The 71,788-nt window shown below is 43.0% G+C and overlaps 2 protein-coding genes across 6 annotated transcripts; both read right to left on the reverse strand.

Moving 5' to 3' along the window:
• Window positions 1-2,034: 2,034 nt before the first annotated feature.
• On the reverse strand, window positions 2,035-21,346 carry Lsmem1 (leucine rich single-pass membrane protein 1). 4 transcript variants are annotated; one of them, XM_052738376.1, is made up of 5 exons: window positions 21,234-21,346; window positions 13,022-13,152; window positions 11,210-11,338; window positions 5,829-6,012; window positions 2,035-3,033 (listed from the first exon to the last, which is right to left on the reverse strand). In XM_052738376.1, exons 2-4 carry the CDS (start codon window positions 13,146-13,148, stop codon window positions 5,882-5,884), a joined length of 387 nt encoding a protein of 128 aa, XP_052594336.1. In that variant the 5' UTR covers window positions 13,149-13,152; window positions 21,234-21,346; the 3' UTR covers window positions 2,035-3,033; window positions 5,829-5,881. The 4 variants fall into 4 exon arrangements, with proteins under 4 accessions (XP_052594336.1, XP_052594337.1, XP_052594338.1 ...); XM_052738377.1 differs by lacking the exon at window positions 21,234-21,346 and adding an exon at window positions 20,842-21,195; XM_052738378.1 differs by lacking the exon at window positions 21,234-21,346 and adding an exon at window positions 15,509-18,934.
• Window positions 21,347-24,933: 3,587 nt separating this feature from the next.
• Window positions 24,934-45,840, reverse strand: Ifrd1 (interferon related developmental regulator 1). 2 transcript variants are annotated; one of them, XM_052738381.1, is made up of 12 exons: window positions 45,639-45,840; window positions 39,927-40,031; window positions 39,704-39,788; window positions 38,798-38,922; window positions 36,900-37,057; window positions 36,166-36,216; window positions 35,900-36,078; window positions 35,254-35,362; window positions 29,794-29,928; window positions 27,221-27,349; window positions 26,788-26,883; window positions 24,934-25,264 (listed from the first exon to the last, which is right to left on the reverse strand). In XM_052738381.1, exons 1-12 carry the CDS (start codon window positions 45,724-45,726, stop codon window positions 25,175-25,177), a joined length of 1,350 nt encoding a protein of 449 aa, XP_052594341.1. In that variant the 5' UTR covers window positions 45,727-45,840; the 3' UTR covers window positions 24,934-25,174. The 2 variants fall into 2 exon arrangements, with proteins under 2 accessions (XP_052594341.1, XP_052594340.1); XM_052738380.1 differs by having other exon boundaries at window positions 39,704-39,815.
• Window positions 45,841-71,788: the final 25,948 nt, after the last annotated feature.

Genomic DNA, 71,788 nt, shown 5'->3' on the forward strand with positions numbered 1-71,788 from the left:
CACAATGGGAGAACCCCCAGAGGGCAGAAGTTTGCTATGATGTTTTACAATCTTGCATCTAAGCTGTTAACGCCCATTGTGCAGGATACACAGACAAGGAACTTCCCTTAAGCATTCAGGAGGGTGGAACCTGGGAGGGAATTAGCATAGGGAGGATATCAAGGTCAAGGTCAGCAAGAAAGGCAATATTTAAAATATTGTTTCTAGCAATATTTTAAAAATCATTTTAGGGCATGAAAAATTTGACATTTTCAACAGTTGAGGAGTCATAATTAATCATTTTTTTCTATTTTTGGTCACCTCTATCTGCTCATCAGACAATAATTGCCCTGTAGAAGTGATGCATCGCATTCAGAAAGAATGGTCCTGTTGGGATAAACTTACACAATTCATTTCCTTGAGGATTCATGCATGAATAGTAATGAAGCATGTTTCACAATCTCAAAGGGAGCTTGCAGAGCCAGAGAGCTCAAGACATAAAGAAGAATTAGGACCACAACTTCCATTCTCTAAATTCAATCCTGTGCTCCCGGCAGCCTGTGTGATTTGAATGAGAAATGGGCCCATAGGCTCGTATATTTGAATCTTTATCTGCCATGGAGTGGAAGTATTCGAGAAAGGTTAGAAAGATTAAAAGGTGTGGCCTTGTTGGAGTGGGTGTGGCCTTTGAGGAAGAGTGTCACTGGGGTGGGCTTTCAGAAGCCCATGCCAGATCCACATTTGTCTCTCTCTTCCTGCTGCCTGTGGACCAGGATGTAAATGCTCAGCGACTGCTCCAGCACCATGCTGGACTGCTCAGCACCATGATGATCATGGTCATCTAAAACTGTAAGTAAATCACCCATTAAATGCTTTCTTTTATATGTTGCTATGGCCATGGTATCTCCTCACAGTAATAGAACAGTAACTAAGACACAGCCCCATTCATTCTTCATACCGTGAAATAGTTCTGTCTTCCTCCACCTAGAAAGATACCAAATACTTACAGATTGGCTCTCTATTCTGTGACACAGCTGCTTTCTCTACCCTGATTCGCCTTCATCCTCCTCTTCAAACAGTTGACCAAAAGCAAGTGTCTACAGAAAGGTCCCTAGGCATTTTTAAAAATTATTTTAGAAAACTGAATAAAGGACTGAGGAGCTAGCTCAGTCCGAAAAGCACTTGTCATGCAAACATGCGGCCCTGAGCTCAAAATCAAGAACCTGTGCCAACAACCTGGGCACGTGGCATACCTGTAATCCTAGCGTTGTGGGTGGAGATACAGGAAGATCCCTGGAACTCAATGGCCCATCAGCCAAGCCTACGTGGTGAGCTCCAGACCATTGAGAGACCCTAGGTAGGCAGGGTCTACAGGTAGCCCCACACCCCAGTAGCCTCTGGGTGTGGTGAGCTGGGCGGGGCACGGTAGGCAGGAGTGAACACCTGAGGTTCACTTCCATTCTACAGACACACATACAGAAATGCATACATATGAATACTCGTACATACATACTAAAAAGAAAGGAAAAAAATCTGAACTGAATGCAAGGCAGTCTCTACTCAGAAAGTCACCCTTTCTAACTACTCAGCCCATCTTCGCTATCTTCAACATGTTGGGTTTTATTTTTCAACTTGAATGCTTCCTTCCCTCAAGTCACAATGTATGGCTATCACCGGCTTCAGTTAACCAATTACCACTTTTATATTGTGATCACATTTCTTTTAAAATGGTTTATTTTTATTTTATGTATGTGGGTATTTTGCCTGCATGTAGATCTATGTACCTTGTGTGTGCTGTGCCTGCAGAAGCCAGAAGAGGGCATCAGATCTCCTGGGCTGGAGTTACAGATGGTTGTGAGCCTCCACATGGGTGCTGGGAATCAAACGTTGGTCCTCTAGAAGAACAGGCAGTGCTCTGAACTGCTGAGCCATTGCTCCAGCCCAAGATTTGTGCTCCTTTTAAACCTGCTTATCTTTGTTATTGTTGTTTTTTGTTTGTCCTTTTGTTTGTGTTAGGGTCCTGGAAAAGTCCCATAAAAGACCATCATCCATGTGTGCAATTAGCAAGAGTGTTTATTAGTCCAATATACTGGGGCTGTCCATCCCATATGAAGGCAAGATGGCGAGGACTGCAGAGGGATGTGTGAGCACAGCCAAGGGGAGGACCTAGGGCAGTTAGGTCACTTTAGGTATGATTGGCTCAAGCGAGTGGTGGTCATATTAGTGTGTTCTGTTGTATTTTAAAAACGGTGGGAAGGAGTCACTCCATACAAGAGGGCCCAGATGAGAGGTTTATCGAGGGGAGGGGAGAGAAGGGACAGAGACCAGTCCCTGGGGATGAGAGTGAAGGAAGAAAAAGACAAAGAGACGGGAGGTGAGCAAGGCCCGCCTTTTATAAGGAAATGTAGGGAAAGTGCACAGGGGTGCTCTTAGTGGCTGCAGCTGAGGATATGTCCTGTCAGGACCCTAAGGGCAGGCCAGTACAGGTGCCTAAATGCTAACATGTTCTAATTGGCCAGGGGTAGTCAGGAGCTGGTCAGGATTATAGTTTTCCATTTGGGGGCAGGCCTGGACAAGTCCCAGGCTTTGTCCTTATTTGGTTATCACCTTAGGCTGTTTACAGCTTAGGCCACCAGGCCTCCTCGTCCTTGCTGTCAGGGGTGTTGGAGATTGATTATCCTTTGTTGGTGGCTCTTCCTCAGAAACTGCTTGCTTGGTTCCAAAAAGCAGGGACCAAGGCCTAGTTCTTAACTGAGTCATTAGGGCAGGCTGTCATGGTATTTTCCTGGCCCTCTCATTTGTTTTAATAAAGATGCTTTGGAGATTGGCAACCACCACCAACAGTTCTGGCTACATAGCCCTCCTAGTTAGAGGTAGCCCCACACCCCAGTGGTCTCAGGTGTCACACAGATCGTGGTGAGACTGGGCCGGTCCAGGCTTACTGTTGCCATGGCAAGGTCTGAAAGAGGGCCCTGCCAGGCTCCTCACGGCTAAAGATAAAGTGCATATCCCAGGAGTTGGTGTCAGAAGACATGTGCCATCCTCCAATCCCAGCTGGAAAAGGACATCAGAAGGATATATGTTGGCATGAAAGAATATTAAAATTTCCCTTCTTTTCCCATCAAGACCTGCCACCAGTCCCTTCTATTTCTCGTCTGCTCTTCTGCCTTTAATACTCTGGCTCCCTCCTCCCACCACACCTGTGGTCAAGTCATTTATGAGTCCAGTGGGAAGAGGTCTTGAGTCCATCTCAGGCAGACCACCACAGACCCCAATGGTCTCCAGACTAAATAGCTAGAGAAACAAGAAACCCTCCTGCACCAGTCACCTCCTGAAATAGTCCCTTGCATCCTACATCTGATGCTATGGTCTTACATAGCATTCAAAAATAATTAGGTCTTTACCAATAGAGGTTTAAACACATTAGTTTATTTCCATAATGCTATGCCCATTATTTTAACAATAATATAACTGCAACACAAACTAGCATTCATTGAGTGCTTACTCTGTTTCAGACACTTTTAATTCCTCCATATCTGTCACCTCTCCTCAGCCTCACGATAATACTGTGAAATAAGCTGTATAGGCGTCCAATTTTGCTAATTGCTTTCCCAAAGTCACAGTAGTGACGCCAGGATTGAATCAGTGAGTTGGATTGCCAGCCCTATGTCCTTATCTGATGGGGTCTGCTGCAGTCAGACTCCATGTGACCAGCTGATACATTTTTTTTTAAGTTACAGTGTGTGTATGAACATGCATGTCTGTCTCTCTGTCTGTCTGTCTGTCCGTCTACCTATGCACACATGAGCCCATGGAAGTCAGAGGACAACTGGTAGAAGTACATCACTTGAGTTCTGGGGATTGAATTCATGTCATCCGGTTTGGCCGGTGCCTTTACCTGCTGAGCTACCTCCCCGGCCCCACCAAAACTTTTAATAGGTCAATACAAGTTCTTGATTTGTGCGCACAGTGCTACAAGCTGGGATAGTTTTCAGACTGTGAATGCTGGAGGGGGTCCTTCCATCCAAACAATACAAGCAGGACTAAAAAGAGGAATAAACTGATTTTCGGGGGCCGGGGATATGGCTCGGTCAGCAAAGTGCTTCCTTGTGAGCATGAGTTTGATCCCCAGAACCTAGGTGGGGTTTTTTTTTTTAATGATTTTTAAATGCTTTACATTGTAAAGTGCACAATGTTTTGGAATAAAGATTGTTTATTACTGAGCATAAAAGTGTTCACTTCGTGAGTAGAAAGGAAGACGCAAGGGTAAGCAGGGGAAGGGAGCATTCTCAGGCTGCTGCATCAGGTCCTCTGGTTTCTGAACGACTTTACAATAAATCCTTATGACAAAGGACTTTGCTATAATAGGTCAATAAAATTGTTCCAGTAAAGCCAGGCGGCGGTGGTGCACGCCTTTAATCCCAGCACTCGGGAGGCAGAGACAGGTGGATCTCTGTGAGTTCGAGGCCAGCCTGAGCTACAGAGTGAGATCCAGGACAGGCGCAAAGCTACACAGAGAAACCCTGTCTCGAAAAAACAAAAAGACAAAAAAAAATTCCAGTAAACATAAATTTTATATATGTGTGTGTATGTGTGTGTGTGTGTGTGTGTGTGTGTGTGTGTGTGTGTGTGTGTGTATGGGTTTTTTTGAGACAAGGTTTCTCTGTGTATCCCTGGCTGTCCTGGAACTCGCTCTGTAGACCAGGCTAGCCTAGAATTCACAAAGATCCACCTGCCTCTGCCTTCCAAGTGCTGGGATTAAAGGCATGTGCCACCACCACCCACGTCAAAATTTTATATTTTTAATGTTCTGCATGATCTTGATCAATTTTAAGAAAAAGTATGCAATATAAATATTTTAGTGCAAAAGTAATAAATAAGTAAAAAAAGTAATTTTTCATGTTTATCCCATCATCTACTTTTATTCAAAATGTGTTTTTGCATCTGCCTCATTTTCGAGTAAACTCAAATGTTTTGAATAAACCAAAATGACAAAAACAAATTGCAATACCTTCTTCAACTGACTCACAACAGTGTATTTTAATTAAATAAAAACTCATACTTTCAAACTCACTTATTTTGCCTCATTTTGTCATGTACAGCATACCTTATTCTTATGTGCTAAAACAAGAAAGCTTCCAAGTATACAATTTTCTACTCTAATTTAGCAAAGACTACAAACCTAGCCAGTTTCTCCCAAAGTCATGAGCAAGGTGCCAAGGAGGGTTTTTTTTTCCATGACAAAGCTAGCAGGCTTATAAATTATACATAAATAGACATGATTGCCTTTCCCTATGTTGCATGGGAGTGTCTCTAGAGTCCGATGATTTTTCACAAAGCAGGAGCTCAGACAACAGTCTAGGCTTTCTCTTTTGTCCCTCAACGTTACCACACACACATCACTACCCATGTTTTCTCCAGCAATCAGCAGACAACAGCGCTCGAAAGCTGTCATCAGAGTGTGTCACCCGAATGGAAGAAGGTGTGCTTCCGAAAAGAGGGACCGCCTGGTTCACCGCAGGCCGATGTAGGAATCCGTACAGGCGCCTGAGGCATCACAGACTACACTAGAACACTGGAAGTCTTCTCACCAAGCTCATTTTCTATAAGTAGTTGCATTAAAGAGCTCTTACTATCGATTCTTCTCCATGCAAGCCACCCACCACCCTAACCCCACCAAAGCTGAAGCAACTGGTTAGCAGAAATGAGCCTGAATCAAGTCCACCCCTTCCCGGCTGCCATCTCTAAACGCCTTGCCTAGGAGCGATTCCCATCCTTGAACCAGCCGGTGTAACAGATTAGATCTGCTGCCTGAAGAAGTCCACTTTCTCAGTCCTTGACCTACGTACATCGAGGCAAGTGTATCCAGGTATCCGTGGCCACTCTCAGGGAAAAAATTCTTTCAGTTCTGTTCCGAGTCCAGTTGGTTGAGCCGCTTTACGATCATGCTGTTGATTTTCTTAAGATCATCTATGTCCTTCCCCTCAGCTGTCAGTCTTCTCGACACGTCGTCCATCTGGTTTCCGGTTTGAACTTCAAAATGGAAAACAGGCTGTTACAGCCGAGCCAGCAGAGGGAACCCTGTGAAGGGCTCAGCTGAGTGCTGAGAGGCATCGTCTGCAAACCGCCATCATCCTGGAAACCCAGAGTACCGAAGAATTGCCTGGCTCGTAAACCCTACTTATGACCTCCCGGTGCCAGGCTAGACCACCCCTGGCAACTCTGTAAGATTCTGGCTGAGACGAATGTGCCAGGGGCTGCCAGTGTGTCTGGTTAGTTCCTCAGGAGTGATTGTTACATTGTCTCATTTCCAGACCCTTTCTCAGAAGTGGCTTTCTCTCTTTCTGGAAAACGACATTCTCTGGGTGCTAACATCTACCTGTGTCTCCATACACACGAACAGACATGCACACACATATACATATGCACATAAAAGATAATGAGATTAATATCTCTGGCCCAAGATGCTTACTTGTACAATAAAAATATACATTTTTTTTCTCATACAGGGGCTCAGGTTGGCCTTGAACTCATGTTCGGCCATCTCTGTCTACCAAGCTTTGGGACTACAAGTGTGTGCCATCCCAGCCAGTGTAAAGATCCTCTTATTTCCCCACCTCACTTTTCCTTTTCTTACTCAGTGTGATCCTGGCCTCCATATAAAACACTTGAGCAGAGCATCGTGGCCCACAGTGAGACTTGTCTTAAAACCAAAACCAAAAGCAAAGTAAAAACAAACATTTGAGGCAAATACCAAATAACTCCTTTTTGTTTTATCTATTTATTTTTAAAGGTTTTTTTAGATTTGTTTTATTTCATGTGTGTGTGAGCATTTAGTCTGAATGTCTGTGCACCATGTGTATACCTGTGAAGACTAGACATCAGATCCTCTGGAACTGGGGTTACCAACAGTTAAGACCTACTGCATAGATGCTGGGAATTGAACCTGCATCCTGTGCAAGAGCAACAAGTGCTCTTAACTGCTGAGCCATCTCTCCAGCACCTATTTATTTTTTTGAGACAAAGTCTTATGTAGCCCAGACTGGCCTTGAACTCACTGTATAGCCAAGAATAATCTTGAGCTCCTGATCTTTCTACCACTAACTCCCACATGCTGAAGCCTGTTCCACCATGTCTCCCTCAAATAAGTCCTCTTTTAAGGAGGGCTGGAGAGATGGTTTAGCAGTTCAGAGCCCTTACTGTTCTTGCAGACGACCCAGTTTCACTTCCTACTGTGGCTCACAACCATCTATAATTCCAGTTCAGAAGACCCGATGCCCTCTTCTGACCTCTGCGGACACCAGGCATGTATGCACATGGTATACATACATACACACATGCAAGACATTCATCCACATGAAATATTAAATAAGTCTTCTAAAAAATAGACACAGTGACATTCACATCCTGCCTTATATTTTACGTCAGTGCCTCTGAGTCCTGAATAGTTCCATCAACTTGAGCATATGAGGCTTCAGTTTCATCAACAGTAAACTAGAGATAATGATAGGACCTAGCCAGGCATGGTAATGTCATCCTGTAAATCCAACTACTCAGAAGGTTGAGGCAGGAGGATTGCAAGTTCATCAACCTAACTGGGCTACTCAGTGAGTTTAAGGCAATCTAGTGAGTCTCAAAATGAAAAGCAAAGAGGATGCTAGCAATCCAGTTTTGTGGTAGAAAAGTTACCTAAAATGCACAAAACTCTAGGTTCACTCCGCAGTATTATTTAAAAAAATGTTTTTTAGATTCTGGACTACACAGTTGTTGGAAGGTATTTGACAGACAGCCCTCAAGTACTCAGCGCATGGTCCCTAGCACTGCATACCTCATCTATAACACTTGTTACTTCTCTTGTTCTTCCTCGTATCCTGTAGATGAGAGTTTTTCCTTTGGGTTGCTTGATTGTCTATAGACATATCTAAAATACCTGGCTAGTTTAACTGGTCATTACCTGCAGTTAGGTACGGCAGGACAACAGGCAGATGTCTCATTTATGTTGGGCTAACATTTCAGAATAAGAATATACTGTCTTTTGGCCCTGTGGGTTCAACTGCTGACCCTCCCCGAGTCAATAGCTAGCTACAAGTTTACATTATCGCAAGGATACCTCGCCTGAGTGCTTCTAAGCAGAAAAGGACATAAGCTGGGGGGCGGGGTGTGTGGAATTAAACACCATCCTTGTTGTATGGCTTCTCCTGGAAAGATGTGAACGAAATGCCCTTTCACCCCCTCCAAGGCACATAGAACATCTCAGAAGAGGGGGTATAAAGAAGAAAGAGCTTGGCGACTGGAAGGGCACTGGAGAGATGGCTCAGTGGTTGCTGCTCAAGCAGGAGATCACAGTTCCATTCCTAGTGCTCACGTTGTCCCACCTGTAACTACCATTTCAGGGAATTCAACTGGTCACTTCTACCCTCCAAGGTCATCTGCACACACATATACATAAAGAAAATAAACCTTTGTTTTTTTAAAGGAGGAGCAGTGACAGCCACAGTCAGGAGAGGAGGAAGAGGAGGGCCAGAGGAAGAGGTGGAGTGTCCTCTACCTATTTCCTCCAAATTGAAACATTCCTGTCTGGATGGAAGAGGAAGGCTCAGAACATTCAAGGCTCGGGAAACTCAGCAGGCTACAGGATTCACAAGACTCCTCTTGAAGGAAGAACCAGTGAACAACTCCAGGGAAAAGGAGAGTGTCTGGCGGAGCTTCCTACAAGTCATACAGGGAATTCCAAGGATGCAGCTTTTTCAAGAAGATGCTGGAGGGGGCTTCCTGGTGATGCAAACTGCCTCAGAGGTACTCATGTTTGGTTCATGTGTTTGAACACTAGGTCCATTGGTGAACCGTTTGGAGATGTTTAGATGGTGGAGCCTTACTAGAGGTGATACATCACTGGAGGTGTATAACGAGTCTTTCTCTGTCCCACCAGCTCCCAAATAGCAACATGGAGACTTCTTATTAATTATTAAACCTCAGTCTATATCTTAGCCTTGTTCCTAACTAGCTCAGATATGTAAATTAGCCCATTTATTTTAATCTGCATTCTGTCACGTGGTTCATTATCTCATCTCTCTGTACTGCTCATGCTGCCTCCTCTGAGTCCAGCTAAAGACCCCACCTTACTTCCTCTCTGAGTCCTCCACCATCTAAACATCTCCAAACGGTTCACCAATGGACCTAGTGTTCAAACACATGAACCAAACATGAGTACCTCTGAGGCAGTTTACATCACCAGGAAGCCCCCTCCAGCATCTTCTTGAAAAAGCTGCATCCTTGGAAGTCCCCAGAAGTCCCGCCTAAACTCTTCCTGCCTAGCTATTAGCCACTCAGCTCTTTATTAAACCAGCCACAGTGACATATCTTCACACAGTGTAAAGGAATATTCTGCAAAGGGGTGGGCACTGAGGGTTTAGATCCTCATCACAGCACCGGTTCCCTCTCTCATGTTCGTGATGAAAGATGTGATCTCTCAGATTCCTGCTCCTGCCACCATGCCCGTGGCTTGCTACCATGCCTCCCCAGCATGATGGACTGTTATCCCTCTGAAACCCAGTGTCTTAAGGGCACGTTATTGCTCCTGGACAGGGTCCTTGGGTACAAGTCCATGGTATGCTCCCACAATCCTAGGTCTCATCTGCATATTACCCCAGAGGGGTGATCAAAACTGATGGAGGCTCTACTGTGCATCTCCCAAGAGATCTTTTAGAAACCCCAAGTTCCCTTTAAGTTGTCTTTTATTGTGTGTTTTATCACAGCAACAGAAAAGTAACTAATACACCTTTAATGCACGGGAGTATAAATAATCCCAATAAACTCATCGGTTCACCAAGCTAGGCTGAAGTGCATTCATTTCTTTTGGGGAGAATAGACATTTTTTTCATGTCTCCACAGGAAAAGTCACACAATACGCCTTCTTACACACCCAGCCTCAGAGACCCAAAGGAGTGTTCTCATGATAACACCTCCACCTCCTCTGCTCCTAGAGGAACTTAAATAAAGACAATACATGGAGTTACAGTTCTCATTTAAAGTTGCTGAAGGCAAGGCAGGCATGGTGACACGTGCCTGCAATCCCAGATCTCAGGAGGCTGGGACAGGAAGATCTCAAATGCAAGGCCAACCTTGGCTATGTAGTGAGATCCTGTCTTAAAAAGAAAAAAAAAAAATGCCGGATACCATAAGCAGGAAAGGGCAGAAGAATGACAGGCTGGAAGACCCAAGCTTCCGGTCAAGATGGCGTTAAACATACTACCCTCTCTGGGGCTGGAGAAAGCACTGGCTGCTCTTCCAGAGGACCAGGTTCAACTCCCAGCACCCACAGGGCAGCTCACAACTGTCTGTAACTCCAGTTCCAGGCGATCTGATGTCTTCACACAGACATACACGCAGGCAGAACACCAATGCACATGAAATAAAAAATTTTTTAAAAGACCCTCCTTGTAGCTTTCGGTGGTGTGGAAGAGAATAGTATAAAAAGGTCGTCTGAGAGGGAACTGTGTTGGCTCTGATGGAGGAGCACACACACACACACACACACACACACACACACACACACACACACACACACACTGCAGGTAGGCAGCTCCTCTCCTGCTACTCAAAGCAGACAGGAGACAGGAGGCTGACATGAAACCGCTGAGGGGTCTCTGTGCTGAGGAGCAGATGTGGGCAAGCCTCTGTGTCACCAATCAAGGGTATGACATGTGTCTCCCAGGCCAAGAGCAGACAGGACGGAAGAGAGTACCAAACAGGGAGGAAGTGACCCGCCCTCACATCCCCAGTACTGACTCGGGCCATTAGCCTGAACCCTTGCCTGAACTGATCCCTGGGGTGATATGCAGATGAGAAAGCATGAGGGGAGTGCAAAACCTCATGGAAATGTATGCTATGTCTAAATGTAATGAAAAAAATCTATGTATGGAGTAAAAAGAATAAAATTAAGTAGGATAAATTGCATACAATTTGGCAGCAGGGCCTCCAAGTGACAAATTAAAAGCTTATATAAATATTTAACATAAATGTGACCTGGCATTGGGGAAGCATGCTGTGGACTTGTGCCCAAGGATCCTACCCAGGAGCAACAAGGTGCCCTTAAGACACTGGGTCTCCCCCAAGCTTTCACTGGAAATTGATGGCCAAAAAGTGCTAGCTAGCCCCAGAAGCAACAGCTGTGAAGCCAGCGATGAAGGACGCACACACAAATACAGACAAGCCTGCCTGAAGTACTTACTTATTAGGAAGATGGCGAAGAACACCAGAGCGAGGCTGACCGTCAGCACCAGGAGCAGCCCCACAAAATACAGACCGCGGTTTCCATTTCCTGCGTTTGTCCCAGTGTTCGGTATTTTCTCCGCTAACGCTAATAGGAGACAAAGCAACAGAGTCTCGGAACCACCCAGAGAGATGTGATGGATGTACTTTTCCCCTGGACAGCCTGGAAAATGACTTCTGCATTAGGGATGCTTTTGGAAGAGCAATTTTGGATCTGTTTGCCTTTCCATTAGAATTCAAAGAACGAGTGGGCTTGAGCTATGTCCTTGGACCTGTTTGAAAGGTTCTTTGAAAACTGTTAACTGTGGAGTCGAGTGGCATGAATTATTCTTTGGAGAAGAAACGGAAAATTGATGGAGGCTCTATGCCCATCTCCTAAGTGGTCTAAGTGGAGCTAGGTAAGTGATGCTGTCCCTGTGTGGAAGACCTAACACCGTGTGGCGTCTCTCAGGAAACTGCTTTTATTATCAGAATAATCACTTAGGTCTTTATTAGACAACAGAGCCACTGTGGTATTTTGGTTCCTTAAAGCTATTTCCAGGATAGATTTGCTCTAAGAGTGAGGCTCTTCCCAGCGCTTGGTGCTGGGAATTGCCTCTTGTTAGCTACTTTGTAACTCTCAGGTGCCAACTAATGCTCAGATAAAGTTGACTAAGAGAGGTGTGAGCCCCTGGGGTAGGGAGAGGCTGGATTACATTCTATTTTCTCCTCCTCTCTGAATTGGTCCCACACATTGTACTGCTTGATTATCTAATCAAGCACCTCCCGTGTCCCATCCTCTCAACAGCTTCAGCCTTCTCATCAAAGCCACACCACAGGCTGACACCAATGCCTACTGCTGTAAGTGGACGAGGATCTGAACCCGTTAAAACGACAAAAGGAAGAACTCAAAAAAAGACGAGAACCGGAATGGGGGTGTAAAGTGGACAATAAGTTCAGAGTGTGCACGAAGCGAATAGCAAGGGGACATCAACCCTTGAGCTTGAATTCTCATCATTTAAGTTAGACAGCCTGGGGCCTGGGGGGCCTGAGAGGCTGGGTTTCTCACACTTGGGGTACAAGATACACTCTGTGTTCATGAGATTTCATTTTGTTCTCATGTCCCTTCTAACACCTTAAATGGACAATTTGTAGTTTGTAAGTAGAAAATGAAGTTGACTTTTTGCACAACAGAATTTTAATGATTTTTTTTATAAACTAGTAAATGTGATGAACATTTTTCTCAGCAATCTCTGATTAAAACAAGACCCCTGGGAAGCAGAGAAGGTAACGAACCTAACCCTGGTCACCAAGAGGCGCGACAGCCAAAAGGGACTGAGCAAGCTGGGAGGCCAGCACTAGCCTCCGCCCTGCCCAGTGACCAACAGTGTATGGTTCTTCCCCAGGAGTTAAAAGGGAAAAAATGGGACATGAAGCAAGCTCTTACTCTGCAGTCCGGCTACCAGGAACTACCTATTATAGCCCAGGCTGACCTGAAGTTTGTGATTCTCCTGCCTCACCCTTCCAAGTGTTGGAATTACAAGCATGAGCCAGTATGCCTGGCTTCTGTTAGGAATTTTGAAGTGCTCAGATCTTGCCAAGAAAGTCAATAATCCTTTGAAGATTGGGAGCATAAAACGAAAACTGCTTAATGATGAATAACGTTTCTAGTACTCAGTGATTGCGGATGCCCACCCTGCCCCCACCACAGGAAACACATCCACCGTGCCCTTGATGTTTTCCGGAAGTCCCAAAGCCATGGAAGCCTGAAACACTTCAGGACCATACATACGGAATAGATGTTGCGATTCTGTCGGACAGAGATTGAGTTTGTTTAAGTCATTTATGGAATCCACAACATAGAGTTTCCCTTCTTCATGGATGCCATGAGGTCCAGCATCCTGGGAGGAATGAGTCATTGTCCTGAAAGAAAACGTCACCGTTAGGAAGAAGCAGCAGAGGAACTGCACAAGCCAGAGCAGCAGGAAGATGGACAGGCATATAGGCTGCCGTCCACAAACGCGCTGCTAGGGTCTAGAAAGGCTGTGTCTAGAAGGAAGTATGTCCTTGGTTGGCCACTGTAGTGGCTATTCTTTGGCCTCTGCTTGCCAGACTCAAATGTGTGGTTAGCATCCAGCAGCTCTTACATGTTTACCCTCAATGCTCTTTCCTCCTCCTCGGCTTCCCACTTCCATCTTATTTTCCCCGGGTCTGATTTTTATTTCATAATTGCCTCTCTTATTAGATGAGTCCTAGTCCGACATGCTTCAAGTCCTTTGTGCAAAACTGCTACTTATATATACAAAATAAGCTAGCCAACAAACAATCATAAAGACAGGCAGACGGACCAAAAGATAACCATGAGCCCTCCTACCTTCCTATTTTAACACAAAATTGCAGTCTTGGACCTGGCAAGGTAGCTCAGTACTTTCCACCAAGCCTGATCACCTGACTTCGATCCCTATGGTGGAATGAAAGAACAGAAGAGCACAAGTGGTCCTCTGACCCCCACACGCACGCCATGGCACTCAAGCAGGACTCCCACATACACTCGGTAAATAATGTAAAAATACTAATTGTGTTTTTGTATTTTCTTCAGTTTGGCATGAGTCCTGGCCCTCAGATATTAGGTACTGGCTGTAGTCATTAGGTACTGGCTGTGGCTTCCTAGGACAAAAACCTCAGCAAATAGAGGCACTAAAGAAAGGTTCTATTGCCAGGCCAGTTGTGGTAGCACATGCCTTTAATCCCAGCACTCAGTCAGAGCTACACAGATATGATTATTATTTTTATTTTCTTTTTTTTATTTGCTTGCATGTATGTACGTGCACCACATGCATGCCTGTTGCCCAAGGAAGCCTGAAAAGACAGATTTCCTGGAACTGGAGTTAGGGATAGTTTCAAACTACCATGTGGTAGCTGGTTGGATCTGAACCCAGGTCCTCTGCAAGAGTAGCAAGTGCTCTAACTGCTGAGCCATCTCTCCAGCCCCCAAAGTGAGGAATCTTTGTTTTTTCTTTTTGGTTTTTCAAAATAGGGTTTCTCTATGTAGCCCTGGCTATTCTGGAGCTCTCTCTGTAGATCAGGCTGGCCTTGAATTCAGAGAGATCCTCCTTCCTCTGCCTCTGGAGCACTGGGATTAAAGGCATGTACGCCTGGCAAGAGAGATATCTTGATAATACCAGGACCAGATCTCTTCCATCTGGCTTCCAAGAAACTGAGATCGCTTATGTAACCAACACTTTTTAAGCTGAGGTTTATACATAAGGTAACATTCTCTCACAACAGCACGATTTCCTCACTGACAAGCCTGAGTGGATTAGGCAAGTCTGCACTAGTGCGTCTTTAATGCAAAGCTGGAAAGATGTCTCGGTGTGCAAAGTGCTTGCCGCACAAGCATGAGGTCCCGCCTTCACATCTCCAGCACATGAAAACTGGGTGCAGCTCGTCTGTAGCCCCAGTGATGGGTGATGGTAGAGACAAACAGATCGCAGGGGTTCGTTGGCCAGCGAGTCTAGTCAAAACAGTGAGCTCCAGGTTCAGTGAGAGACTGTCTCAAATATACTGTGGAGAGTGATAGAGGAAGACATCTGACCTTGACCTCTGCCTACATGAGCGTGTGCGTACACATGTACACACACACACACACACACCACACATATACACACACACAAACACATACACCATACACACCACACACACACACACACACACACACACACACACAAACCACACACACATATACCACACACACACACACACACACACATAAACCACACACACATATACCACTCATACACACACACACACATACACCATACACACACACATACACCACACACATACACCACACACACACACACACACCCCACACACACATCACACACACAATAATAAAAATAAGTCTTTAAAATAATAAAAATCCAGTTATTTCCCAGTGGCACCTACAATTTAGTGGTACACATTTGTAGATCCCTGGCTAAGAAACACTCTGCACTCAGAAAGTCATGCACTAGTTTTTTGTTGCTGTTGTTGTTTTTTTTATGAATTCAAACTGTGTGTTTCCATTTTCCTGAATTTTTAATTGGAAAAAAATGTACAATGCACTGCATGTACTGAGACATTCCACGGCATGTTAACTACTGAAATTACTGAATTTCAAGTGTATGCCATGGAGCGGTCCTGAGGGAATGGAAAGCAGCAGCAGCAGCAGCAGCAGCAGCAGCAGCAGCAGCAGCAGCAGCGGGTGAGAGAAAAGGCTTCAGAGAGCAAACCTCACCCTCAGCAGACAAACGGTGCCCTCCACGTGTCCACGTGTTGATGACTGCCAGGGCGCCTGGCTCCCGACCGTCCTTCTAAAGCGCTTTCTGTCTCGGCGTCTCTGTACACCTTATTATCCCAAACTCTATTTTTTTTCTTTTGGACCAGGAAAAAAAAAAAAAAGGCTGTGTGTGTGTCAGATGGTGGGATCATTGTTGCAAACACAGCTTCTATTTCGAGCATGGTAACGGAGACACAGTGCATTTCTGAATCTGATTTAATACCCTCGAGCTCCCATTTCACCCTCAGGAATGTCATTGCTGTTGCAAAAAAGAAAAAAAAAAGCCTGTTTACAAAGTAGAGGACTAGCTAGAAAAATCATTGCTAAAAAGCCCTATTTTTAGAGTAATAGTCCAGCTAATAAAATTTACTAGCCTAAGAAAGGGATGCCAAGAAATGTACGGGATAGAGGGACGGCATTCAGCCTGGCAGCCTGAAGTCGATCTCCTTCACTTAGTTCAGTGAGAAACAACTCCTGCAAGTTTGCAACACTGTCCTCTGACCTCCACATAAGCATTGCGGCATGGGCATGCTCCCCCCAAAACACACATCATTTAAAATCTCTAATAAAATTTGTTAAGGATGTTTGTTTTTAATCTAAGATAACCCAAGTAAATAATGGAGCTCTCTGAAAGGAAATCTTTGCAGTGAGCTCACAGTGTCAGTAGGTGTAGTTCAGTGTACCTTTTCAGTACTCAGCATGTAAAAAGAAAGACAAACCAGTAAGGAAAGCAGACGGAGGTGAGTCGTGGCTCCTGACTCGGCTAGTAAGTGGATACAAGGTCACATGTCTTGAAAAGCAGAACCCACAGCTGTTGACATCAGTGGTTGCTATCTTTGGCACCTGAAATGAGGGCATTTGGGAGCAACCAACGGGGCTGGTGCCGAGTGTCATTACCCAACCCATGTCACACTAACGCGGCCCTCTTGTCCCACTCCGCTGTGCAGACCCACTGACTCACCAATGGCCAAAGCAGCATCCCTTTAATGGAGCCCTTTCTAATCCTGGAGCTGAGACGCGTAAGTGATTTCATTTTCCTATGCTCTCGATCACTGCTAACAGCTGAACCTTTTAGCATTTAATCATTGCTTGATTTTCTACCAATAGATATTTTGACAAATAAAAATTGTCTCTGAAAAAAGAAAAAAGGATCACTGTGCGTGATCCCCTGCACGTGTTGGTATCAAAACAGAAAAATAACTCACACCACGTTGCATGCTACAAACTCAGAACTGTTTACAATTAAGACTGAATTCAAAGCTTAACAAGACACTTTGTTGAGTGAGTCATGGCTGCTTGTTAATGGCACTCCCGAGTTCACTCTGCAGAGTCAGGAAGCAATTTTTAAAATCAAGTCTGCATCTTTTCTATGAGAAGTGGAAAAGCACAGAGCACATGCAGTCCATTGCTCAGTCTCAGTGAGGAAGAGCATGCAAACTATTTACAAAAATGTGAGTTCTAACTGCTCAGTTACCTGGGAAAGACAACTATTCGGGAACAACGACAGCAAAACTTTCTACCAATTCTGCAGCTGGTTCTTGATCTTCCTGCTGCTCACAAGTGCTCCCACGAGGCCCATAAACCCAGCACATAATTGGTGGTCTATATTTAGTGTTGATTTAGCCACGCAATGCAAGATTCCACCATAATGTCTGAGAGTTTTAGACATGCATTACTGAAACTTCTGCTTTAAAACAACAAACCACCAAGCCTTGATTCAGTTGGTAACTAATGAGGTTCTTATGAAATTGAAGTCAGAAGTCCTTACTCGGTGGAAGTGGCTGGGCTAGGTCAGCTGACAGCACATTCCCAGCACTTCTGCTATGGTATACTCCTGTGTCTAAGTACACTGCCAGAGGCAGGCGCTACCACGGTGACAGCTGGTGTGCAGGGACTCCAGACCAACCACAGGGCTGTAGTAAACAGGAAGAATAGCTGTGATAACACAACTGCACGATGGCCGGTGTGTTAGCTTTCCATTCCTGTTGTCAAAGTATCCCAAATGAGTCCGCTGCTATAAAGAGTGAAGTTTTATACCAGTCCACTAAGTCCGGCCCAGGCTTGCAGCAAGAGAAAACATGGTAGTGGGTACAGCAGAAACAAGTGGCTTTGTCCGATGGCAGCCAAGAGGCAAAGGAGAGGAAGGGACCAGGTCCTGCTATGCCCTTCAAGAGCGTGACCCCAACGATCTGCCTCCCACCGAGCCCCATGCCTAAAGGTCCACTATATCCCAGTGTGCCACAGGTCGGTGACTAAGCAAGCCCACATCACTTTCCTTTAGGGAGACTTTTAAAGATCTCAAGCAGCGGGTCCAGGGACTCCTGGGCCTCCAATTTGCTACAGAAAGTGTGAGTGCAAAGATCACACATTTCATCATTCCTTCCAAGATGATTTCTTCTAAGCTTAGGTACATATCTGCTTCTTGGGAAAACCAGCCATTTCCCTTCCCTTCCATCCACATCAAGCAGCTCTGCCCTCTGGTGTACACAAAAGGCTGTAAGAGAGGAGACCACCGCCCGCAAGCTGCAGGAGCCAGGTCTCAGGCTGGTCGGTTAGGCTGGAAACAGACTTGCAGTCGTTTGTGATCTGCCTTCCCTTGCCACAAGCGCCTGCTCATTACTCAGCTTCAAAACCATTGGAAGTATGTGCTCCAGTTTCCTTACACTGTTTTCTTTAGGGACATCATTAAACTTCTGGGGAACAGGAATTCTCATTTTGAGAACTAAGAAGACTACATAATTGATAATTTTTACCAGAAGTGTCATACATTTTAAACCAAGCTCAAAAAAGATGAAGATGTCCTCATCAGCTTGCCTTGATGAGACAAAACCTTCCTAATTATCCAATTGGTCCCAAATGCCCTATCGCATGCATAAGCCCTGTTTCATTTCTTGATCACTGTTTTCCCCCTCTTCTCTAATCCTCAAGCATTAATCTTCCAGAAATGGAAATACAGAGCCTAGGAACAAGTGGCATCCCATCACACCTGTCTGAAGGTGACTGGTTGTAGTTAGAATCCTAGAAAATGACTTGACCAGAACATGACAGCTTCTTGAATATCTGAAACGCTGCTTAAGAATTTTAAATCAGAAGAAAATATGGTCATATAAATGATCTATCTGGAGACATTTTCAAGGACTCCTTGCTATTTCTTTCAGATTCAATTCCCAGGAAATCCAGTAAATGCCACCAGAGTCGTCACCCATTGCTGACTGTTTTAAAATCAATTCTTGAGCCACAGCACTTCATTGCTTTCAACTCATTTTTCACATCAGGTTCCCAGATATCTTTATCAGCAGAAATTTCTCAATGACTTCTGGAAGTTTCCATCTTTGTAAACTCAAGTGTGGGTTAAGTATTCTTATTTCTTATTCTCCAAACCCTAGTTTAAAAAAAAAAAAAAAGGCAGCATAGGAATAAAAGTCACAAGATGAAAACAGGGAAAAACACTAGAGTTCAATCAACGAGAACACAGTGGGAGGAGACTGAGGTGCCTGGGTTTGCCTAGTGGAGTCTTACAAACCTACCATCGCTGAAGATTAGGACAGGCTCAGAGCTGGAATGGAAGAGGAGAGCATGGACTAAATCGAGGTGAATCAATTAATGTGAGCCACAGACAAGATGGAGTAAGTGTTAAGGAAATGTCTCCAAAGGAAGAAACTAGAAAACTAAGGCCCACAGCCATTTCAGTAGCTCCAACAAAATGAAAAACTTACTTCCAGATTGCCCAGCCCTCTAACCATGATCTACTATGTAACAGATTTTTAAGTGCAAAAGACAAAAAACTCATTTCAAAGCTCAGCATTTCATGCATCAGAACAGAGCAAACCTTTCAAAATTGAGCTGTCCAAAGTCTAATTCTGAACTTGATTTTCTACACAGAAATTGACAAGTCAAACTAGCTTTCAGATGAGACCTTAAAATAACTGACCACTTTTGTATTCATCCCTAAGAAACTACAGAAGGTACACCAATCCAAGAATGCCATCAGGGAAGACAGGAGGTCACTGTAGACTCTGACTTGGAAACAAATCCAAATAATCTCAATGTTTCAAAAACAGCTGTACACTTGGGTAAGAGATATGGAGGCCTACAGTGGATTCCTAGTGAGATCTGAGCATGCTTTACCCAGCAGAGTTGCATTAAAGGATTGCTTGACCACATGCATGGTTACCAGGGGTTTGAAAGGGTCTATGCTTGGCTGTGCTGGGGGAGGTCTTTTGTTCCACCCCTTGGCATTCCTTTAAAAAGCCCTTTAGAAGAGACAGAAAGGGCTGGTGGATAAGGATCCAGGCCCTCCCAAGCTATCCTGTGTTTCTGTGCCTCTACCCTCTATATTTCTATCTAAATATTTCTCACTTCTCCCTTCTCAAGAGTACCCTTGTGTCAAGAGGGAGAGGGACTCCCACAGATGGCACCTAAACAGGGACTAGGGACTTGGTGAAAGGGGGGTAGAGGGCCCTGTAGGAAGCAGTTGGACATGTCCGGTTTTGTAGTATAATGAAGATGGCAATATTCTGTTTTCACGAGTGAAAGTAAAGTGGCTGAAAGATGCCCAAGTGAAAAATGAAGCTGCAGCAAATATATATCTTTGTCTAGGTTTTTTTTCTTTTTCTCTCTCTTAATTTCTATCTATAAAAATTAGAAAAAAAAATTAGGGTAAGAAAGAAAAAATATAAAGTAGAATATAGGAATATGGTGTAGGAATAAATTTAGAGTAAAAGTAGAATGTAGGAATATAGTTTAAGAAAAAATTAAGATAAGATAAGCAACAAGACAGAGGAACTATGTCCTTAATTTCCAACTATAGGGTTATGAACACAAAATCCTGGGAAGGGTCAGGAAAAAAGATTCTTATGGAAGCTTTTGGCCTGGGGACAGCTTAGAATCAAGCCCTGAGAAGCAGAGGAAAGAATTTCCCCTGAGGTAGATGCGATTGAAATAAAACATTTCACTCCGCTGGTGCTGCCACTGTATGAGAACATTGTACCACCAGAACTAGTCTCCATTTGGCCGTGAAGTCAAAAGTTTAGAGAACACACGTTTGGGGGAAAACTTGATAATCTTTCCCTCAAAAACTGAAAGCTTCCTTGGGAAAAACTTAGCAATATTCCTCTCTAAAAATCTAAAAACTTTTCAGACCTTTTCTTTTTCAGATTTTTTTTTTCTCTTTTGGTAGCGGCAAAAAATTAAATTCACTTGGAAGAAACATCTATCAGAATGGGAGAATCACTCATAACTGCTCTAGTGTAGAAAAAAAAAAAAAACCCTGAAGCATTGCTAATTCTTACTGTTAGCATTGTATCTCCGCTTCTAACCAGCAGTCAGGAAGCAATTAGCAAGGGTCCAGGGAGCAAGCACCTCCGAGTTTCAGTGCGTTCCTGGGATACTAGGTTCCTGCATTTGTCAACAGCTTCCTCAAGTGTGGAGCTGAGGCAGAGGAGGTGCGGGACCTGGGGAAAACTGCTAGCATAAAAAAGTAGAGTAAATTTGGCTGTACAAAGCAAGCCAGTGGGCACGGCAACAGTTGCCCACTAGACTGCAAGCCCTGAGTCAGTAGGTGGGGCCATGCAGCGTCCAGGGCTGCAAAAAACCACCTCTCTGAAAAAGCTCTTTTCTATCAGGGAAAAGGCCTTTCTGAAAAAAGCTTTTAGTTCAAGTGCCTTCATTTTCTTTCACTGACCTGGTAAGGCAGAGGAGCAAGCCCTGAGGGGTTTTTGCTTCTGGCTAGAGCCTAGCAAGAAAGTGCAAGCAGAAAGCAGAAGCAGGGATAGCTTCCTCCAAGATGGAGCTGCAACAGAGGCAGTGTGAGAACAGGGGAGGGGCTGCTGGCGTGGAGGAAACAGTAGAGGCTTTGAAATCTTCCCTACAATGAGGGAGGCAGGGCTGAAGTTCCCAAAAATCTCTCTGAAAAGACTTCTAAGTACTTTCATTTTCTTTCACTGACCCAGAAAGGCAGGGGACCAAGCCCCAAGGGGTTTTTGCTTCTGGCACCAAAACGCCTGTCCAAATGCACGTGGGCCAATGGGCATGGTCCACTCCAGGAAAAGTGTCAGGTGAAGGAAATACACCTATCAATGCCAGCTCAGGGAGAACAAAAATCTCCTATGGTAAAAGAGTAAAATCTTGACTCAAAAACCTCTCGTGGTAAAAGCAAGAGCATGAATACAGACCACGTTAACATAAGTTTTCTCCCAGACCTGAAAGGCAGTCTGGGAAATGTAGTATATAACATTACAGCAGTATGGGAAATGTAGTTTTTCAGTTCAAAATAGTGATACTGCCCCAAAACTTTTTTTTTCAGCTCTAAATGCTTTTCCAATGTTAGCTTAGGCTTACCGCCTGAGTACTAAGCACAGGTGAACAGCTTGCCTCTAAGGAGATAATTAAAATGCTAATACCATTTGCCAACAAGCTACTTTGAAATCTTTTAGAAAACAAGGGAATATAGTTCTTACACTGGGAAATTGCTTCTGGTGTGAAAAAAACTTATGGGATTGAGTTGTGCTTAAGATAGAAGGAAACATTGGCATCACTAAAAGAACTCGTGGTAATCTTAAAAAGCAGCTTTAAAAAATTAAGAAGAGAGCATTTTACTCTCAGTCAAGCTTAGATGAATTAGGCTATGACTTCAAACTCCCAAGAAAAATTGGCATCATTAAAAGAACTCATGGTAATCTTAAAAAGCAGCTTTTCTGTCTTCTAGAAGTTTCCACTCCTGTTTGTTTAGAAATGGGTAGGTCTCCCACAAAGGAATAAGCCTCCCACAACTGAGTTTGTAAAAGTATCTTTATAATTAGCATGGGTTTTGTTTACTTGAGTGGATACTTTGAAATGACTATTTTCTCCCGGGAACCAAAATAGTCTCTTGAAAGTTTTATTGAACATCTGTTAGGAGAGTTTTGATCCAGGTAAAGGGCTTGGTGCAGCTGAAACTGCTGAAATCACCTTAGACCCATTCCAAAAAGGATATTCCATCTTTATTGTCCTCTTACAGGGAAGTATGGCAGCCATGGAGATTGATGTGGATGTTTGTAAGCTCAGTAGGGACCCAGGCCAGAGCTAAGCTCTGTATTCTCCCCACCCCCCGCCACGGGCTGGTAGTCAAAGATGGGCAACTTTCTTCTTGATAGCTTCCAACCTAGGCCAGAGTATGCTTGATGGAAAGTATGTCTCCATGACAGGCAAGGAAGGTCAATCAAGGAGGACTTAAGACAGGTACAGTCTGAGGGGCCTGGGGGCCTTCTGCATCAGGAAGGGAGGCCCTCAAAGGTTTCCTAGTGAGATCTGAGCTTGCTTTACCCAGCAGGGCTGCATAAGGAGATGGACTGACCACAAGTGTGGTTACCAGGTGTTTGGGTCTGCACTTGGCTGTGCTGGCGGGGAGGTCTTTTGCCCCAACCCCTGGCATTTCTTTAAAAAGCCCTTTAGAAGAGACAGAAGGGGCCGGTGGTTAAGGATCCAGGCCCTCCCGAGCTATCCTGTGTTTCTCTCTCCCCTCTCTATTTCTATCTTAAATGTATCTCACTTCTCCCTCCTCAAGAATACCCTGGAGTAGAAGTGAAAACAGAACTCCCACAGAGACAATAACCAATACTGACAAAGAACCAAGCTGGTTAGGAAGAACTGGTGGCAAGCATCTGGTGTGTGTGTAAAACCCAAGACAAGTAAATACCACTTTAAGGCAAAAATAAACTGATTTGAGAATTCTTCACTTATTGTAAGTCAACCAATGTCTAAAGACAATAAACTAAGACTTCGCTACTAATGCATAACCAGAAATGTGAGAAACATGAAACTGAGGTCTTAGGGCAAATACTACTGAAGGTGACATAGCTTCTGAGAAGGGACTGACAGATTACAGGAAGAGAGAAAAGTGGGCTTTATTATAAGCCTTAAAGTAAACTATGTTTTACCGTGATTAAAAACTCATTAAAGCATATGTACAGGACTAGGGGTAAAAAGCTTGTCTGGAAAGCACAAGTCTTGAACCCACATATCAAACTGGCCAGTCTCAGTAGCAGAGAGGTAGAGGCAGAATCCATTTCCAGGAAAAGATAGACGGATCCTGAGGAATAACAATTGTGTATACAAATGTGGAAGGACACATAAAACACACACATCTGACTGAAAATGTAAGTAAAGAAATTCTATTGACAATGTCTCCCATGACTCTAGCCTACTTGGAATGAGAGTGATGATACACAACACCACGCTCTAGACTCCAGTGTGTTCTCCACTATGCTGTATCTGAGTTGAACTGAGAGCGACAAGCCAGAGTATCAGACCTTCCAGTTTGTTGGGGACACAGAAGTTATTTGGGAGAAAAGATCTTAAATGACACATTTCCTAGCTCCACCTTCAGCATCAAGAAAACAAGCCTATGCATACATTGAAGCCATGTAGATTAACTAATGGTTATGTTTTATGCACTCAAAATGCCTAAGAAGCCAGGTAGGGGCAACAGGGCAGCATTTTTTAAATTGGCTAACCTAAGTTCTGGTTATGTATAAATTCTTCACCTCAATGTCTGAGTACTCGAAGCTTTGTCTCATTTTGTTTCCAAATATACAGAGAGCTGTCTCACTCCCTGCTTGGCTTGACTCATTCTATAGAATGTCAGTCATAAACATTGTTTCTTCTATTAAGAAAGAAGCACAGGTTTCACACAGCATGTCCAGCTGTTGGGTCTTAGGGACAAAGGTTGGGAAACTTATTGGCATAAGTTAATTATAACGTGAATTCCCAAGGTCTGAACACAAGAGCCTGAGTGCAGCGTGGAATGCCTTTTGATGAGCCCATTGACACAATTAAAATACCGACCTGCTGTGGGATGTCTTTCTGTATGCTGTGAATGTGTTGCTCTGATTGGCTGATAAAGCCATTGGATTATGGCAAGGCAACTTAGAGGCAGACGGAAATCCAAGCAGATAGACAGGAAGACGAGAGGAGAGGAGACGCCAGCCTGCCGCCCAAGGAACAACATGCCAGCAGATCAGTAAAGCCACGGAACACGTGACAGAAAAACAGATTAATAGAAATAGATTAATAGAAAGCAAGAAGCTCGAACCATAGGCCAACCAGTTCGAAATTAATAGAAGCCTCTGTGTGTTTACTTGGGTTTGAGTGGCTGCGGGACCAGGTGGGATATAGGAAAACTTCTAACTACACCGACCACCTTCCATTTAAACTTAATATAGTAGCTTTCCAGAGGAACTCATTCCCCAAAACTATATCTACTTGTCAAGTGAAATACCCTGCATGTATGCATCATTATAATCTGTCAGTACTTCTCATGATCAGAATGTAAACAAGTTAAAGTTAACCCTTGGTTGCTAATTTTCTTATTGCAAAATACCATTTTCTGCTCACTACACAGAATATGACCAATCATCATAAATACTTTATTTGTGACTACCAATTATTTTTACAGAGAATATTTAATAAACAGAATTCATTAATTTGTAACACTGTACATTAAATTAAAATATAATCCACCCCTACATCAAAAATTATCTAAGTTGACCTCAAGATAAAAAAACTCTCTAAAAGTTTATATACATTATAAGTAGCAAAAATAATAATAAAGGAAGAAATTAGAAAACAGCCATCAAATGCAGACATCTAGAAGAATTCTCCAACATCTGCTCTCTTATCTCGGCATTTGCTTCGAGCTTTTGTTCGAGCTTTGAAAGCTGCAGAGTTATATAAATGCTGAAATGAAAAACAAAAATATACATGGATCAATAAGACAAGATATTCTTATAAACAAAGAAACAAACTAGGGGTAAGAGATAAAAATCACAAAGGCTGTCTCTCGACCACTGCCAGCAGTCTGTTGTGTGGGTATCTTTGTGGATTTCTGTGGGCCTCTCTAGCACTTTGCTTCTTCCTATTCTCATGTGGTCTTCATTTACCATGGTCTCCTATTCCTTGTTCTCCCTCTGTTGTTGATCCAGCTGGGATCTCCCGCTCCCCCAAGCTCTCTTTCCCTCAACCCTCGCCTTTCATTACCCCCACTCATGTCCAGGCTGTTCATGTAGATCTCATTCCATTTCTCTGTCATTGGGTGATCCCTGTGTCTTTCTTGGGGTCCTGTTTTCCAGGTAGCCTCCCTGGTGATGTGAGTAGCAGATAAGTCATCCTTGTTTCATGTCTAGTATCCTGCTATGAGTGAGTACATACCATGTTTGTCTTTCTGACCTACTCTGGTGATGGGATGGCCAAACACCCTAATTGTTGTGCTAGAAACCTCATCCAACTACTGAGGAGGGATCTGGATGCAGAGATCCATGACTAGGCCCCGGGTGGATCTCTGGGAGTCCAATTAGCGAGAATGAGGAGGGTTTATATGAGCGAGAATTGTTGAGACCAAGGTTGGATAAAGCACAGGGACAAATAGCCAAATGAATGGAAACACATGAACTATGAACCAATGGCTGAGGGGTCCCCACTGGATCAGGCCCTCTGAATGGGTGAGACAGTTGATTGGCTTGATCTGTTTGGGAGGCATCCAGGCAGTGGGACCAGATCTTGTGCTCATTGCATGAGTTGGCTGTTTGAAACCTGGGGCCTATGCAGGATTGTTTGGCTCGGCCTGGGAGGAGGGGACTAGACCTACCTGGACTGAGTCTACCAGGTTGACCTCAGTCTGTGGGGAAGGCTTTGCCCTGGAGGAGATGGGAATGGGGGGGGGGAGTTGGGGGGAAGGTGAGGGGGGCGGGAGGGGGGGAGACAAGGGAATCCGTGGCTGATATGTAGAACTGAATTGTATTGCAAAATAAATTTTAAAAAAAAATGAAATCTTTAAAATTAAAACAATCTTTAAAATTAAAAAAAGATATTTTTCATTTGGAAAAATAAATTCATAATGAAATAAAAAAAAAATCACAAAGGAACTAGGGAAGTAACAGGTGTACATCATCCTGGGTCGTAATAAAGTACATTAAAATTCTGTTACATAAATCTCACCTCAATAAAAACCCAAACTATAACAACTTTTGAAATGGTGAAAAGGAAATGCCAATCATTTCATGCTACACACTCTTCTATAAAATGAGCCTGAATTTCACTAAGTTATTGCTCAGTGTAACAGAAACACGCAAATGTTCCTATCAACCAGGCAAAGTAAGAGCTCTGATTCCATTTCTCTTCAAAAGCAAAAGAACTCTATGACCTGAAGAGAAACCAGAGTAGCTGCACATTTAGTTCTATTAAAAAAACAAAACAAAACCCACCCTTTCAAAACGAGAAATCTTCATGGTCTTGAGTGTTGCAGCATCAAGCATCACAGGGGGTCCAAGTTCAAATACATTGCGAAGGAATTCATTTGTCTGGAATAAACAGAAAAGAGGTAAAGTCCAAGTATCTATTTTACTATGTACTATGTAACAGTGAATTGACTAGAGGTTATGATATGGTTATCTGTAAATAAGAAGTGGAGTTGTCTGTTTTCTGAGTATGAAAGCAGAGTATTTTTTTTTTCTAATACCCTAAACCCTAGGAAACGACATGAAGCTGTGTGCTTTCAGAAAGCACCAGTTATGTTCCAGCCAACTTTTACTGCTTCCTAATGCCTGCATACATCCTGGATATTCAGCTAATTTCAAAGGTTAGGCCAGTCCCGTGACTCCACCCAGATCCTCAATTAAAAGCAAGGATGTGACTCACCTGCAAGTGGTACTGCATCCCTGATCCAAGAACCTCCTTAAAGGTGTCATAGGTATGTTTTTTGACCCAGCTATCAATATACATGCGTTCAGGACCAAACTTAACAGTTTCTGTTGGAAAATCCCGTTCCTATACAACAGAAGAGCCAAAATTATCACACACCTTGAAATGGCCCAAACACAATTTTTATGCTAAAAAAATACTGAGATAAAGGGAACAGTATTTGGAACTGATACTTAAGATGTGGTCAGGCTAGTAACTACTGTCCCAAGTGCAAGTGAGTGGGAACCCTTGGAACTGTATAAACTTGATGACGACTAATTTATTAGTAACAGAGTCACAGAGTTTGAGATTCTTAAAACTTCAAAAGCACTTACAAAATGTTAAAAGGTCAAGTGTTTGTACTGGTCTAGGATGGGAGGAGAGGCTGCCAAACAGAAAGAAATGGCACGAGGTAAGGACTGAACTGAGTGAACTGATGGGCAGCTAGAATCTGGGGAAAGAAGTGAAGACAAACAGGTTAACAGATCACGTAAGAGGAGAGAAGACACAATCAGGAGTGCCAAGAAACCTCAGCTGGGTTTATTAAGAAAATGAAGCCAGGTGCAGCAATGCACACCTAGAATCCCAGGAAGGCTGAGGCAAGAAGACCTGGAGCTCAGTTGCATCCTGGGTAAGATGTAAGGAAGGAGAGGAGAGAAGGGGAGAAGGAGGGAGGGAGAGAGGGGGAGAGAGACAGAGTGTGTGTGTAGCAGGTGACTGTAGGATTTAAGAGGCAGAGTAATTCTGCAGAACATCATTTCTGGAGTAAAGCCAGGGAACTGTAGCCCAAGAGAAATAAATGGACATCACAGGATAAGAAGAACATACAGATGAACATAAGATTTCCCTACAGATAACAAAGTCACCCAATATGTCATCAGAATATGGAAAAACAAAACAAAAATCCTGCTGTTTAATTCTTGGAAGAATCTTAAGAGCACAAGAACAAAGCAGCCAACTGTCACAGGATCATAAACACTCCACACCTACTCAGTCCCTTCTCTCTAAGCAAATTAAGTCAAAGGAAACTGGAGGAAGAACATGAATTCTATCTGGACTTACATGACTTGTCATTTTAGCAATTAGCCTCTTTGAACCTATTTTGTGACCTACAAAATGAAGCCACCTATAAGTCAGTCTTTATAGGTGTAAGAGAAAGCATGTCTATGAAGTGACACCCTGGAAATCAAAACTAGCAACACTATTCTTTAATCTGTTAAGATATCAGCGTTTATTTCTATAACTCATTTTTCTCTAACCTTAGCCTCTTCTCCTTCCTAACAATAGCTGAGCCCCTCTGCTTCATACAATTCCAATCCTTCCTTCCCTTTCTCCTTTCCCTCACCTCCTCTGTTTGTGTGTGCACACATGCACCAGTGTGTATACAGAGGCCAGAGAGCACCAACGTAAATCCTCACCTCACCCCGCACCTTGCTTGAGATCAGGATTTCTCATCTGTTGTACGCCACTGCATAAAGCAGGCTGGCTGGCCCATGAGCTTCCAGAGATTCTCCCGTCTCACTGTAGGAGCACTGGGACCACAGGCATTTGCTACATGGGTTTTGAGGATTTGAACACAGGTCCTCAGGTCCTCACACGTCGCAGCAGATGTTTTTACCCACTAAGCCATCACACCAACCCTCATTTTTATTTTTACTAGCTATTCCCATATTTTCACTAGTAGCTACAACACAAAACAAAACTACAAGCTGTTCACACAACTCCAGCTGCCAACTCTGCCTGCCTTCCCACTGTAGCCATGCCTGTTAAAGATATTGAGGACACATCTCTTGTTCACCCCTCACCTTCCAAGCCACTCTGACTGGCTTTTCTCCCAATGCTTCTTGGTCTAGCTTATATTTCTCATACACACATCAAGTTGGCTGACTCTTGAATATGTATCTGAGCCCTACAGATAATAACCGGAGACTTTTACCAAGAAAAACCTCTTACTCGTCAACCAAAACCAGTCAGGCTTTGGCCTTCTCCAAGAGACTGCCCTTATCCATCCTAGCTCATTTCAGTCAAGCACACTAAACCCTGAGGTTTCTATGTCAGCTGACCGCTGGGTGGTTCAGTGACCCCAGGAAGATGCTAGGTTTTGTTACATTGGATTTCTAGCACCTGGTCTTTCCAGAGATCGCAGAACCTCAAGAGGCAGACAGCAATTTCGTCATGTTCATAGAACTCACCATCTGGTGTGAGGTGAAAAGTAAAATGCCACCTTCACCACCACAGGTGTCTTCTTTTCTCCAGTGTGGTAGTATGCTACTCAGACCTTCACATATGCATGCTAAGGACAGACTCTACCAAACACTGTCCTTAGTCCTCTTTAAACCTAAATAAAGTGCTTTTGCTTTTCAAGAATACTTCCCTTCCACTGTTAAAACTCTACTTTGGGGTTTGAATGAGGAAATTCTTTTGAGCGAAATTGAAAACAAAGCAACAAAATGACGCAGGTGTGAAGTTCAGCCCAAAACAACCTCACTTCAGAGTGAGCCGCTGACTGTCCTGGTACCGTAGAAGCCTACCTCCACAGCACGCAGAACGTCTCTGAAGACGGACCGCTGTTTCCTCTTGTCCACTTTGGCACGGTGCTTATTGCCATCTGTAGCCAGAGCCCGGAGCATCTGGGTCAAAGACTCCATGTCTTCATAAAAAAAGTCCTGACCAAGGAAAGAGATTTCGTTTCATAAATTTCTCTTTTACAACATCTTCTAGAATTAACAAATACCCTACCTCTGAAACATAAGTTATATAAAGCAACAATTATGCTATTCACGGAGATTTGTATATGTGCAGACTAATTTTAATATCTGCACATATAAATAGGCAGATAATACATAAAAATTCAACTCCAAGACATACTACTGCAAAACAGCATTTTCCTCCCAAGTATAAACCAGCTGCCTTAGAGAAACACATGCTAGGCTGTGCACAGGACCTGGGCTTTCAAAGTTCAGGAATACAGATGTGAGTGCCAACAGCATCTGTTCTGACTACATGGTCACAGACAACCGCCTCTCCACTTTTCAGACGATGTGATTTCTATTCACGGCCATTGTCTCAAATAAGCAGTAAGACACAGCAAGAAACATGGTTTAATAATTAAATTTAAAGCAAGAAGCTACTTTAATCCCTTGGGGGTTGGACTGAGGGGAAGTAAAGAGCTTCTTTGCTAACCTGGGGATACATTTATGATGTCTCTTTATTTGGGGTGTTTTCATTCCTGCACTCCATTTTACAATCACATTAGAAACATTTACAAGATGATTCAACTCACTGAGTACCAAGACTTGAGCAGGCAGTTATAAAAATAAGGTCAGATGAGCAACTACAAGTTCTAGTTTTTCTGTTATTTATGTTTCCAACATGTGCAATCATTTAAATATTTAACCTATTAAAATAAGCAGTTCTAAGGGGGTTGGGGATTTAGCTCAGTGGTAGAGCGCTTGCCTAGCAAGCACAAGGCCCTGGGTTCAGTCCTCAGCTCCGGAAAAAAAAAAAAAAAAAAAAAAAAAAGAAAGGCTAAAGATTGAAACTATAATACCTGCACAGGTTCCATAATGGCCATTAAAAAAAAAATAAGCAGTTCTGATTCTGGACATTTTATATATATAAAATCATTGAATCTCAGAGTTTTTTACTGTCTAAAATGTAAAATGATACACTACTGGTAGAAAACAAACTTGAAATCAATGTGACAGTCTTGCTTTTAATCTTTTAATCTGTCAATCTGATTTTAGTGCTGGTATTTCAGATTATCTTTAACTCTGCAAATTTCCTCCAATGTTCCAATCAACCTATGCCTCTTACACACCACACCCACCTATAAAATATATATAACTAGGTCAGACCAAAGTTATACCTCCTTTATATTTAAATCCCAAGAAATTTGATAGTATCCTAAGGTGATACCAATTTACTTCTAAGAAGCATATAGTTCAAGGACTTCTAATTTTCCACCCAAAATTTTACCAACTTGTTTTCTTATTTTTAAAGAATGTATGGAGATTTTTTCAAATCTATACAGACAAACCAAAAATTTAAGGAATCCAATACATTATCTTAATTGGATTCAAGAACTGCAAGTCATTGCCGGTGATTCTCAACTGTGAAGACTGCACCTCCAAGGGACACTGGCTTTGGGCTTTCACATTAGATATCAGTGAACACCCTACAGCACACTAGAAGCTTTTAGTGCACCCATTACAAACCTTATCAGCTCTTATCACCAGCAGTGCTGAGGCTAAGAAACCCCAGTACAATCTGTGCAATTGGAAAAACTCAATCTAAGGACAGCTGGTTAATCACTAAGCTCAAGACACGACTAAACCTTGGAAATACAAATGCCTAAAATGAAGTCTCCAGTGTGTGAGCATTAAAAAAAAAGAAAATGCAATACATGTCCCAAAGGCACCCAATCAACAGCATCAAAAGTTACTTCTTCTAGCTCAGTATATAATAAACTGTACACCCCGAACGAACACAAAATGGACTCTGGAGATAAAAACAAGTCAGCCATCATCTACACAACAGTCCTCATCAGAACTGCAAATGTTCTATCTGTACCCTAACTTCTAAGAAATAAATAAATACATCTATACAATGGTTCTAACAAACACTGTCCAATAAATCCTGAAGCATGAATTATTACATATCAATATTCTAGCTTTAGAGGAATTTATATAGAATTCACATTTGGTTAAAAAGAAAAAATAGAAGCAGCTAATACCAGTCACATCTGACAGACTTATAAAGATTAAAGTACTATGTGCAAATATATCTATTAATCTGTAATGGCCCTTTCTATTCTTAAAGAGCCTGTTCAGTCTAACATAATCTAAATACAGAAAAGTGGCCAATTAATAGCTATCATAAAATACTGTTTCAAAAGATGAATGGAATTAGGGCAAAATGAAATAATAAGAACTTCTTGAAGAGAGTAGGCATAGGGCAAAAGTTTACTACCAGCAACAGGAACTCCTAACTACTAGTGTTTTGGTATGGAAATCACATCAACACTGACTGTAAAAATGAAGCCAGCCCAGGCCCCAGACAGCTGCCTAAATTTTCCCAGATAAAAAAACATTGCCTGGTATAGTTTAATGGCAAACACCTGTCTAGCATGCACAGGGCCCTGGGCTTGACCCTTATACAAAAGGAAAGAGAGGAGGGAAGATCATCCAGGAAGCCTACATTAAAACAGAATTTGATCCCTCCTCAACTCTCCCAAGAGCTAAGCATGTCTAGAATGGTTTCACCTGGCTCTACTAGAGCACAAAGACTGTACTACTTTAACCCCCACCGAGGCAGAACACTTTTGTCAAGGAATAATGGGTCAGACTCCTACCTACAAAGGCAAGGAAGAATGGTGAGCTGCTCTTTCCCAAGGAGAGTGCCTAAGGTGTCAGACTTAGCCCCAAGGAGCTTTCAGTCACTGGTTTAACCTTCTGTCTCATTCTGGGTTGTAGCATCTCCACTGTCAGGTCAGGTGGAAATGAGCAGGGAGAACTGGGGAATCCTACAAGTTGACCTATTTCCCTGCTGTATGATTTGACCGGAACATCACATACCTCTGCTACTTTGTTACCCTAGTTCTTAAGGCTACTAGTAGACGCTGCTGGAAAGAAACCAATCTCAATCCAATCAACATTTAATACTAAAGGCTACCATGAACCACTTACACAACTGTATGACACACTCACCACTTTTCCATTTAAAGATGAGCACACCGAGGAACAGAAGCTATCCAACATCAACTAGCAAGGGTGGCAGGGAGGTGTGCCCTAGCAACATGGCTCCAGAGTCCATGCTACCCACAGACATAGAGCACTCACACAGTAAGATAGGAGAGCACTCACAGGAGTAATAATTCCCAAGTTCAACTTTTAAACAGTCACAAATATCGAACCAACTCATTCTTCAAAATCTAGTGAACCTGTTTCCAAGGTTCAAGCATAATCATCACTGCATAATTTCCAGATGAATAATACCACAGAACAATTATGTTAGCAAAAGGTTCTGAATAGTTAAATTCTACCCATTTGCTCTGCTCTAAGAATTACTTTAACTCTGCCTATGCAACCCATCAACCTGTTTTTAACTAACTTTTTTTGTAGTACTGGGACCTTGCTCACACTAAGCAATTGCTATACCACAAAGCTGTGCCCATAGCCTTGATTTAATTAACTTTTAAAACACTGTAACTACCCACATGTAAAAAAGCTTATTAAATTTCCTTGTCTACTGACAAATACTTACATCATACCAAACACATCCATTCAGAGAACAAGTCACACCTCGGTGGTACATGTCATTTACAAAATTTAAACAAGTAACACGTAATTTAAATTTTAGCTGCATTATTACTTCACTTTTAAGGTGCATTTCAGAGGGAGTTAAGGACACTGCCATTTCTAGCCAGTAGAGGGATGCGCCTAGTTAATTAATTCGCTCAGTAAACTGAAACTGCTCAATTTGAGTTCAGTTTCTCACATAAGCAAAATCCTGAGCTGCTCCTAGGTTTAGTTTACTTTCATTCCTAGCTGCTACCTTCCTAATGAAGGGGAAGGACTACCACCATGTGCGTTCAGTAACCATTAGTGAAAACAGGAGGCTTTGAGACAGGATTTCTCTGTGTAGCCCTGGCTGGCACTGAAGAGACCCACCTGTCTCTGCCTCCCTAGTGCTGGTATCAAAGGTTGTGTGCCATGATGCCTGGCTCAAGGCCGTGAATTTAAAGGAGAAAAAAAGGAATACATGGGAGGATTGGGAGGGAGGAAAGGGAAGGAAGAAATGTTGTAATTATAATTAATTGCAAAAATAAACATTTTTTAAAAGCATCTATCAAGTTACTCAAGGTTAGAAATAACATTTAGTTACTAATTTCCCACAAATTTGAGTTTCCTTACTGAATTTCTTTTCATTTATTGTTATGACAATAAGTACCTACAGATTGTGATGGGCTAAACGCTATTCCTCAATTTTATTTTATTCAACTTTTTCCCTTTACTTTTAGGTGTATGAGTGTTTACCTCCATGTGTGTCTGCACCACAGGTGCCTGGTGTCCACAGGCGCCAGAAGAGCACATGGATTCCCTAAGACTGGAGTTACGGAAGGTAGTATACAGGTGCTGGGAATCAAACTCAGATCCTCTGAAAGAAGTGCTCTTGACCTCTGAAACCAACCCTCCAGCCTGTCCCTCAACTTGAAATGCCAGCACATCACATGAATTAATATCTAGGAACAAACTCACCTTTCCAGTGGCAATACAGATTATGAACTAGGGTTATCAAATATCTCAGAAAGCCAAGAAAAAAGGCTTTTGCAACATGGGACTTTCTGGGGCAAAGTCTAACACAGTACCAGTCTCAAGGCCAACTGGGACAGCTAGTCATCTATTTCACATTTAAATACCCTAGAGGATCCAGCCACAGAAATGAACATCTGCATGTGGACAGTGGGTAGGACACAAGTAAGAATGACAGAATCTATCTCAGCCCAAATCTATGCTGACTGGTATTTCATCCATTTGTCTTTTATTATAAAGCATCACATGCCAGGAGTACTGTTAATAAATCAAGCATTTGGTTTTTTTTTTGTTTATTTTTTTTTTTGTTTTTTTGTTTTTTCAAGACAGGGTTTCTCTGTGTAGTTTTGCGCCTTTCCTGGAACTCACTTTGTAGACCAGGCTGGCCTCGAACTCACAGAGATCCGCCTGGCTCTGCCTCCCGAGTGCTGGGATTAAAGGCGTGCGCCACCACCGCCCGGCGTAAATCAAGCATTTGTGAAGAGCATACCATTCCCTAATCTCAGTTTTACAAACAGCAAGTAAGTATCTACCAACCCTACCAGGTTATACTCTCAAAACCAATCAATCACAAGTTCTTAGGTGACCAGCCTATAAATGTATTATCCAATTCCCAGTTGTGACAGTGACAATGGAGGAATGGTCCTTGTGCATTCCTCCTGCCCATTAGATACTCACACTATCCATTCCTCTGGCCAACTCAAACAGAAGTGCCAAAGATTCGCCAGCAGCAATTCTCATGTTTACATCATCACAAGAAAGGAGGCTTGGAAGTTTATGGAAATGCCTAGAAAATAGTCATTACTTTATGAGTACAACCAGTTACGTCACTTAAATGGCTTGTTTGTTTTTAATTAAAAAACGAAACTAAAAGGTGGTTGGAAAACTGGTTCAGTCATTTAAGAGCACTTGCTGCTATTTTTGCAGAGGACTCAAATTTGGGTCCCAGCACACACTTCAGGCAACTCACAACTGATTTTAACTCCAGTTCCAGGGCATCTGACAAGCCTCTGCTGGCCTCTGTGAACACCAGTAGTCACATGATAAACATACACACACGAGCCCACATAAAATAAAAATACATAAATCTTTTTTAAACATGACACTAGGGTTGTAGGGCATTCACAGCACTGGCTGCTCTTCCAGGGGACCCAGGTTCATCCCATGCACCCACATGATGACACTCAAGCATCTCCAGTTCTAGGGAACCTGAAGCCCTCCTCTGGCCTCCAAGGAGACTGCACTCATGTGGTATACAGACATACACGCAGACACCCATACTCGTAAAATAATTTGAAAAAGAAAAAGAAATAAAAATACATACAGTTCCAGCTTTTTCTTCACTTCACTGATTGGGCATATGGTCAGTAATAGGGTCCATGCCAGAAGGGAGCTGATGTGAAGCCCTGTGTTAGGGCTGCTGCAGATAACATTAGCATCTTTCTCCTTAAGATAGGACTTGGTGAAGATAGCTTCCAAGCATTCCAAAGTTGAATACAGCTCCTGATGGAGAAGAATGTGAAGTAAGACTAGAACTCTCTTCAATCAAAGGTAACAGCACTAACTGGAATTAAAGATTACTCTGCTTACAGTGATGTCATCCGTGGCAATAAAACAGCAAACCCCAAAGCAAGTTGCACACTGGGAAATAAGAAAGGAAAATAGACATTAATGACTTACATTAATACATCTGTTTTGAAAACTCAATGTGAAAGTTTCTCTACTACTTCCCTGCACTAGGTCCCACACATGGTAGGAGGAGACGGGGAAAGAAAGAAGAGTGGACTAATGTCGGGACAAGAGGGAGTTAGTCCAAGCTCTGCTATCAACTTTGCAAGAAAGTGACTGTTCCACTTGGGTCTTCCTCCTTTACCAGTCCATGAAACTAGAGGGAACAGTGCACACAGATCAGCTTCCAGCTTCCACGAAGCACAAAGCAGAAATCTAGTAAAGTTCAAGTAATTCTCACAACTGGAGAACTGAAGGCATGCTCAACCCCAAGACAGACTAAGTGCCTCACAGGCCAGACTTCACAGAGGCCTCTATTTACCCAAGTGTGGCTTTTCCTGAGGACATAACCTAGCACACATTGGTGTCTCAACTACTGTTTAAGCTCCAGTCAGTTATTCCATTACTATCCCAGTAATCCAGTATCTGTGTACTGTAAGGTAAAGCAATTGCTCAAATGGAACACTCTGGAGCATGAAAGAAAATGTCATAAACTGCTCAATTTAAGACAAATGAGAGTAAGATATTAATTAAACCCTATATTACTTATAGCTGGTTGTCATGTCTGGATAGATCTGTAAATTTTCCATACTTACAGTTTGCCTAGCCTGGATACTAGCTGTTCCATCACAAATGATTTTTTTTAGGATTGGTCCCAGAGTCTTTAAAATCTCTTCACTCTCAAATCCAGGGCCCAACTGAACACAAAGAACAGATGCCAGTGCTGCAGCTGCACGCTGCTCATCACTCTTTCCTGGAGAGGAGCAGGGATGCAAGCATGGCAGAGTTTATTTCAGTAGTTTCATCGAAACAGTAGTCTTACAAAAAGTTCAATTATATGGTAGCATCTATATTTATGAAACCCATGTGCTTAAGGCTTATGTTAGAAACAGACAGGCCTCACTCAACTCCTCAATCAACACTTCCTAGTCCTTTACTTAACTATTCTGATTCTCCAAACAGATTTCTATAAATAGACTGGCATCCATCTTAAGGGAGTATTGTATTGACTGGCAAAGGCCTGTGCTTCATCTTCATGTCAATTCTGCCTTCGAATTCCTGAAGGTACTCACATGCATAGTGTTACAGCAGCCCTTAGTTTAACCCAAGCATTGCTTATTTATGGGCATGTGCAAGGTCCCCCTTCTGATTATTTTAACAAAATAAGGGACCAAGTAAAAGATTCTTTCTACATACAGATAAATGTAGATCATCTTTTAAAGAAGCATATGTACTAGAGGGTTTGGGTAAATACTGAACTTAAGTTTTTTTTTGAGACAGGGTCTCACTATGTAGTTCTGGCTGGTCTATAACTTGCTATGTAAACCAGGCCTGCCTCAAACTCAGAGACCCTCCTGTTGTCTCTGCTAGGATTAAAGATATGCACCACCTTGGCTGGCCTGAAATAAAGTTATTATCTAAGAAACTACAAAATATGTATATTGAAATGGGGTTTTTAAAGCCACTTTATCTAGCTACCACTATGGGAGAGGGTATCAACGTAATTTATACACTTTAAAAAGAAACTGCTATCCCAAACACAATTGGCTCTGCTTTCAACTACAGCAGTCACACAGAATTAGAGCTACCCGACTTCATAGCCCTGTCCTTCCTTGTTCAATGGGTGAGCTGATAAAGAGCTGCAGTGATAAGCAAGCTTGCTTTCACCCTGAGGCAAAACGAGACTAAAGTCTGTTCCTGAGGAGCCAACCAATTTGGTCTAACTGATTTATTGTTACAATGGGAGGAAGGGGCTGGCACCAAGACACCTGTGAAGGTCAGGGGACAATTTGGAGAGGTGATTCTTTCCACTATGTTGAGGCAGAGGCTTTCAGCTCTGTTACTGAGCTGCTCACACACACGTACGTCTTCCATCATAGCAATGTTCAAAGCAGAGTTGAGCATTGCACCCAGTGTTTTACGTGGGTACCAGGAACAAGTCTGGTCACTAGGACTTGCCCAGCAATCACTTTACTACAGAGCTACCTCCCCAGGCCTCCACCTTGTTTTGAGACAAGGCCTCTCCCTGGCCTGGAGCCTACCTACTCTAAGAGGATTCTTGAGATGAACTGGGTCCTCGTTCATACCTGTATAGCAAACATTTTACTTAGTATCTCTGCAGCCCTTTCTTTCTCTTTATTCTTAGGAATATCATCTTTTACAACAGGAATTCCAGAATTCCTACTACACAGGTATAGAACTAATATGCCAGGGACATCCTAAAAATGGTGTCATTTTAGTGTACAACTGTTGTTTTAAGTGCAAGGGAAAATGAGCTGGACTCTTATACTTTCCCATGTTTAGAAAAATGAAGATGTCTTTTGAAATCACACTTCCAAGTTACAACTTGAGGCTTTCGAAAATTCCTTCCTATGTACCCTGAGATAACAAAGAATGACAATCTATCCGTTTCTGCTTTTTATTTGTTTATTAGCAAATGTGACTGCAAGAAGAGAGCCAACTCCCTATTCACTCTGCACAGGTCTGGAATTACCTTTTTTCAGACAGCGCTCAATGCTATCAGTCAAAGTCATCCTTCTCTCCAGAACAAATTCATACAGCACTTTTGAAGACAGTGCATTTTTAACACCTTCAAGAGCTGCCTGTCTTGTCTTTGCACTGTTTAAAACATAATTGAAAAAAGGAAGATCTGGTTAGGCGGGTGCTACAAACCAATGGCTTTTGAAGACATTAGCTCTCTACTCCTGTCACCAGGCTCCAAGTATCTCTCAACAATATGCCTGTCACTCACTATCACCCCAAATGACAAGCTTCTAGGTGCTCTCTCCCACAGCACTTCACTTTGTTGGTAACCACAGCTATACATGACTGTGCACTGGTCTGTAGTTTCAATGAGTGAGACACGCTATTTTAGTCCACTCTACCCCTGGAAGCCAAGCTCTTGTTATCTGTCCAGCCAGTCTCCAATGAACTACTCACCTGTCAGTCTCCTCTCAAGTATTTGGGACCAGAGACACAAACCACCATTCACAAACAAATTCATAATTTTTTAAACATTAGTCTAGTACTCAGAGCTACATCTTCTAGGCTTCCTATTTCCATCTGTTTAATTCTAGAGATACCATCAAGAAAATTTACCATGACAGTTTTCACGCCCGTAACAAATTTAGTAGACAAGCAACTTAAAGCAATTCGTCATTTTTAGTTAAAGATCAACTTTTAAATACAACAAATCAATTTCAATCATATATATATATATATATATATATATATATATATATAATGCTAGATCATACCACCACATTAAAAGGTCAAAGCAACGCTACATTATCCAAAGGAAATAAATCAAGCTTCAGAAAAACTACTGCTGTGTCAGAGGTACACAAATTAAAGTAACCCAGTAGAATCACCCAGAATGGAAAGCTTTACCATCTCTTACCTCTTATCAAGGGTTAGGTCAATTAATCCCTTCAATTTGTACTCTAAGTCTTCTTGAGTTCCTTCCTCATCAAGGACTTCTGGTCCTACGGAATAGAAACCAACACTGTAACCTAAGAAGGAAAAAAGCAGGTTGGGAAGAGGGACACCACAGCTCACACATTCCCCCACCTACACCATCTTTGTATGGCAATCCCAAGTTTACATTGGAAACTCCTTCCTACCATCCTCGGCGAAACTGGAAGGATCGCTGTAGCCACTGCAGTGACTCATTGTTTCGATGGATGCGTCTTCATCACTGAAAGGCTGAACAGTCCGATGTGGGCCACCTATTAGGTAAGAGGAAGGAGACAGATCATTTTTTTTTCCGTCTTTTTTTTCTTTGCTATATATGCAAATATTTGACTTGGGAATTCTAAAACTTACTTAAGAGCTATCCAGTCATAAAATCAAACTTTCAGTAATTGCAAAAGAATGTTCCTGAAACACATTGATTCACCTAATCTGTACTTCAGAAGGCCAGCTTATTTTAAAGTTGCTTCACATTATGAAGCAACTTTAGAAATGTTATCATCTAACAAAACCTGATAAGATGAAAATTACTTCCCAAACTACTTCAAATCATGAACAAAATGAAAACAGATTGGAGTATCATACAGCAATTATATTTCCCAATAAGAATAACTAGTTTTAGTAAACATTAACTGTTAAGTAAATGGCCTCTTGTTCAGAGGTGTCTTATTTTAAAGACAAGTACAGTTGAAAAGAGGCAGTTTTAAACGTAACAAGAGAGAAGCAGAAGTTTCGGATTTGCTATGTTACAAAAAAAAAAAAAAAGTTTCTCCTCTCCCTCTGCCCTTTAAGTCAGGGTCCCACTGTGTAGCCTGGGCTGCCTTAGAGCTCACTATACAGGCAAGGCTGGCCTTAAATTCACAGCAATCCTCCCACTTCAGCCTCCTGAGTGCTGGGATTACTAGCATGAGAAATGATGCATCATTTAAGGTAAAATTACATGGTGGGAAAGAAGGCATGTGTTGTATGTTATATAAGCTGTAGATCTCAGCCTTGGGTGTCCATCCTCAGCTTATACCTTGTTTTCGACAGGGTCTCAATTGTGATGTTTTGACAGCAGGTACAGCAGGTTCGCTGGACTACAGGCTCCTGGTGGACTCTCCCACCTCCATCTCTCCACAGGAGCACTAAGATGACTGATGTGTACTACCATCCTGGCTTTTCAAGGGCTCAAGGATTTGAACTCGAACCTCATGTCTCCACAGTTGTTCACCCACCAACCCACCTGCCTGGTAAATAAGCTAACTTTAAAAGAAAGGAACGAAAGCTGTGGCTGAATACACTTTTAATTCTACTACTTGGAAGACAAAGGAAGAGGCAAAGTTCTCTGAGTCTGAGGCTAGCCTGGTCTACATACGGGTGGTTCCAGACCAGCCAGGGTTATACAGTGAGACCCTGTCTCAAAGATCAAATAAAAGATTTCAACCATATCCAAGAATTTAAAAATACCAATGCTACTACCAAGGAAAAGAAAAAAGAAGAAATTTAACTAACATTATTTTCAACTTCATTAAAGAAAAAATTCATAATTTAGGGTTCTCACATTAACTTAAAAATTATGAAATCATGAATTTTTTTTTTTTTGGTTTTTTTTTGAGACAGTTTCTCTGTGCAGCTTTGCGCCTTTCCTGGATCTTGCTCTGTAGACCAGGCTGGCCTCGAACTCACAAAGATCCGCCTGCCTCTGCCTCCCGAGTGCTGGGATTAAAGGCGTGCGCCACCACCGCCCGGCGAAATCATGAATTTTTTAATTACTTTGAGTCCTGAGTTAAAATGTGTCTCAAATCCTGACCATAAAGTTTCTAGAGTAGCCTGATTTACCTGAATTCAATTTCCTTGTACTAGTAAAATCAAAGACATCAAATATGAAGTCCCTATAATACTGGGTGTTTTTTAATAAGTAAGAGTATACTCCACAAGAGAACTGTTAGGATTACCACCTAGGCAGAGCACAGAAAAATGAACAGAAATGAGACAACAGTTCTTTTCATTCACTCTCCAACTTACCTAACCTCTTTTGATACCTATTATGTACAGATTGTACCTACTTACTTTTATGTAAACTAATTAATGTACATCTATTTGCAACCATACAGAAATATATTTCAATACTAAGCATACCACAACACAATCATATCACTCAGGAATGTAGCAAGTAACATGTTCTATACTCCAAATTTAGGAATGTTCTACTGACGAAGTCAGATGTCATTAAGTATCATGATTATGCAATCATCTTATTATGTATGATATACTGATATAAGTCTATCCTCTAGATGTATACAATCTTTCTTTGCCCATCAATTCCCGACAAAGACTGGAGGAAAAGGGAAAGTATCAAAAGTCCATTAATAAGTATATTTGGTTATTAATTATATCATTATAACAAGCTATAAGCAAATATAGATTAGTGGGCATTATATTTGATTGCTTATCTGTAGAACTGCAATTTCCTCTGAAATATTTTAACATATAATTAGTACTTTTTTTTTGGAGACAGGGATTCTTCTGTGTAACCGTACTGGCTGTCCTGGAACTCACTCTGTAGATCAGGCTGGCCTTGAACTCTGAGATCTGCCTATCTCTGCATGCACCACCACCACCTGGCCTATTAACACTTCTATATATACATAATCATTAGTAATACTTAACCTTAGATGTGAATAAATAACAAATTCCTCATAAAGAAAAATCAAGTTCCTATATTTTTCTTTAAAATATCTTGTATTTGTTATCTTACTTTTATTTATTTGTTAACTTGCTGGTTTCAGTTTTTGGTAAGCCAATCTGACTCTGCAAGCCAATCTTTATAGAACCCAGACTAGCCTTCAACTCCTGCCAATGTTTCTACCATTCCAGCCTCTCAAATCCTAGGATTAATGGGTGTTAAGTTTATTTTTTAAATCCTCTAAAATTTTAAGCCTGTTAAGAGTTGGGCTAAATTGCTTTTAAATAAGGGTTGCTTTTTTTTTGAAACCAATGCAGAGAAGTTAGCAAAACTGTAAATGAACAAGCGACCTTGAAATCTGCTTGCCTGACGCCAAAACAACTTGAATCAAGTAAGAAAGTGGAGAATAGGTGAAGCAAAGACGCCAAGAGTTCTTAACCACAGTGCTTAGGAGAAAAATAAACACCGGCCTATTTCTGGATCTTTCCTCATGACAAATTATGCTAACAGCTGAGTATATTCTGAACAATCTTACCATATTTACATACAAGCCAATGTCATTTTAAAACTGTTCATATTTGGCCTGTTTTTATGAGTATTCTTACACAGCTTTAAGGTCCTGTCTCTTAACTAACTAGTTTAAGTCTCATGATTCAAGAAGGGGATTAAAAAAGCAAGGAACAGCTGGCAAGATGGCGCAGGAGAAAAGGTGCCAGCTGCCAAATCTATCCACCTGAGTTTATCAATCCCTGGGACCCACAGAGAAAAATGTCCTCTGACCTCCACATCGGTATCTTGGTGTGTTCACACACACACAAATAAATAAATGCATTCTCTAAAGCATGGAAATTCATCTTGTAAGAATGCTTGACATCTAGGTCAAGCTTACCTTGTAATCTTGTAATCCAGGTGTCAATATTGAGGCCTCATTTCTCAAAGGCTTACAATCCAAACTTTTTTTTCTTAAAAACCCTGTCTTTCATGTTAAATCTGGTGGTTTTACACTTGCAATCCCTGCAATCAGAAGGCTAAGGCAGGATGCCTTAGTTTGAGACCAGTTTAGGCTACATTGAATCCCAGGCCAGGCTAGAGTGAGACAAAAAGTAAAAAAACAAAGCAAAACCCCACAAATCCACTCCTCAAATCAGAACAGTGCTTACTTTGTAAATACAGATCTATAAAGTCAATTTTCTTGGCTTCCTAGAACTCCCCACTTACTGAAAAAGGGGAATATACATAAAACCTATTAACCTAACTAACTGAAGAGTTGGCCGCCTCGTTGGTTGTACAGATGCACCTGCTCTGTCACCTACATTATCAACAGAAAAAGTGGTTTCTGAGTAGTTTTTAATAATTCCCTTTCTCTGAGCCAACTATTTATTAAGTAAAATATACACATGAGACTAAATGATAAAAAAAATCACAGGAAAGCATTCTCATGCAGTTCCACTTTTATAACTTTTAGAGGTAACTTTTATGGTAACAATGTCAAAGCTTACAGTTTTTACAATCAATTACTTTCCATTTGTTTATAATGCTTAAAAAAATCAATCTTTAGTGCTTGTACCAGATATGCTAGAACGCAGTGTTTAAATGTATCTTTTCTCTTAAGGAGAGTTTAAAAGACAGCAGTGAAGAAGTCTGATGACAGGTCAAATAAGCCTTAGGGAAAATGTGTCCTAAGAAAGGAGAATGTTCGGCAGCAAACTATAGAAAGGAAGGGCTTCTATGAGGCAGAGGCCACTTTTGACACCACTCCCATTTCCAAAATGTCAGTGATCTCCATTATTTCATTTTTCAACTTTAACAAAAGTAATAAGACTCTCCCAGAAAGAACTCAAGTATTTATTCAGGAGGGAAAGCTTAACCAGAGGTAGGCAGTATCCTCGATTCAACCACAACTAGACTAAATGAACAGTGTTTCATAACTTCAGAATGAATTTCACGGTGCATTCATGGGGGGGAAAAAGATCTAAAGAAAAATCTGTATTTGTAATAATCTATGCTCAGTCAGGGTTTAACGCATAATCAGGAGCGTTCAGGCTTCTCCAAGCCCCGTAGGAAAACGTTCTGCGATGCCAGTTTCCAATATTTAACAAGAAAACTGGTCATTTACTTTTTTATGAACTAATGTATAACGTTCGAATGATCAAAAAGTAGCAGCTGTCACCAAAACACCTAATGACTATTGGTGTGAAACGTCTGGGGATATTCCAATATTCAACTCCATTATCTTAACAAAACAATTACTTAATGAGATTACCCAGTTTAATATTACTCTATGGGTGTTTTGTGTGCAGTCTTGTAGAAGGGACCTTCGGCTGCAGTCACTTTTTCTTTCTTTCTTAACCATATGTTAAGTAAGTAGAGAATTATGCATTCAGTTCAGCAATTATCCCTCCAGGAAAAGCTTCCATTTGGCATGGAAGACAAAAAAAAAAAAAAAAAAACAAAAAACCCTCTAACTTTCAGCCAATTGCAAACCTCGGCTTCTCACCATCTCTACCACTGCATGGAACCTATAGAACGCTGCACAAAGGAGAACGCGGTCGCCTAGGCTGGTGGCACCAGGGCTGTGGGGGCTCCTGGTTCCTGCAGGTACAGGGTTAGGCGTGGGAGCCACGCTTGGGGTGGGGCGGTGGCCCCGGCTTCCGACGCCTCCACCCCGCCTAGGGACCACGCGGGACGCGCAGGGAGGCAGCGGGATGGAAGCCACTCGCGCCTGTGCGTCACCCCGGCCGCATCGCGCAAAGCCCAGGCCGCGTGACACAAAAGCCGGTCCAAACCCGCCGGACGTTTGGCACTCCCGAGAACTCCCATGTTTGGAGAGTCCCAGGCAGCGGGCGACAGCGGAAAGCCCCGGGCGCTCCGCCCCATCTCTACTCCGGACAGGAAGCGAGAGCTTCCAGGAAGAGCTCCAAGTCCCGGTCACCCTTCTCTACACTCTGCCTCCGGCCTTAGGTCCCACTCCTCCCCGCCCCCGGGACCGGTGCCCTAGCACCGCTCCTGCGTGCCAGCCCAAACCGCGCAAGCGCGCCGCCCGGGGCATGATGGGAAGTGCAGTTCAGCCGCGCCACGCGCTAGGCAGCCGCGGGCGTCCGAAGCGGAAGACCGGACTACAAGTCCCGCCGCGCCCCAAGGCCGGAGCCTCCCAGCCGGCCAGCCCGCCGGCTCTCGGCGCGGGGACGCCCCTCACCTGCCGTGGCCGCCGACGTTGCTGCCCCGGAGCCGCCGCCACCCCCGCCACCGCGGTGGGGAGCGTTCCGCTTCTTGTTCTTCGGCATCGTGGGCCGCCCGGTGCCGCCTACACTGGGGAGCTCAGCGAGGATCAGCCGATGGAGCTGCACTGTCTACTCGTGCGTCTGTGCGGCGGGCGGCTGAGAGGCGAGTCTCGGGCTAACAAGAGAGGCGAGGAGCGGCGCGGGTGAGAGGCGGCGGCGGCGGCAGCAGAAATCCCCGTGAAGAGCTGCGAGCGGAAACGATACATGTTTCTCTCTAGCGCGGGAGCGAAGGCGGGGTGGGCCAGACCACGACGCCTTAAGTAGCCAGACGGCTGCCTGTCGTCACCATGCGTGGGCGGGCCTGCATCGCCCGCTGGCCAATCGCTGCAGATCTCCCCACCGGCGTCCACTGGGGCGGCGCCTGCATTCGGACTCCCATTCCCAGAACTCCAATCTGCGCCCCGCACTGGGGCTGCGAAGCCTTGGGGCCGCGCGGAGCTTTGGGAGATGTAGTAGGCAAGAGGGCGCGGCCTTCTCCTGTCTCCTCCCGGTCCGATTGCGTCGTGACCCCCGTCCCTGCCAGGCGCCCGCCGGGGGACTCACCCGAGTAGTCACCGCGATGAGCCATGCGGCAACTATGCAGCGTGACTAGCGAGCGTCAGCCTGGAATATTGCCTGTCCATAACCTTTCTCCTGCTGACATGGGGCCTCTGCCCAAGCACAACCATACCCCTCCCTCCTCTGGGTTTAGGGACGTGTGCTCCCCACCCGCCAAAAAAGCTGTGCTTTCAGCTGCTTTGGTTGTATTGTTCGCGGGTCTTACAGTCTAGACTAGAATGTCAGATAACTAGACTGGTGATTCAGTCTCAGGTTTCCTTACAAAAATGTGACCTTGATTCTACCTGCCAGTTAGGTCAATATGGATTAAGAGTTTCTGAGAAGTTAGCAGCTGATAAAACATACATGCGTTATATATATATCAGTAATCACAGCGGGGTTTGTTTTCTCAACGTGCTCCATAAATTTGTTTTCCCTGTCACATCGGTCTTGTAATCAGGGCCTGCTAGTAGGTTCCTATACTGTCCTTATGACAAACCAAACTCACTGACTTGACTCGTGCAAGTGACTCATTCAGAATTCCACCTCTCACGTCAGATTCATTGTATGTCACCCCCTGAATGTCCCTCTTGGACCTTAATCCAACTTTAAAAGTCTTTTTCCTCTTCCTCTTTTTTCTGTCATATTTTGAATATTCAATGTATTTTTATCTTCCTGTGTTCAGTTTACACAATTGTAATTTATCCACAGCTCCTTTTAGTGTCCCCCAGAGCAGTTGGCTTTAAAGTGAAACTCAAGTTCACATCCTGATCTCTAGGTACACGTGGCCTCAGTTCATGCCAGGTCCCCACGTCCATGTTTCATGCCCAGTAAGGCTAATTATTTACTCATGTGTCCTTTGTTTGACTTATACACCTGTGTAAATAGCTGTTCCAAAACCTTACAGATATGCTAAATGCCAACCCTCTTAACCTGGCCCTGTCTCTCTCTCGCTGCTTTCCATATATCTTGTTCTTCTCCTGAACGAAACTGGTCTTCATTTCTGGTACACAGCTCTTTTTTTTACTTCGAATTCAGCATTCATTGCTTCCTGTTCTTACAATGAGTGCCCTAACCCCCCATCTTCATCTTAAGAGTTATAGCCATCTATCCAGACCAGCCCAAATGCCATCACCTTCATGAGGCTTCCTCCTCACAGGTTTTTAATTTTGTAATGCTCTGCCAGCACCCCCTGTCCCTACCGATCACAAAGATTTGATTTGAAGAGAAACATTGAAAGGTTGCTTTACTTTGTGTACTTCTGAACAAGTAAACTTCACAGAGCATGGATACCAAACAAGGATGCAGGAGTGGACACAGGCCCCATTGAGTCTCTTGTGTCTATACAGACACATCTGAAATCCAAAGGCCTTGGCTCCCATGAAGGCAAAAGAGAATGCTCTGAGCCACATGTTGTGGGCCTGCCTCCCTCCTCATCCACAGTTCTGGGAACTAAACCCAGGGCTTTGTGCAAGTTAGTCATGTGCTGGACCCATGAGCTGCTAATCTATAATACATTTCCAAGCTTTACCTTTTCTTTTTTCCTTTAAAAAAAAAAATCTTAGCCGGGCGGTGGTGGCGCACGCCTTTTATCCCAGCACTTGGGAGGCAGAGCCAGGCGGATCTCTGTGAGTTCGAGGCCAGCCTGGTCTCCAAAGCGAGTTCCAGGAAAGGCGCAAAGCTACACAGAGAAACCCTGTCTCGAAAAACAAAAAACAAAAAACAAAAAACAAAACAAAAAAAATCTTGCCAGGCAGTAGTGATGCACACCTTTGATTCCAGCACTTGAGAGGCTGAGGCAGGTGGATTTCTGAGTTCAAGGCCAACCTGGTCTACAAAATGGATTCCAGGACAGCCAGGGCTACACAGAGAAACCCATCTCTAAAAACAAAAGCAAACAAACAAAATCTCACCATTTTTGTTTACAACTAAAGCTCTAGAAATTAAAATTTAACACCCTGTTCATGAACTTTTTAGGCACAGCAGAAGTACCGACCTTGTGCTCCATGTTGTCCAGCTGAACTTTGATCCAGTGAACCTTATTGAGCTGGCTTCCATCAATTTCTCAGGATACTCTGGTCCACATTTTCACAAAGGACCACCAAGTGCTAAGGACTGCGATACTCAGTCAGCAGGGGGCAGCTTCTGCCGATTTCCCCTGTAGCTTTTTTTTTTTTTTTTTTTGAGTTAGTTTGGCAGAATTTCTCCTCTGAAACTGCATGCTTCCCACTAAGCTTTTTCTCCAATTCACACACTAGACATATTTATGTTTTCTGGAAAGATTTCAGAAGAGTTGCTGGAACAAAAATTATGATTTTTCCAGCCACTTCCAACTTGAATTGGGTTGGGTACCATGATGTTGAGATCCCACAGCTAGGCCTTGGGGTCAGAGTTCATCTCTAGCTAGAGTAGTGCCTGTGAGATGACCAACTCAAACTAGTCCAGAATTGAACATGATAGTCTTGGCATCTCAAGCTGGACATGGGTTTGTACTTATATCCTGCTGGCTTAAAAAGAAGCCCAACTCTCACAAGAGCTCCAGGCTTGCTTTACCTTTTTATCTAGGAAAGAACATCCATCCCAGCCACTTCTACCTACATTTCACATTATGAAATATTGTGTCATATTATGACCTCTAGTTGCAGGAAGTTAAAAGATAAATGTTCATGCTCTGCTCATTGGTAATCAAATGTGAGGGTGTAAATAAAACACATGAGGAAGTCAACTTAGCAACATCTGTCTCATATACCATGAGGCAAAGTTCTGCCATGTTCTACTATGTGACATCCTTTGCCATCTAGACATTATGCACCACCTCTTAACTCTTAGTCATGGTGATGTACACTCTCACAAAACATTCCATCTGATAGATAATGCCATAGTGGTAAGTCTACTCAAATGCTGCAAAAATAGAGGTTATGTTAGAATTATGCATACTTAAAAAGAATTCTCAGCTGTCATGGAGTCTCTGTTGGGCACTTTGTCCTAAGAATGTAACACATGTATATTCCTTGAGGGCATAAACATGAGAGATTTTCTTTGAATGACTTTAGTTATAGCTCCTTGAGATTCTTTGCATAATATTAAGTAGAATTAAACATCTCCTTGGTCCTCCATATAGGTTTGGCAGGATCTAGTTCTTTTATTCATATGTATGTGTGTGAGTGTATGTCACATGTATGTGGGTGCCTGAGGAGGCCAAAGGAGGGCAGATTCTGTGAAGTTAAACAGGCAGTTATAAGCCTGACATGGGTACTAGGAACTGAACTTTGGTCTTCTGCAAGAACAGTAAGCATTCTTAAACACCAAGCCATCTCTCCAGCCCCAGAATCCAGCTGTGACTTCTATTTCCCACATTGCTTATCACCACCTAATCCAGACTCTTTCCTTCTGCTGAGAGATCTCCAAGCTCACAGGGTTCATGCTTTGGGCCTCACTCATGTTTGGCATATAATTCCCTACATCTTTGACCCACTCTAATCCAGCCGTATCAGTCATCTTTACCAACTCAAAACCACAAAGTTGATTCCTTGCTTAAGCCTTTTGCAATAGCCCCTGTCTGCCTGCTGTGATCATCTTGAGCTTCCCACAGTTGCCATTCAGATCTCAGCTTAAATGACACCTCCCCAAAGAAGTCATCCCACTCTCCCTTCTAAAGTAGCAGCATTACTCCACACCCCCACTCCCCACCTAACTTAATCTCCCAAAGTGCCTCTCAGTACCTACCTCTCACTTCAGTTTTCTCCCTCCACTTACTAGAGTGTTAAAATTTTAGAAACAATAGTTTTAGTGTTGTTGTTTAACACAGAGTCTTGCTTTGCAGCCCAGGAAGGCCTAAAGTTTGCCAAGTAACTCAGATTCACCATACTTGGAACTCTGCTCCCAAGTACTGGACTTAGGGCATTCACCTTAAGAGAGCTTGTTTTATTCAGTACTCAGACAGTCTATGGAACTTAGTACATATTCAATAAATTTGACTGAATAGAGAAATAATTGAATGTCACTCTGCTGCCTAGAACATCACCCACAATCTCTCCATCATCTGTTGTCATAGACATTGTCCCCATCCCAACTTGTCTGATTAAATGTTTCTCTTCAGTGTCCTCACACTGTCTGCTGTAGAATATTGTTAATTATATATATTATAATATTTTTATTTTCTATTTCCCCATCAGAGATAAGGTCCATATGTGTAAGGCCAAGGTGATAATTTCTGTAGCATGCACCATGTCCTTACAGATACATATAACGCCTTTGTGTGAGTTAGAAGAAGAAGATGGCAGACTTGAAGATTGGGAATTGGCTGGGATTTATCTCCTGCTGAACCCTTCATTAAGGAAAAGGGGATGGTCATAGTGTACTTGCTTACGATGAATACCTAAGTGAATATACCATGTTTTGGAGTGATTTCCTCAAATGTTATAGAATATTATTTTAAGGTGTGTTACTTTTGTTTATGTTGCATTTGTTTAACTCTGTGAAGCTGTGTTACTGTGCCTGTCCAAAACACCTGATGGGCTAATAAGAGCTGAACGGCCAATAGTGAGGCAGGAGAGAGAAATAGGTGGGGCTGGCAGGCAGAGAGGATAAACAGAAGAAGAAATCTGGGAAGAGATCAAGGAAGGAGCAAGAGAAGGAGGAGGACATCAGGGCCAACCACCCAGCTGCACAGCAAGCCATGGAGTAAGAGTGAAAGTAAGGTTACAGAAGTAAGAAAAGGTAAAAGCCCAGAGGCAAAAGGTAGATGAGATAATTTAAGAAAAGCTGGCTAGAGACAAGCCAAGCTAAGGGCAGGCATTTATAATTCAGAATAAGCCTCCATGTATGATTTATTTGGGAGCTGGGTGGCGGGACTCCCAAAGGAGTAAAAGAGACAAAAGAATAAAAACAAACAACAGCACTCAAAAGCAAAGAAACAGGTGGACATGGAACTTAATAGGCATCACAGGTCCACACTATTGGGCTGAGGAGATGGTTCAAACAAAGAAGAGTGCTGCCTTACTAATACATGGCCCTGAACTTGTTTCTCAGAACCCACATTTTAAGGGGGAAAAAAAGAGTCATGTGGTGGTGCCCTGCTAATCTCAAGGCTGGAGAGGCAGAGACAGGTGGATTCCTGGGGCTCATTGGCCAACCAATCCTAACTTACTTGACAAATTTGAGTCCAGTAAAACACCTTGTTTCAAAAACAAACAAAACAGATGTGTGTCTCCTGAGGAATGGCACACAAAGTTGTCCTCTGGCTTTCCTGTGTGTGTACACATACACATCACATGTACACACACGAAGTTTTTTAACACATGTGATTCTTACAACAACCATATACAAGAATGATTAGTCTTACTATTTATAAATGAAGAAATGGGCTCAAAGGGGTTTTCCAAATTCACTGAGGTCATAGGTGTCACTGGAAATAGTGAGGTTGTGACCAACACCCAGGCCCATGTGCTTCCAAGGCTGTGTGTGCCTGGCCAAGCTTGGCCACATAGGACCTGACTACCAGTTTGTAAGAGTCATTGCCCCAAATCTTCCCTTGTACGTCCTTTTGCTTAGGTTCTTTGACCTCCAATGCTATTCTGCAGTCCCTATTCATGACTTTCTGATGATTTCATGGCAGATTTAGATTATTCAGATTATCTCATAAGACTGTAGCAGAACTTTATTATAAAATAATAGTATTCAAGCCAGGCTATGGTGGCACACAACTTTAGTCCTAGCACTCAGGAGGCAGATCTCTGCATTTGAGGCCAGCCTGGTCTACAAAGCAAGTTCCAGGAAAGCCAGTGCTACATGGGGAAACCATGTCTTAAAAAAAACTAAAATATTATTATTCAGTCAAACAATTTTTAAGTGGACTGCTACCTGTAATCATTTAAGTTGCTTGGTTCTCTTAATGTGTTTGCAATTTCTGTCTTATTGCCAACAATGGTGGTAATGCAGTATGCTAAATATGAGATCCCTGTTACCTTAAAAATGGACAAAATGACAAATTTAGCCTTGGAATGTATTGTTTCTCTTTATCCTTAATATAGTGTAGGAGACTTTGGGTATGGCTTTAGTTTTGAAGTTGCATACTTTCTCTAATAAAATTTCCAACAAAAGACTTAAATAAGAGTAATGTTCAAAGCCGGGCGGTGGTGGCGCACGCCTTTAATCCCAGCACTTGGGAGCCAGAGGCATGCAGATCTTTGTGAGTTTGAGGCCAACCTGGTCTATGGAGCGAGATCCAGGAAAGGCACAAAGCTACACAGAGAAACCCTGTCTCGAAAAACCAAAAAAAAAAAAAAAAAAAAAGAGTAATGTTCAAGTCTCCTCTAAGACAGGAACGTTTATCTCACACAGTTGCAGTATTGTCAATAATACAATGAGACTGTGTTTGAAGAGTACTGTGAGCCACTAGTACTGTACAGCAAATCAGTGCTCATGACATCGTGTTGGAAGAGCTTTTCTATGGTAACAACACACACGTATGAATTATCCTTTAACAATTAAGGAATGTCATTGGGCTTTGTCATTTAGCTAACCTTTGACGCTTCGTACCAAACATAATGAAAACCAACTTGGTCTTTACTGACCTCTCTATCCATTTCCTTCAACCATTTCTCTTCACCAGCATCATCTAATCTCTGGCCAAACCATGAGAAAATGGAAGTTGAAAAAGACTGGAGATTTAATCTACTTCAAATTCCTCCTCCAGGAAACACTCTGACAACATAGTTACCATTAGCCAGGTGGTGGCACACATCTTTAGCCCCATCACTCAGGGGGCAGAGGATCTCTGGGTTCAAAGCCAGCCTGGTCTAGAATGTGTCCCAGGGGGAGAGCGAGGGCTGCATAGAGAAACCCTGTCTTCAAAACAAAACAAAAATTCTAGTACTATGCTAGAACTTAAGATCAAAGAGATGAAGGGAGCTGAGTATTAGGCCTCATGTAGCCCCAAAAATGGGCACAGCATGAGGCACCATAGCTGGCCTTCCCTCTGAGCCTACTCAGAAGTTATACTCCTGTTTCTCTCCTAACAAGCTTCCACCACTTTGTTCTTCTCAGGACAGGACCAAAGAGGACCTTCATCTACGTCGAAGATCTAGTTTGTTCTGAGCAGGTCACCTTGCCCCCAAGTGCCTCCATTGCCTTGTGTGAAAAATGAGAGCCAATAACCCCTGCCCTGTTATCACTAGATTATCATAGAAAAAAAAGAGTACTCTATGCTGATGGGCTAATCTGTGTTTTAAACTAAAGAAAGAAATGATTCTCCTAATGGGAGAATTTTAGATTTTGGTAAGCAAAGGAAGATCTTTTGGCTGAGAGTTGATAAGAGAATTTACTAAGCCCTCTGATCAGATTTACTTACAAGGACAAGACTAAACTGAGTCAGCAAGGCAGCCAACCAGCATCACTCCTGCAAACCTCAATGGGAACTACAGATTTGGGATCTAGATGAATCTAGATTCAAAAGTCTTTGTCTCAGTTACCAGTTCAGCATCTCTTGTGGTAAATCCTTAACTGAAGCTGCTGTTCTCCTTTGTAAATCAGATTCTCTCGGAAGCATTCTGGGAGAACACAAGAGCAGGGTTGCTGCAAGAGAGAGAGATCTTGAGGGAGGGCCCAGATACCTACAGTCCTCTCCCAGGTGGCAGAGCTGCCAGATTCCACATGGCCTTGCCGTGAGGGTCAAAGGACACCTTTAAGCTTCTAAAGCTCTTCCTTCATGCTTAATTCAGGTCATGTCAGTCTTTCTTGTAAGCTAGAATAGAAGCCAGTGTCTTTTAAGCATTCTCATTTTCTTGGTCTAGTCTCCCACGAAACTGTCCAGTCACTCCCAGGTAGGACTTACAAAGCCTGTCTTTTACTCTCAGCTCAAAGGCAGAAGGAAGTAGAAACAGATTGGCAGCGATTTGGAGGCAATTTGGCAATGAAAATGAGTGAGCTGCCAAATTGAATTGAATTGAACTTTAGCAATATTTATTGTGAAGGAATCCAGTCAAGAGGATTCTAAAGACACCAAAAACTTACGTCAAACAACTATCGTATTTGTCCCACTGAAACATTTAGTGCTAGTTTCATTCCTGTGGCTGTGATAAAGTATTGACCAAAACCACCTCAGGGGAGGAAAGTTTATGTCAGCTTATAGGTTACAGCCCATCTTGGGAAGAAGTCAAGGCAAGAACTCAAACAGGAACTTGAAGCAGAATCCATAGAAGACTGCTGCTCATTGGCTCACTCACAGGCTCATACTTAGATAGCCTTCAGCTTTCTTATACAACCCAGGACCTCCGGCTTAGGGAATAGTGCAGCCCACTGTGGGCTGGGCAAACATTGATGATTGCCCACCCCAGAATCATATTATCGCCCATATTCACTCTCAGAATTCTAATGTTCTGATTGCCAACTTCCCTTGGGGAGCCAAGTACTTCCCAGGAGTTGGGGTATGACTGATTCCATGACTAATCCCTCCTACAAATGGTTGGTTAATCTTGGATTCACAACACAATTGTAGCCAGTGGGGTGTTAGAGTGGAGAGGCATAGGGAAAGTAATTGTCCTCAAGAAAAATACAAATGAAAAGATAGTCATGCCTTTGGTTGTCCCTTGCAACCATAGGACAAGCAAACCCAACAGATAATGGCAAAAGAAAACAGCAGAAGAACCTGGATGAGGTTCTGTAGTCACTTAGCTGACACTACACACTACCTCTAGACACTTATATGTGAGTGGTAAATACTCCAAATATTTAACCAAATATTTCAGTGTTATTTCATTTCTATGACTTGGGGCTGAAAGCATCCCAACCAATTACTTTATATCTAGCCATCTCTTTTAAATGATGATAACATTTGGCAATGTCTGGCATTCTCACTGTCTACAGAAACGAGTGGAATAAAAATAATCACTCAACTCTTCCTTTACCTCCCTTAAAAGTCCCATATGTTTCAAGAAAGAAAATGTCTTTGAATTCCTCACTCGTGTCATCTGCTGTTTGGTATATAGAATGTACCAACATAGGGCTACTGCCCACTTGATGTCGCCCCCACAGATTTCTGTCCAAGGACACCCTGTTAAAACTCTCTATTTGGAGAATTTCCTTCCATCCACGCCTACAGTATCATGGATGACTGGTTTTGAGGGATTTTTTTCTATCCTCTTCTCCTTTTTCCTCCATCCTTAGTATTCCTAATTAACAGTTTTCCTTTCCCTTCATGGTTCTAATAAGACTCTTCTTTACTGTTTGTTGTTGCTAATTGGCAAGATACTTCTTTTTTTCTTAACTGAAACATCTTCCAATGAGAGAAATCTATTTTTCTGACAGTGGTATCCCAGATGGCTAACTTTGATTATGATTCATGAATGGTTATGTTTCCTTCTAAATCAGACTTGTCACAATGAGTAAGCAATGGTACCTTCTCTATATTCTAAACACTGAGAAAATGAAATGTATTCCACTCTCACGATCATACTTAATAAGGTCATGACATTTCTTTGAAAGCTGTTTCTCTATTCCCTTTATTTTTATAACTTATTATTTCTTGTAGGGATGCAGGAAGTATCTTCTAGCCCTACGCATCCATCCGAACAAATTTGCCTTTGTCTCTTCATTCTGCTTCTTACAAGGCATTTCAGAAGCCTTAGGCGGATCAAGTAACTCTAAATAGTGAGTCAGCAACTTCCATACTGTTTCCTTATGTGCTCATGGCAGTATCTTCTTACCCTTGTTCTCCCAAGTTCTACAGCTTTACCTTAATCCACCCTTTCCCACCCCCAGAAGTATAAATAGCACTTCAATACCATTTTCACACCGTTTAAATTAAAACACCTGCCTACATGTTTGCTTTTATAAATAAAATAGTATATATACTTTGCCAGCTTCCCTGTTTTCTTTCTTGTGGCATTATTCATTTTTTACATTTAGCCTCATTTTAAGATGGAATCAATAGTTGTGTTTTGACACATTAGCGAGATACAAACAATTAACTAATATATTAGTTTGAAATTCTTCAGATATGACATAATACAATTTTTAGTTTTGATAGTAACTCCAAGTTCCAAAACCTATGTTCCAATATTTACTTACATCTTACCAATTCCCTAAATTCCACCACTGAAAAATTCAGTCACCCCTACTCCTGCTCTATTAATAGTGTTAATGAATTCACTATTCACCTCAACACAAACTATTTCCCATGTGAACTATGTCTAGAGTCTACCCTCTCCTTTTATGCCCACTGAAATTATAAAGCACAGCGTAGCCTAGGCTTAGCTTACATTCCTATTTCCTACTTCCTGCCCTGAGCCAAGCCACGAGAATGACTTTCCCAATGCAGATGCCATTACCATCTCCATGACTCTCCAGTTCCTGCTTCTTCAAGATGCATTGCCCTCTGGTGTGATCCTAGTGCCCTGGAGAGATTTCTGTCCTGAGGAAATAGCATAGCCTTTAGGAAAGGTGCGTTTTCTGGAGTGAGACAGTTAGGGACTAAACTTGTTCCCCCACTTACCAGTGGGTAAGTTACCAAGTCACCATGCCTCCAGTTTCTCTCCTATAAACTGGTACTAACCTAGGGTCTGTCTCAGAGGTGATAGGAGAATTAAATCAGCTAGAACATGTTAACACCTTTGATGATTAATCTTGATTGCCAACTTGACTGGATCTAAAATCACCTAGATCCGCCTCTTGGCATTGCTATCTAGATTAGGTTCATTGAGGTAATCCCCCCCTTAACTGTTGGCTGGGAGCCACACCATTCCATGGTTTGGAGTCCTGGACCAAATGAAAAGGAAGAAGTAAGCTGAACAGGTGTATTTCTGACTCTGCTTCCTGACTATGAACACAGTGTGACCAGCTCCTTTAAGCTCCGGCCTCTGTGACCTCCCTGCTATGAATGACTGTGAAACTATGAACCAAAATAAACTTTTCTGTCCTTAACTAACTGTGGTCAGATACTTTGTGACAGTCATGAGAAATGTAACTAATATAGAGAACTTCCACTGATAAGTGGGGCTTTACTGTGATAAACCTTACCACGTGGTTCTCAGATCTTTGGAAGAATATGGAAGAGTTGGAACTTTGGTATCGAAAAGCCCTTGATTACCATAAGCATAAGTACATGGGCTGTTCTGATGGGGTTGAAAGACGAGACTGTGGAGAGAAAAGCCAGTAGTAAAGGCTCAGTTTCAAAGGGGAAGAAGGACTCTACTAGGAACCGGACTAGAGGCCAATCCAGTTCCATTCTAGCAAAAAATCTGGCTGTTATCTGCCCGTGCCCTGAGAACTTAGTGAGATTAAATTTTAAATTAACTAATATGGAGAAATTTTAAAGCAGGATAGCATGCAGGCTGTGGAATTGTTATTGCTCACTGTTCTTAGCCAGGTCTACAGTGAAAAAAGTCAACAGGTGGGGCCTAAAGATATTTAAAAATATGTTTACATTTTTAGCAAAGAAACCAGCTCTAGAAAGGCCAAAGTTTCAGCCAAAGCACTCATTGAAAGGAGGTTGTTAAAGAGAAACCTGGTCGGCAGTGGGGCCATAGGAAACATGGCCAATCATCAAAGGCCCCAACTTCTGAAAATGTAAATTCATGAAGGAAGAGAGCCTAAGCTGAGAATGCCACTGAGGTATTGTGGGGCGTACATGGGCTGCAAAGAGGGTGCCGAAAGAAATTCAGATAAATAGAGCTTAAGCTTTAAGCTGTTTGTGCAGAGAGTGGATACAAATGGTACCAGAGGAAGTTAGTTTACGCTGTTTGTGCAGAGAATAGATACAAAGGATGGCTAAAAGGAAGTTACCTTGGGTTGTTTGTATGGAGATTAAAGACAAATAGTGAGAAAGGAAGTTAGCTCAAGTTATTGATGCTAAAAACAGGAGATGATGTCAGGGCATAAACAACTTGTAAATAGGGTGATCTTTAAAATGATTGGTTGGTTCCTTCATCCCCTCCTAGGGTTCTGAGGTTTTCTGGTATAAAAGAGGCTTACTGCCTATCAATAAATGAGTTCTTGCTTGACTTGACTCCCCGCTGCGTCTGATTGTCTCTGGGTAAGAGGGAGGCTGGGGAACGGGCGAGCACGTACTTGCCTTTCCTCCGTTCCAGGCCACCTCTTCACAGGTGACCTAAGTTCCCGGTGGGGCAGGTCCCCACAAGGAAGGGATTCCCTCATTCTAGAAAGTAACTGCCTAGGAAAGTGTTCCCCAGGGTCAGCACACAAAGACTAACGCAACTATGGTCTTGAACCAGCATCCAAACTTGGCAATATGTCCACATGACATGGGATTTGCAAGCATGCAATGTTGAGGAGGCCATGAAGTCTTGCACCACAGTTCCAGAGTGCTGATGAGGCCTGGCTATGTATTTCAAGACCAGAGTCCTGCAAACTGGCCATGCAGACCCTAGGATGTCAGGGATGCAAGAACCATGCAGCATCTCCTGAGGAAAGCAGAATGCAGGAGTGGTTATGGCTCAAGAGAGAGCCTGTACACAGATGACAGGGTGAGTGGTAGGGGCTACCCAAGCCCTTTGGACCCAAATGATTTTTATCTGGAGGTGACGCCAGACACAGAGCTGCGAGATTCAGTGTCTTTTGTCTGATCTTTCTTTTCTAGTGTTTATTATGTGATATTAGACACTGAACATTATTTTTTATTTGATTTTCTGTTTCATGGGGGCTCACAGTTGTCTTAGTCTCAATGAGATTTTGGACCTTTAAATGGTGTCGAAATTGTTAAAGACTGTGAATACTTTTGAAGTCAGAAGGAATGTATTTTGCATCATAAGATGGTCCTGAACCTACAAAGATAAGGGGTGGGAAGATACAGCTTCAAAATGATGTGTTTAGGTGTCCAACTGACAAGGGCCGGAGTTCTTATCACCATAATGTCAACTTGATAGGATCTTGAATCACAGAGCTAAGGCTCTGGACCTCTGAAGCAATACTTAACTATATTAATTGAATGGGAAAGACCCACCATAATTCTGTACTATGGTTTCATCATTCCATGAGCTGGAGTCCTGGACTGAATAAAAAAGGAGAAAGTGAGGTGAGCATGAGGATTTTCTGATCATTACTTCCTGACTATAGACACAATCTTGACCAACGGCCTCAGGCTCTGGCCGCCATACATCCTCCACCATACTGCACTGTAACCTGGAATGGTGAGCCAAAACAGACCCTCCCTTCCTTAAGTGGCTTCAGTTGGGTATTTTGTTACAGCTATAAGAAAAATAACTAAGGGGGGAGAACAAGGGAATCCGTGGCTGATATGTAAAGTTAAATTATAAAATAAAATTTGAAAAAAAAAGAAAAGAAAAATAACTAATCCACGATTTAACAAAGGCATGCATGGCATAAGATGGATACTTAAAAAGTACTTCTTTTCTCTTCATCTCTATATGTATGGTGTGTGTATGTATACATAAATGTTCTCATGCATGGGTGCACATGTATGCACATGCATGTGAGCCTGAGGTTGACATTGGGAGTCTCCCTCAATCACTCTCTACCTTATTCACTGAGGCAGGGTCTCACAATTAATAAACATGGAACTTGCTAATGTAGCTAGCCTAGCCCTTCTCCCTGCTTTTCCCAGAATCGGAATTACACACAGACTGCCACACCCACCTATGTGGGTTGTGCATATCTGAACTTCAGTTCTTATACTTACAGGAGCTCTCACTACTGAGCCATCTCCCCAGCCACAAGTGTGTAACGTCTTTTTTTATTATTATTGAAAACTTTGTGACTTTTACTTATTTTTTTTTTTTTTTTTTTTTTTTTGGTTTTTCGAGACAGGGTTTCTCTGTGTAGCTTTGCGCCTTTCCTGGAACTCACTTGGTAGTCCAGGCTGGCCTCGAACTCACAGAGATCCGCCTGGCTCTGCCTCCCGAGTGCTGGGATTAAAGGCGTGCGCCACCACCGCCCGGCTTACTTATTTATTTTTATTATTAGGTTTTGGGTTCCTTGGACTGAATCCTACTTTGCAAGATTTCAGCACTGAGCTAAAAAGTAGCAGACACACCATACACATGTTTTCATCAAATGTTCAGGTTACTACTTGGCTGCTAATCTTTCCCTGGCTTCTTAACCCCTGTTGTGGTGGTTTGAATAGAAACCCCCCATAGGCTCCTCTCTCTCTCTCTCTCTCTCTCTCTCTCTCTCTCTCTCTCTCTCTCTCTCTCTCTCTCTCCCCTTTCTGCTGATCTGGATGTAGAACTCCCAGCTACTTCTCCAACACCATGTCGGCCTGCATGCTGCTATGCTTTCCACCATAACAATAATGGACTAAACCCCTGAAAATATAAGCAAGCCTCGATTAAATGTTTTCCTTTGTAAGAGTTGCCATGGTCATGGTGTCTCTTCACGGCAACAGAATTGACTAAGACACCTGTAGAATAAAATTCATACTCTCCAGCATCACTTACAAAGCCACTGAATTCTGGCTTTTATGCAACAACTACTCATCTTTCTCCTTTCCTATACTCCAGCTGAGCAAGGTCACTTGAAGTTCCCCAAGCAGACATTGAGCAAGGAAGGCCTCTTCCCCAAACCTAGTAAGCGTCTGTTGTAGTTTGCTTCTCTGTTGCTGTGAGAAACACTGACTAAAAGTGACTTGGGGAGGAAGGGGTTTCTTTGGCTTGCAGGTTGCAGCCCATTATCAAGGGAAACCAAGCCAGGAACCCAAGCAGGATGGGAACCTGGAGGCAGAAACTGAAGCAGAGACCATGGAGGAACACTGCTTACTGACTTATTCACCATGGCTTGCTCAGTTTGCTTTCGTATACAGCTCAGCACCATCTGCCCACAGGTGACACTATCTCCATCGGACTGGGCCCTTCAACTTCAGCCATTAATCAAAAGCAAACACCTTCCAGACATATTCCCAGGCAAATCTGAAGGAGGCAATTCCTCAATTGAGGTTCCCTCTTCCCAAGTGACTCTAATTTGTGTCAAGTTGACAAAAAACAACCAGCAAGTATCACTTGAGAAAACAGACCCCAATCAAGTTTCTTGTCCTTTAAAGTCTTTATTGACACTTTTATAGGCAGTCACTGTGGTGGCTGAATAAGAATGGCCCCCATAGGCTCATGTATTTGAATGCTTGGTCACCAGGGAGTTATATTGCTTAAGAGGGATTAAAAGATGTAGTCTTATTGGGATAGGTGTGGCCTTACTGGAGGAAGTGTGTCATTGGGAGTGGCCCCTGAGGTTTTCAAGGATCTAAGACAAGCTCAGAGTCTCTCTTCTCCTGCTGTCTCTGGATCTGGATGTAGAACTCCCAGCTACCTCCACACCACCATGTCTGCCTATGTACCACCACGCTTCTCAACATGATGCGAATGGGTTAAACCTCTGAAACTGTAAGCAAACCCAGTTAAATACTTTCCTTTATAAGAATTGCTATGACCATGGTGTCTCTTCACAGCAAAAGAACACTGACTAAGACAGTCACCAAGTCTAGAAATGCATAATATATAAGGAATACTTGGCTGGTGATACACTACAATACAGGAGACAATAGTATCCGTTCGTCTGCTTTTCCAGGCCTCATGGCTACTTTGTAGCTAGAACCTACCTCTCCCTCCTTCCTGCCTTTTGCATCTTCTATGAAGCACCGGTTATCTGGTGTTCTGCCTTATGCAGCTTTATCTCAACCACCCAACCCAGTGATTAGCAAAGTCAAGTAATTCAACAAGCATTTGGTCAATAAATACATTGTCAACAAATATTTTTCAGTTATCACTGCATAAGGTAAAAGACACTGCCATTCATGTAGTGTCAATGGTGAATATTCCCAACACACAAATCTTCCCCGTACAACCGCCCTCAACTCAACCCTGGTCTCTGGGTGGTGAAGCGGAATACTTGGTCATGTGGCTTGGAGATCGCATACTGTATTGGCTGTGTTAGGCTTTCATTCACCATAAAAACATCTTTGATCAGACACTCCCATTTTAAACACACACACACACACACACACACACACACACACACACACACACACACACGTTTCTTCTGTCTCAGTTTTGTATTGGTAAATTCCAACTTGGTTTGCTCTCGGTGAATTGTCCAATAAAACATTGTTCCTTAAAGATGATATTCAGCCAGAAGAAAATAGATGCGTAACCTGACAGTGTCATGACATAGTCTGTGAACCTGCAGACAGCCTCCGGCTAATGATGATAACCACGTTGTCAGACCCATATTTTACAGAGGAACACTGGCTGGTTTAATAAGGGAACAATGTCCAGGCTCTCTCTGCTTTAGTAATGACACACTGTTCTGGGAAACTCCACTTTCTATGAGAATAAGCCCTGGAGTGACTCGTAACTTGATGGTCACTATGGGAACTATAAAAAACTCAGAGGTGCTCTGGATCAGCCGGAGGTGACCTGTTGGATCTGATTTTGAGGATGCTCTGTAGAAAGGTAATGCTGCTGCTACCACTCACTAAAATCCACAGTGAATTATTGCCAATAAGGTATTTGTGTGTCCACCATTAACCCAGCCTACCCAAAGCATCTTGTAATGTGAGCACAACAGCATCTCAGAGGAGCCAGGTCAACTCCGCCAGGTCAACTCCTCAGAAGTTGTTAAATAAAACAGGATGAATCAAAAAGAAAGACTGCCATGGTATGTTGCAGGTTATCTGTCCATCATCCCAAACACTTGGGACTAGGAGTATTTCAGATATCAGGGTTTTCAGATTTGGAAATGTTTGCACAGATTTTATCGCTTGAACAATCTGAAATGTATATTGTTCCAGAGTCTAAGGATTTGGGATTTGGGGCTTGGGGATTTTCAGCCTGTACTCATTATGCCTTAAGACTCATGTCTGGGCCAATTTATGTGTAACCACTTCAATATCTAGCTATATGGACAGTGGTAGGTTTTTGTTAAGAATTTTGATTATTTCAATCATTCTGTAACATAGTAGGGGCATATAATCTAGGTCCAAACACCCCTGAGATAGTTTGAATGAGAATGGCCCCCATAAGCTTGTATATTTGAATGCATGGTCATCAAGGAGTGGCACTACCTTAGAGATGTGGATTTGTTAGAGAAGGTGTGGCCCTACTGGAGGAAGTGTGACATGGGGTGGTGGGGAAGGGTTAAGGTTTCAAAACCCCAAGCCAGTCCCAGTGTCTCTGTCTTCCTGCTGCCTGTGGGTCCAGAAGTAGAACTCTTAGCTACCTCTACAGCATCACATCTGCCTGCATGCTGCCATGCTCCCCCACCATGATGATAATGGACTAAACCTCTGAAACTACAAGCAAGCCCCAATTCAATGTTTTCTTTTATGAGTTGTTGCTGTCATGGTGTCTCTTCACGGCAATAGAAAACTGACCAAGACAATCCATAGATGAAATTTAGATGGTATATAAAGTCACTGAATTTATAGGTGAAAATATTGTGTAGTTAAGTGTTTGTTATTTTATTTTATTCCAGATCACACTTTAGATCATTTTTACTTAAATAACAGTGATATTATAGTTTCTTGATTAAAGTGAACGTGAGACTATGGTCTGACTCTCTAGTATTTTCACTAATCAAAAACAGAGCAAAACGTTCTCACAGATCCATACGCTAAAACAGTCTAACGTTTCCGAAATTAAAATACATCACAGTGTGATATCCATTATCCCACTCAATAAATATTATATAATGAATGTATTCATTGAACAAAACAACAGCAACAACAATAAGATTAAGGAGTAAAATAATCTTAACCTCCATCTATTGTGTTTCCACTGGATAATAAGCCATTTTCTACTTGAAAGCGATACCCCGTGGATCTACTCAATAAAGCCCTTTCCCCTGGCCTCAGTTTTCAAGGACTTCTCACACTCAATCCCTCCTTGACCCCCAGACAGACTGTTTATTCTTTCCGGGCAGCCTCGGGCTGTTCTGCTTAATACTTTATTCAGTTGTACTTGCCTGCTGGCCATGAGGTCCTGCAGTGTAAGGCCCGGTGGACAATTCCTCCTAGCCACCATCCCAGGCAGCAGGCATCAAAGCGCAGCCACGTGGGACCTGCAGCTAAGTGTGCAGGCACACAGATCTTAGCCTTGCCAGCCAATAGCTCTGTGATCTTGGGGGAGTTATTTAACCTCTCATGGCCTGATTTCTGTATTTATGAACTGGAGATAATAATGCCGGATGGATGCACGGGATTTGTGTTTAGTATTTAAATGAGCCATGGTAGAAGGGATTGGCAAGATGCAGTTTCCTTATAAACAACCGTCTCGGTTTTTCAGAAGGAACATTCGTTTTGGAATCCTAACTGCCACGTGATTGATAATTGTTGAATGAGTCAAAACACAAACACAATTCCTTATAGCACTATTGCAAGAATTAAAAAAAAATGGGGGGGGGGGGGTTTGGGGATTTTGCTCAGTGGTAGAGGGCTTGCCTAGCAAGCACAAGGCCCTGGGTTCGGTACTCAGCTCCAGATTTAAAAAAAAAAAAGAATTAAAAAAAAAGACAAAGAACAACTTACAGTTACAATGCCTAGTACACAACAATTGTGGTGTGTTTGTGTGTGTGTGTGTGTATGTGTGTGTCATTTTTTATGATCAAAATAAATGGATGCAATGAAGTAAAATGTAAAAAGGCTCATGGCATTCATTCCCCTGTAATTACAGAAGGCAACAGAGGACATGGCTGGTGAGTGCCCCCATGACTAACATCTTCTGGTATTAAACTGCTCCTGCTCCCAACACTGCTATTACAGGCAACAAGAGTCACTCGTTGGTTTAGTAAATATTTATGGAGTACTTAGGATGGAGGAGGTTCCAGAATAGATAAAATACTTGTGAACACAAGCATCTCTGTGAGGACAGACATGGGATGCTCTTTCATAAGGCTCACAGCCTCAGATGACTGGAGTTTTCACATAAAGGAGATTCCCAGAAGATCCTAATGCGTAGGTGGCATATGCATCAGCCCCTTTCTCTTCTGTTTCAGATGTTACTTTCAGAGCTGTGACTTTTCTGATTCTCCCATTGAGGCAGAGTGATTAGTCCCGTTTGTTATAAATACAGATGGCACAGAAATATCCTATGTGGGGAGAGTGGTTTGTTGGCCCTGATTTGGACATTTCACAAAGTGTGCATATATGGAAACATCACAGTACACCTCACAAATGTACAAATGTGCATGATTTTTGTTTTTCTGTATTAGCTCTAAAAATAAATTATAATTAATAAAAGCAAACAGGTTATGGGGGTCAGGACAAGGGAGTTGCCTAGTGCCCTGGATACTTTTCTCCCATTAATACAACCCACGGAAAGAGGGATGACAGAGAGGCCGCACAGGTAACAAGGGCAGACCGCAGTCTGCAGCCCAACAAGAAATGACTGCGCCTCTTTCCTAACCTAGAGCCTAGGTGATCTCACGTCCAACACGCTCAGTGGGTGTGTGTCCTTCCTGCTCTCCACCCCATGGGATAATAGTCCCACGAGTAGCCCTGGAACCGCATTAGTCAAAGAGGAGGGGCTCAGAACTGCTTTGCTGAGTTAACAACTTGGATCTCATTGCCATACATTTATATGCCGAGATCAATCGATCTAGATTCAAAATAGATAATAGGACAGTAGTTATGAGAATGCTCGGCAGCTTCCTCTCATAATCTCCAGCCAGGGAAGCCTTTGCGGTCACCCCGAAGCCGAGCCTTATGCTCGCTCAGCTCCCTTCCTGTCCTCCAGCCACTAATGATGGAAACAGATTGCTGGCCACAACAGGGAACAGAGGACACTGGGAGAAAAATAGCACCACAGCTTGAAAAATAATGAGCAGAAAATGTATTGGGCTCAAGGACACAGAAAAGAAGTGAGCAGGACAAAGAAGGATGAGAAGACAGTCTCAGGAGGGAAAGAAGAACCTAACAATCCCACCCACCTCAAGGACTCGGGACGCCAAATGCTGAGCTGATCCAGCCTGAGGAGTGGTCCTTCCCCGCTCACTGGCCTTTGAGGAACAGCTGTAGCAACTGGCAGAAGAGCTGAGTGTGGATAATAAATAAAATAATTTATTTATTTGTTATCCTCAATAAAAGCCAGATGCTGGGAAAATCTTTTTAATTTTAATCTTTTGAGACTTTCATACATGAATATACTGTATTTATGTAATTTCCACCCCCCTCCCTTTCAGCTGCTCCCTGTTTCCCCCCACCACCCTGACTCGAATTCACGACTTCTTCTGTGAGCACTTTCGTCACACACAGGCACATACGTATAAACTGATGCCATGACCACTCCATGGTATGGTTAGGGGTAAGGTTTTTACTGCATCTAGGAGAGAACAGCCAGAGGCATCTGGAAGCATGCAGAGCAGAGAGAGAAAGAAAGACTCTGACCAGGGTCAGCAGATGGCCAGGACTATAGGCGAGAGGGGGGAATAGCGGCGGGTAGAGAATAGAAAACACATACTGAAAGCAGAACAGAGACAGACAGACAGACAGACAGACAGAAGCAAGGCTATGGGAATGAGTAGCTGTGGGAGGGAGTGTGAGCTAGAAGGAGTTTAGGGTAGGTAGGAGGTAAAAGGGCTAACATGGCCGGGCGGTGGTGGCGCACGCCTTTAATCCCAGCACTTGGGAGGCAGAGCCAGGCGGATCTCTGTGAGTTCGAGGCCAGCCTGGGCTACCAAGTGAGTTCCAGGACAGGCACAAAACTACACAGAGAAACCCTGTCTCGAAAAACCAAAAAAAAAAAAAAAAAAAAAAGGGCTAAGATGTTAGTTAGGGTGACTTTGAAATGTGCAGCAGGAATTTGTGATACTGAAGGAGTCCGGAGGCCAGGAAGAGCTGTGATACGCTAATAGGCACCACAGGTAGCCATGTGTCCCTTCTGCCAGAGCTGAGGGAAATGCCTCCTTTGGCTAGATGAAAATCCGGTTTCACAAGTCCCCGAGGAATGCTGACTTTTATCTAAACACCATAAATCCTCCTATAGTCCAGGCTGGGCTCATTGGACTGTCTTTCGAAGTCTGGGGAATTAGTTTCCTTTGAGCCTAATCACACACACACACACACACACACACACACACACACACACACACACTGGCATTCTCAGTATGTCCATGTGTTTAGGGCTGACGACTTAGGATTGGGAAACCTATCCGTGGACACACCGCTGGAGGAAACTCATTCACCATCAGCAGTCATTGACTGACTGCCTGCAGCTCTTTGACTAAATCAGAAGCTGGGAAACTCTTATTCAGGCACTGTACTGTGTACACAGCGAGGGCTGGTGGTGGGAAGAGGGAAGTGGTAAAATCTGCTGCAAAAGAGTTTGCAGGTCTTTGATAGCTTTCTAGTTCCCTTTATGTAAAATACCTTCTCCGTGGTCCCTTCCCACTTAGTTAACCACCAACAGAACAGAGACAAAAAGAGAGAGAGAGAGAGAGAGAGAGAGAGAGAGAGAGAGAGAGAGAGGGAGGGAGGGAGGGAGGGAGGGAGGGAGGGAGGGAGGGAGGGAGGAAGGAAGGAAGGAAGGAAGGAAGGAAGGAAGGAAGGAAGGAAGGAAGGAAGGAAGGAAGGAACAATGAACGTGGCTAGGCATGAATGTGTATATAATACGCAGGCTTTGGCCTTGTCTGTGTATCGGGCTCATTAGTGCTGGTTCTGGACTGACCAGACAGTCTGGACTTTTGCTAATTCTCTGTAGTTTTCTTAGGGGAGCAAAGGTCAGAGTTCACACTGTATGTGCCTGAAAGGAAGCTTGGTGTCCCACTAAGTGCTCCTTCCTGCCTGCTGCTGAAAATCAAGGACTGCGCAAGTCCTCTACACCTTGATCCTAGCATGGAGGCGTGTAGTCCACACCTGCTCAGGCCTTACAGGCGCCCAGCACTGTCTCCTACCCACCTTCCCCAGGCTCTGCCAGGCTTCTATTTGTACCTTACTCCAGCCACAAAGGCACAGCATCCCTGTATCCTCCACAGCAACACAGACACCAAAAGACTGTCACAGAGCAGGGGTGAAAGCTAGAGAAAACAGTATTTTCTCAAAAAAGAAATGGGGACACACACATACACACACACACACACACACACACACACACACACACACGCACGCACGTACACACACATGTGTACACACACACGCACCGCCCACTCTCTGCTGCACCTGTTCAGTGTTGTGGAGGAACCAAAATCTTCCTGCTTTCCCTATGGAAATGCCTTTTTTATGTTTGGACTTGTTTTTCTGTTGTTTGGTTATGAAATTGGGTCTCACATAGCCTAAGCTGGCCTTGAACTGTCTATGTAGTTGAGGATGTCTTTGAACTCTTGATCCCCTGCCTCCAGCTCCCAGTTACTGGGGTTATATGGGTGACATGTGACGTGGGGCCTGTTTGGAAATGACTTTTTCTTTTATGAGGAATGATGATGGTTATCCCCCTGACCTCTTTAATCAGGATAAGTCCCTGGGGTTTGGCTGGTGCCACCAGCCTCACTGAACCTCTGATTTCTACCAAATGACATGTTACAGGCATGAAAGTGTGAAGAAGAGCCCTAAGAAAAATCTGGTATGAACCATCACTACTGCATGATGTGACTTAGAAGCGTCTTGCAGGGAAACAGGCCCCAACTTCACTTACTTCTGTAGAAATTTCCCCGTGACAGTACCCACTCAATAGAAAACTGAAGGACAGCAGCCAAGAGATTAAGAGGGCTTCTGCTTTTCTAACATGAGGCTGAACAGCATGTTCTTCCTCAGGACGATGGTCGGCCTGCCTCAGCCCTAAAATAAGAACATAGAGAGAGTGTCTTGTTTATTGCAATTACTGAGATAATAAATTGATACGATGGGTCCTATTTTAGAGTGTCTGAATGAGAGTCTATTGAAACAGATGGGGTGTTATGAGGAGGAAAAGCTTAGAAAGTGAAATTAGATTTTTCATACATGGCCCAGCAGCTGCTCAGATAACAGAAGAACTCTCAGAAGTCATTTATCAGGTGACATTGTCAAGAGTAACAGTGATGACAGACTGAGTCAGACCAGCCTGGGAGTACAGGTGACAACCAGCTCTATTCCAGACACAGCGACTATCGAATAATGAATGGTCAAAGGTTAATAGTCTAAAATGCAAATTGCCTTTGACTCACTATCATCAAACAGGGAATTTCGAAGTGTGATCGCACGCTCAATGTACCCCTTGGCCACAATTAAGGTGATGTTTGCCAGCATCAGATGGTTTCTGTAGGGAGAAGACAGCTGAAACCACAGTCACTGCTGAGTGACTGCTGGGGATTCCATGGGAAATGACCAGCAAATAAGAGAGTTCAACAGTCACATGAAAGCACTCTGCTGCTATCGGTCTCAGAGGACCAACAGACAGTCAAAGTTATCCTACCGAAACTGTAAACATTGCTGGGAAAGTAATTTTGGACAAAGGAGGTGTGGCAGTTTAAATGCAATTGGCCCTCGTAAGCTCATAGGGAGTGGCACTATTAGGAGGTGTGACTTTGTTGGAGTGGGTATGGCCTTGTTAGAGGAAGTGTGTCACTGTGGGGGGCAGGCTTTGAGGTTTCCTGTGTTTAGGATACCATCTAGTGTCTCAGTTGATTTCCTGTTGCCTGCAAGGTGTAGGATTCTCAGCTACTACTCCGGCACCACATCTGCCTGCCTGCCCCAATGCTCCTCGATACGATGACAATGGACTGAGCTTCTGAAACTCTAAGTGAGCCCCCTCAATTAAATGTTTTCTTTATAAGAGTTGCCATGGTCATGGCATCTCTTCACAGCAATAGAGAGCCTAACTAGGACAGGAGGCAAAGGGCAACTCCTAGGTTGGACTGTCAAGTTGGTAAAAGTCACTGGAATGATGACAACGGTGTTGAGTCCGGGCCTGACACAATGGCGATCAGCTGTCTGGGAGAGATGATCAGCTGTCTGGGAGAGATGATCAGCTGTCTGGGAGAGATGGATGAGTGGGGAGGGGACTCAGCAGGAGTGGATTCAGGTTTTATGTATATTTTGTATATATTTGGGTTTTGTATATTTGTATATTTTGTAATATCAGCTGAAGTAGGATTGGGACCTCTTTAAGAGAAAGAATATGGATTTTAGAAGACAAAATTTCCAGGGCCTCTTCTCCGTTGCCTTTGAATAGGCCCATGCAAGAGTTTCAGCATTAAGTATCTTAACCTTCCCAATGAACTTCCATGAACCTCATGGATACGTTAATATTAGGTTTCAAACCTGGGACAAATGGCTAGGGTGTCTATTTAACCTATCAAAGTGGACATTAGCAGCCAGGTTCCACCCATCCCTCAGTTCCTGACAGTTACAAGGCCCTTCTAGCTGGCATACCCCAGCCCCTACCCTGAACTCCTCAGCCTGTATAATCTTAGCTATATAATCCAACCATTTGGGTTACACACTGTCTTTGTACCTTTGGCCCTCCTGGTTGCTACATTTGGTTCTCTCTCTCTCTCTCTCTCTCTCTCTCTCTCTCTCTCTCTCTCTCTCTCTCTCTCTCTCTCTTCTCTTGCCCCCCTCCCTCGTGGCCCAGCTCAGTCTAGTCATGTGAGAGACCCAGGCCTCAGCAGAAGTGCAGCCACAGCAAAAAGGCCTGAGCAGGTTGCCCCCAATCCCGACTGCCCCTAACCTTTGCCCTAGTTACAGAGAGAGCCATGAACACCTCCTCCCACAGAGAAGGGACAATCAGAATCAGATAAACAACTCTAGGTGTCCCTCTGCTGAGATTGAAATGTTGTAATTCCCTAGACCCAAGACAGCCAATCAGCTCAGTCCAGATACCCCTAACCAGGGCTTGAGCCAATCCCAGGTCTGTAAGTAGGCAGTCTTGGAATCTTCCAAGCCCCCCTTGTCTAGATACTATAAAAAACCCTCTTCCTGTGCTGTTTGAGGTCTCTGCTATTCGGCTGATACATTGGTTGGACGGAGAGTGGCCTAGAATGGCCCGAGTTAACTCCCATTAAAGACTCTTTTTTTTTTTTTTTTTTTTTTTTTTTTTCTTTTTTTGCGCTGAATTTGTTCTCTTGGTGGTCTTTTGGGGGTCTGGATTTTGGGCACAATACATGTCCACTCTGGACTCTCCCAGATGTCCCCTGCCCCTACCTATGCTGTCCCACATATCTATAATAAACCTTCTCCTCCACCACAACTGGGATCAGTCACGTTCCTTTTTGTTTTTCATTTATTCAGTATGACTTTTCTCATCACTGTGGCAACATGCTTGGCAAAGACAACCTCAGGGAGGAGGATTTTTCACATGGTTTAGAGGGAATCCATCACAGGGGGAATGTGAGAAAACTAGATACATTATGTCCACAGTCAGGAATCAGAGAGTAGGCTGGGTACTCAGTTGACTTTGTACTTTTTTTCTTGTTTATTAACTGTCTGGGCACCCAGCCAATAGGTTGGTGCCACTTACATTCAGGATGAACTACCCCCCATCAGTTAAATCAGTTAATCTAGGTGAGATTTAACTCACCTAGCACTATGTCTCCTAGATGATTCAGAATCCAGTCAATTTGACAATGAAGATTAAACATTATAGTAGTCACAGCAAAA

Source organism: Peromyscus californicus, unplaced genomic scaffold (assembly GCF_007827085.1).
Source record: "Peromyscus californicus insignis strain IS unplaced genomic scaffold, ASM782708v3 Scaffold_15__1_contigs__length_86483966, whole genome shotgun sequence".
In the NCBI taxonomy this organism is placed as follows: Eukaryota; Metazoa; Chordata; class Mammalia; order Rodentia; family Cricetidae; genus Peromyscus; species Peromyscus californicus.

What these genes read in the sequence shown, in the direction of transcription:
- Lsmem1 (XM_052738376.1), bottom strand. Translation starts at nt 13,148, where the DNA reads ATGACTCATTCCTCCCAGGATGCTGGACCTCATGGCATCCATGAAGAA. An exon ending in AGAATCGCAACATCTATTCC is followed by an intron (nt 11,339 to 13,021) that starts GTATGTATGGTC and finishes GTCTCCTATTAG; the next exon opens with CGTTAGCGGAGAAAATACCG. An exon ending in CTTCGCCATCTTCCTAATAA is followed by an intron (nt 6,013 to 11,209) that starts GTAAGTACTTCA and finishes TCCATTTTGAAG; the next exon opens with TTCAAACCGGAAACCAGATG.
- Ifrd1 (XM_052738380.1), bottom strand. Translation starts at nt 45,726, where the DNA reads ATGCCGAAGAACAAGAAGCGGAACGCTCCCCACCGCGGTGGCGGGGGT. An exon ending in GTATCCAGGCTAGGCAAACT is followed by an intron (nt 36,217 to 36,899) that starts GTAAGTATGGAA and finishes CTTATTTCCCAG; the next exon opens with TGTGCAACTTGCTTTGGGGT. An exon ending in TTGCCACGGATGACATCACT is followed by an intron (nt 36,079 to 36,165) that starts GTAAGCAGAGTA and finishes CTTCTCCATCAG; the next exon opens with GAGCTGTATTCAACTTTGGA.